This window comes from Abrus precatorius, unplaced genomic scaffold, assembly GCF_003935025.1.
Source record: "Abrus precatorius isolate BTA unplaced genomic scaffold, Abrus_2018 Scaffold2, whole genome shotgun sequence".
Classification (NCBI taxonomy): Eukaryota; Viridiplantae; Streptophyta; class Magnoliopsida; order Fabales; family Fabaceae; genus Abrus; species Abrus precatorius.
In genome coordinates, this window is record NW_020874362.1 from 5413401 (window position 1) to 5473619 (window position 60219).

Below are 60219 nucleotides of genomic sequence, written 5' to 3' on the forward strand. Positions count from 1 at the left end.
TTTTTAGCCATGATTCGTATACATGTGACAAATAAGGCAGGGCTATGTTTGATCTCAGATCGACATCAAAGTATAAAAGATGCAGTCTCTAACCCACATCTAGGTTGGCAACCTCCAAATGCTTATCATGTTTATTGCATTCGTTACATTGCAAGCAATTTCAATCGACGATTCAAAAATACCATGTTGAAGAAAAAAATAATTCAATTAGGTACATATTCTGCCCATTTGATTCATTTAAGTTTTAATAGATTTTGAATTTTTAACCTGTACATTATACCTTTTTCTATTAAATGCAGGATATACACCATCAAAACAGATTTTTGAATCTAAGCTTAATACATTTCGATCACAATCACCTGAAATTCAGACTTGGATAGATAATATATCAAAGGAAAAGTGGAGCTTGGCTTATGATGATGAAGGACGTCGTTATGGACACATCACTACTAATTTGTCTGAGTCTGTAAATAAAGTTTTGAAAGGGACAAGAAACCTTCCTATTACTGCCTTGGTCAAAGCTACGTATGCCCGATTGGTAGAATATTTTGTGAAGCGTGGTGAAACTGCAATGCATGAGGTTAACAATGGAGGAAGATACTGTCAGAAATTAATGGAAGCTATGGAAAAAAATCAACAAGAAGCATCTTCACATCAAGTTCGGCGGTATGACATACAAAGAACAAAGTTTGAGGTTGAGGAAGCTTTTAATCCAGTGACACAAAGGGGTGGTCATAAGTGGACAGTCATATTATCAACACGTTATTGTGAATGCGAAAAATTTAAGGCTCTCTGATATCCATGCTCACATGTCATAGCTGTTTGTGCTCATATGAGTATAGACTTTTGGCAATTTGTGGATCCTGTTTATACTTTACATAATGTTGCGAATGCATATTCATCTCAGTGGTGGCCTCTTGGAAATGAAAATAATATTTTACAAAATACTGAGTGGAAGTTAGTGCCAGATGTAGAAAGAGCACGAGGTAAAGGAAGACCAAAGGCTACTCGAATTAGGAATGAAATGGATTGGGTCGAGTCACAACTACGACAAAGATGTAGGTTGTGTAGACAGTCTGGTCATAATCAACGTCAATGTCCTCAACATAATGATCGTAATCATCACCAGGTGTAAGAACTTGTTGCGTTTCACTTCAAATTGTTGTTGTTAATGTTATTAAAGTGTACTGTGATATTATGTTGTTAATGTGACCATATGTATTAACGTATCTTTTTATTAATGTCAATGAGAGTGTAACGCATATTTCCTTGTTAATGTGATTAACAACATTGTCTTAGGTAATAAGTCAAGTAATATAGTATGGTAATATATCATGTGGTAGAATATTAATAAAAAGTGCAACATAATATGTTTGTAAATACATAAATAACAAGATATCAATCTGAATCCAAGGATTGGTCCGCATGCCCTGCCTCATGAGGTGTGAGTATGCACTGTCGACGACGATCTCGTGCTTCACGATGAGGGTTCCGACGCACTTCTTGTACCTCCACATCAGCAGCAATTATAAAATTTGCATTAAGATCAATGCCATGCTCCTCACGTGGTTGGACTGATGATGTTTCCCATCCCTGGTCACTCTGATGACCTCCTACAGCTGGTGCATCAGGCATAAAGAATGATGGCTCATATGGAGGAGGTGTCATGTAGAGGCTACCCTCGGGGACATAGTATTGACCACTGCTAAATGGCGATACAGCAGGCTGTGAAGTGTACTGTGATGCGTGAAAATAGGATGTCTGAGTAGCCTGGGAAGGGTTGAAGGGAAACTGTGGTGGGACATAATATATGCCGTCTCTGCGTTCTGGCAAAGGGGGAAGTGACCACTCTGTTGCCTACAATTTGTCCCACGAGAAACATGTAAGCACACAAGACATACTCATATGATGGTAAAAAGAAATATAATAGTGTATTACCTTAACTTCTGTTCGATGACGTTGCAAACCTTTTCCTTCCTTACGGTCTGCAGGTTGACCAATGTCAATGTCCAGATCAGCTGGATTTCCACTCTGAATAGGAGGGTCAAACGAAGAAGCAGGCTCTAAGATGCGCTCCTGCTCATTCTGTAGTGAGAGCATGGTCTCACACAACTCATTCATCTCCTCAAATAAAAATGAGTCTTTACCATCATTACACAAGTAATATGCTCTTCATGAGCATCTCCCTGCAATAAGACAATATAAATCTTGATCAAATGTGAAATCAAAATTGATTCAAATAGTGTGCAATTTTGTTAATATTACTTACAAGTACTGCAAATACAGTTGCATCCCTGGTCATCCATTGTCTGGTGTGAGTAATGTACCACCGTATATATTCAGAGTTAGAACTTAACAACCCAATTTGAGGATCATTAGTCATTACCCAGGCTTGTCGCATGTCCCATAGCTCCACTATGCCTCTGAACTTGGTCGACCAATTCTCACCAGTCTTTCCTCTCAAAGTAATGTCGTGTAGCTGGTCAGGTTGGTATGAAGCACGAGAAATATGTTGAACGATCCCAAATTGCCGCATTACACGGTCAGGTCGGTGCCACTCACAAATTTGAAAACATATAAGTGGCACAACTGACCTCCAAATATTTGCTCCTTCAATGCAGATGGCAGGCAAAGAATTCATCAACTCCATACTATACGGTTGCCATACAAACTGCAATTTCAAAGTCCCTCAAATGAATAACAAAGTTGTAAATATTAATTAACCAATGTGAAAATGTTTTGTTCCACGTATATTAACAAAATACCTCCTCACGTTTCATATGATCAAACTTATATCTGTAGTAAGCGAGATCTCTCTTTCCCCTCCCATAACTTCGACTCACTAACCACCTGCAAGACATACATATAAATCAAAATTAGTGTTACATGAGTTTGAAAAGTCAGACATATATGACAAAATACAATCATTCAGAACATACCGTGCACTGTAAGGAAGCTCTACTCGTGTGTGCACAGGATTATTAGACTGTAAAAATGGAAACCTATCCCATGCCCACATCATAAGTAATGGGGTTAATCCTCCAATACCAGAATGCTCAATATTGGTCGACATGCATAAATCTCGGTATAGGAATGCCAATCCTGCAGCTCCCCAACTATATTGTCCTGTGATAGTAAAATCCTCTAGCAATGGAAGGTACCTAACTGGGACTCTACTAGAGGAATGATCAACCAACATGAACCCACCTATCAGTCTCAGAATATAAGCTCTAGCAAAGCGAGTAAGCTGAAGTTCATTATGATTATGCATTGCAACATGTGTAAAGTGTTGGTCCAACCAACTCAACTTCAAACTACTCCCCATAAATGCATCAGCAGGTGGTCTAATACCAAGCAAATCTTTCACAATTTGTGTCTTATCACCTCCTACAGCTGCAATCACTGCCTTTCCATCTATACGAAGCCCTGTCTGAATAGCAATGTCCTGAAGAGTTATAGTACACTCTCCAGGAGGCATGTGGAAGATATGTGTCTCTGGCCTCCATCTTTCAACCAAGGCTGTAATAAGATGTCGATCAATAGGAAAGCATGCCAACTGAGCTACTCCAGCAAATCCAGCTAAAATTAGATGAAGAAGTATCTCCACTAGAACCCCTTCCATGCCAGCCGGTATGAAGTGACTCATTCTCACCTTTAAAACTGGGTGCTCACGTCCATCCCAAATATGCTCCGATACGTGAACAGACTGATACCTCAATAATGAACCATCTTCCGGGTCAGGATTTAAAACCCTACTCTGCGATGAAGATGATGCCATCTGAAATAAATTTTGTCAACTTCAACTGAAATTATGTACATTAAAATGAATAGATTAAAAAAAACATATAAGTTTATCATCTTATTTTTTATTACTACTTGATTTTTATTACAATTATTTAACTATAACAATAACAAAATTTCAAATTAACGTAAAAAACTCTTTCATTTAATTATTATATTAAATAATTTTTAACAATTTAAAAACTTTTAAATATTAATTTACAATTATAATAAATAGCTATAAATGTAATTACATGCACTCAATTAAATCTGATCAACAATTTTTTATTTACTCTAAATTTCAAAAACTAATTATTATTCTTACTACATCTAATTTTTTTGTCACAAATTCTTTATTATATCTTAATTTATCATCAAAATTTAAAAATTTATTATTTCTTTAGGGTCGTATAAACTTTTGGCCATTCTATTGCATTTCATATACTTTTTTTCTCATTACTGTGTTTTTTATTTCTTTTTTCTGAACCGTATATCTTAATATCAAATTTTCTTTCCTCTTAATTTAACAATTAATTAATTACTATAACAATTTATCTTAATATCTTATAATTAAAATATATTATTGACTTACTAAAATTTAAATTTAATACATTCTTTAACTAACAAATTATAAATATTTAATATTATATTATACAATTTCTAATACCATTTATTTAAAATTTTAAATCATAAACGTTCAAGTAAATATGTAATATTTTAAATATATTTGATGATATACTTATTATATTATTTATTGCTATTTTTTAATGAACTTATTTTTTAAAATATATTTATAATATAACTGTATATGTTATTTTTATCAATAGTTTTAATAAAAATATTGTGTTTACACATATTCAAAAACTAAATATTATTTTTACTACTAACGTTATTTTTTGTGTCAACAAATTTTTTTATATATCAATCTACCATGCAAAGAACAAAATTCTTAGTTTCTCTTACATTCATTATTTAATATTTTTACTGCATGTGAATATATATTTTTTCATTATCATGTTTTTTATTATTTTAACTATATTTATTTATATATATTTTTCTTTCCTCTTAATTTATCTATTTATTACAATCAAAATTTTTCTTGTTATTTAATAATTAAACACATATTATGGATTAGTATAATTTATATTTAATACATTTTTAAACAACTAATTATAAAGCAATAACAATTATATTATACAATTTTTCATAGCACTATCTAAAATTTTAGCTAACAAAATATAGAAATTAGTTTTTTTAAATATTTTAAAACAAAAAAATATTTATGCACCTGTGTTAGACTGAACACAATATATATTATCTTCTTCAGGAACTTCACCCACCGCCACTAACCACCGACCGTTACCCACTCACCCAGAAAATGACCTGTACCATAATCTCAATGTAAAATGCAACCAATCTCATATTTAAAAACTAAACTATATTCAATTTATTATTTCCTTTACCTTATAATAATTTTTTCTTCCAATTTCTGAAAGCTCAGACCAAAAACGTAGGCAATGCTATGATTTTTTTTCCAGGAGCCTTTCTGCAACTGAAACGCTAACGGAGAAGAAGAAATGAGGAAGAAGGAGCCGCGCTCAAACGGTCAAACTGCACTGCCAGGTGGACCAATCATGGTTGTGTCGTTCCTAACGCAGGCGACACTAAAGTCGGCTCTAGAGCCGACACTGAAGACGGCTCTGTACCAGCCGACACTGAAGACGGCTTTAAAGCAGCCGACATTGAAGACATCAACCAGCCGACACTCTTACGATTTACACACGTGTCTCATTTTCTTCCCCATCCGTTGATTGTTTTTGAATTATTTTAATTTTTTTTTTCGTTTAATTAGTGTCGTCCAGAAGAGGGACAACTCTCTTGCCACGTGGATTTCCCAACCCTAGACTGAGAATTTGTTTTCATGAAACCTTATTTAGATAAATTTTTTTAAATTAACCCTAAAAGGGCAAAAAAGCCACTCTCTTAACGAGAGCAACATATGTTAGAGCAATACCTATTCTCGAGGAGAGGCTTCCTTCAAAGAAAAAAAAAAAAAAGACAACAAATTGATGTTTTCTCCTTTATTGAATAACACCAAATACATGTAACTTATATTGATATAATTCTATCCTTCTCCACGTATAAATATAGCAATTGAAGGGGAAAAAATAAATATAAAATTATGATCGAAGTTATGCATTGATTTTATAGTTTTAAATACATATACTATATTTAGAAAATAAATATATTTATTCAATACAATTAATAATTAATTTATGTAACTAGTTTTGAGTTTATACTAATATATAATAATAAGATATTATTTTTTATTTAATAAAATATTTTTAATATTGTAATTATAGTGTAATATTACAATAATACTTTTATCATGATATTAGATATATCATATTTGAGTTTAATACAGGCCAAAATACTAATTAAAAGTAAAATTTTCAAATATACTATATATTATATTTAAAAAAGACTATTAAGTCACTCTAATTTTATTTAAAATAGACATTTTATATTAACTCTATTCTAATTCATCTTTTATATTTTATTTTTTATAATAAAATATCATGAACTTTAATTTTGTTTCTAATTGATTGTTAAACTTTATACTTTTTATAAACAGTTAATTTTATAAATTAGGCAAGAATTAAATTGCAAACAGATAATTAAATGAGTGGTTACTTTTTTATTAATAATTTATCTATAATTTATAAATTTTTTATTTTTTACAAAAGGTGTAATGTTTTTAATGATTAATTAAAAATTTAGTTTCTAATTAAAAATAAATATTTTTTTAAGGATTAATTGAGATAAAATAAAATTTAAAGTATTTATTCACAAAGAGATAAAGTTTGAGAAGGTTGAATTATCTTTTTATTTTCTAGTATATATTTATTGAGTATTTTATTCTTCAAGTTATTTTAATTTTGTTATTAACAATGAAAATATTTAATGCATTAATATCAATAAATACTAGTTTTATAAATATTATTTATTTATTATGAATTTAAATATAATAAATTATTAATGTAAACTTTTACATTTTTAATCAATTAAAATACAAGATAGATATGTATGCAATTAAAAGTGATAATCCTTTTATTAAAAAATGATGCATTTATTATATTGGGAATATAAAAATATAATAAATATTATTTTTAATAAAAATTATTATACTTATATACCTAAAATGAATCCGAAAGGATAAGGTTTACAAATCTGTTGAATTTATTACAAATAAATAACTGTTATCAAAATTAATAAAAATTAATTATATATTATAAATTTATGTTATATTTTAAAAAAATAGCATTAAATAGTCGAACTAATGACTTATATATTCATTTAATGAATGTATCTAGGCATATAAGTAACAGATAAATATTTCGATAGCACAAATTTTATAATCAATAAAAGTGTAAAAAAATTAATAATTAATATATTTAAAAGAGTTTGATTTATTATACTATCAGTCTAATCAATTAATTAGAATATAATTTTTATATTAATTATTGTAAAAATTAATTATGATTGTTGATATGTAATTAATTAGAATACAATACAATATAAATATAATTTTATGATTAGATGAAAATTAATACATTATAAATAAAAATATATACATGTTAAAAAAATACATTGTAAATATTGAATACATGTTAATAAAATAGTATTTTTTTTAACATATATTTAAAAATATAGAATAAATACTAAATAAATTTTTATTATAAAATATAATATTTAATATTATTGTGACTTTTAATATATTAAATTATATAAATTTTATAAACATTATTATATATAAATTTTTATCTTATGTATAAACAGATTGAATAAAAAATTGGTTAAAAAATCTTATTTTTCAAAGCGGTGAAAAACGTCTTCAAAACAGTGATTAGCGACACCGTTGTTTATTCTTTAGCACGCTATTCTGATTAATAGCATTATTGTTTGTTATTTGTCACGTTCTTTGGGAGGACGATCAACTAACCTACGTTCAACCCCTATAAGCTGGCATGATTTTATTTACTTAATTTTGCATTGCACGGCAATGGCTTCATAAAAGTACCTAAATAAAGCATTAAAGTTGCACCAAAAAAGGGACAGAAAGAGAGGTCAGTCAATTAATTCTCTGTTCCTTTCATACGAAAGAAAACAAGGACAGAATAAAAGAAATTTGGATATTTAGAAATAAACTTTTTTTCCATTTTGAAACTAAACAAAAATAAATAATAATAATTTATATATTTTTTAATCGTTGGAAGGAGAGCATAAAATTCATTTCAATGGGACCTGAATTGATTTTCCCTGAACAAAATAAAGAAGCGAAAGGGAAAGCATAGAGTAACTAGTAAGTAGAACCTACTGGGAACTCTCTCTATCTAATGGGTCACGAGTCACAGCGTCATTAAATGACATTGGCGTGAACCAAATCACAAGGGACATCACACCAGGGTGGGATTCCCATTCCATTTCTTTTTCGTCCCGCTGAAATACAACGCACGCACCTCCACTTCTTCTTAAATACCTCAAACCATAAGCTTCTTTTTCTTCTCTCTCTCTCTCTCTCTTCAGGTTTGTTTGCTATTGATATTCATTCCTCACAAAACACTTACCACTGCGCATTTCCACCTACACTGCTCTTTCTCTCTTTCTCTGATTTCTCACCCTCGATCCGTTTCAGCAATTTTAATTAAATTCGCCGTCTTTCAATTTTACTACTTTTCCATTCTTTAGTTGCGACTCGTATCAGTGCTTATGCGCATCCTTAGATTTGAGACCTTAATGTGTGCTTCAGTTTTTTGTTTTATTTTATATGTGAATTATGCATTTTTGTACTTTTTTTCCTCTATTATTTTAAGATGATTATTTTGCTTCTTTAAGTCAACGTGGTGAAGAGTGTGTTATCAATTGTGATGAAGTGCGCTTTGTTGATTTGCAAGTGGAAGGTCAAAATAGGGTGTTGATCTCAGTTCTTACGTTTAGTTGGTCGTTCGTGAATCTTGAATGTGAATGGATCGGTTCGAGAAGAGAACAAAAATTGAGGTTGAAAATGTTGACCTTTGTGTGCTGTACCCAAAAACATGTCGGACTCGGTGATGGAAAACGAGTCACGATAGGAGGCTGTTTTTCAAATTTGTCTGTGTGCAGAAAAATCAGTCATTTTTTATGTTGTCAGACTAATATTGTTTATTCGATTAGTAAAGGGGATACACGAAAGTGCTAGATTGTTGATGCAGATTTTGACGAGTTTCGTCAATAAAAAATTGTTGAGAGTTTTTGTTTGTTACTATGTCTTAATTGAATTCCGATTGAGATGATGTACATCTGATTGAATACAGTACAGGTGGGATTATTGGTTTTGATTGGAAATGCTTTGCATCTTTTGGGGAAATGAGAACCATGTGTTTATTGAGGATAATTCATCTTTATGTGGATTTAGTTATTTTTGAATTCGGATTATTTTCCTGTCTGTGTTTTACCTTTCGTGATTATGTAATGTTGCAGATGTTAGGTTTGAAGAGGAGAAGTGATCTTATGTGAATATTTCTGCTGCAGGTAGGGAACTAGTAAATTTGGCAGCAACATGTTCCTTCTTAGAAGGCAAAGCCAGAATCAGCAGGAGAATGATTCCTCGTATCAAGATACAAAGGTGAGCCTCTTTGTTTGATTTGCAGCTATGTATTCTCATAAATTCCATATCAGATCTTGAAGAATCCCAAATGAAAAATAGCTGGTGATTTTGAGTGTGTTACATTTTATTTGTATGAATAATGGGAAAAATTTTATGGTTGTATGTGTGAAAACACATTCATGGGAAGCGTAGCTTTTATAAGCACCAAGTGTAACACATCTACAAACAGGTGGCTGAACTCAGAGCTGCTCTTGGGCCCCTCTCTGGTCGTCGATTGAAGTATTGCACAGATGCATGTCTGAGGCGATATTTAGAAGCAAGGAACTGGAATGTTGATAAAGCCAAGAAAATGCTGGAGGAAACACTCAAGTGGAGGTCAACTTATAAGCCAGAGGAAATCCAATGGGTTAGTTTGATTTAATCGGCTTTGATCCCCACATTCCCAATTGATGATCCCAAAAATGAAATCGATATCGAACATGTCATACTTGTAACATTGATCCATGTCATAAACAATTTGACATGATGGTATGTATGTTGTTTTATTCTTTCTCATGGCTGACGCAATTTATTTATAATTTTTTTCTATATTGTCTTTCTACTTTATAATCTTGGATTATAAATCAATACTTCAGTATTAGATTACTCAACATAAGGCCAAGAACATTTACATCTAAATTTCAAAATGTTACGGTTGATTTGCAGAGCTATACTTCTGATATCTATTGAGATCAAACATTAGCTTCAGAATACATGTAGTTCCAAAACTATGATATGGTACCTTCTGCATGTGTCTAATATCTGCATAGCCTGCAAGGACTAACTGAAAAGTGATACCCTATTTATGGATATTGCTCTTTCATGTAATATAAATCTGTATTTAGAATAAACTGACTTCCTATATCCAGGCTGAAGTAGCACATGAGGGTGAGACGGGCAAAGTCTCAAGAGCTAACTTTCATGATCGACTTGGGAGGACTGTGCTTATTATGAGGCCAGGGATGCAGGTTTGAACTGGGATGTACTTTCATTAGGGCTTACGTCTATGTGACTGGTGAACTTACTCTGTTTGATCTGTTTCCTTTTCTTAGAACACGGCATCAGCTGAAAATAATATCAGGCATTTAGTCTATCTGTTGGAAAATGCTGTCCTAAATCTTTCTGAAGGTCAAGAACAAATGTCATGGTTGATAGACTTCACAGGATTTACGCTTAATACAAACGTTTCTATTAAAACAGCTCGTGATATTGTTTACATATTACAAAACCACTATCCAGAAAGGCTTGCTATTGCCTTTCTGTACAATCCTCCTAGAATATTTCAGGCTTTCTGGAAGGTATGTTTCTTCTGCCCTGCTAGTGATATTTATTCTGCTTTTGCATGACATTAGTTAGCTTTTCTAATCGGAAGTTTACATTGGTATTGGTTTCTATTATTTATATTTTACTTTTAAAGATTAAGCAATACTTGGTTATCCTTCTTGCTTATGTAAGTTTTATTATGTTCTGGATCACATTTAAACTTTTGAACTCTTGAAAATTAGCCCTGTAGGTCGTGTTAATTCTTAATCTATTTTTCTTCTCTAGTTCTGTTGATCATGTAGAAGCATGAGTGAAGTAGGATAGTTTCCTGTGTCCCCCCTTCCCCCCCTGCTTGTGATTTCACACAAGGTAACTTGTTATGGTTATGATTGTCCCAGATTTGAGGTTGAGTTATGAGCTTTTAACATTCTCCTTTTCTACTTAACAAACAAATTTGAAGTTACTATCATTTTGATAGGCCATCAAATACTTCCTGGATCCCAAGACAGTCCAGAAGGTCAAGTTTGTTTATCCTAATAACAAGGAAAGTGTGGAGCTGATGAAATCACTCTTCGACCTAGATAACCTTCCAAGTGAATTTGGGGGAAAAGCAACTTTAAAGTATGACCATGAAGAGTTCTCACAGTTGATGGCTGAGGATGATGTGAAAACTGCCAAGTTCTGGGGACTTGATGAGAAGCCCATCAATACTAAGAAAGGGCATTCTGTGGCAGAGGTGGCACCGGAACCTGTAGCTGTTCAGCCAGTTAGTTGAATAAGCTTTCATATTGTGGTCGTTTATGAACTAAAGTAACTACACATCCAAAGTCGGAATGAACCAACAATTTAGTGGCTAATTTAAGGAGGTGAATAAGCGGTATTTTGAATCTTTCAACTTTTAACCAATGCAGTCAAGGCATTTTTATCATTATCGCTACTACAGTTCTTACGTCTGCAATTCTGATTTGATATTCCGACTCTATGCATGTGTCAATTCCTCTAGATTCTGCAAAATGAATTTCTTGTTATTTAAGTGGTTTGTAATCCAATTCAATCTAATATACATTATAAAAGTTGAACAAAAAGATTGAAAAAAATATATTATTGATTTGGACTGAACTTAGATTTTAAATTCAATATAATGCAAACCGAAAATATACACGCAATATACAAAAAAATTAGTAAACAATGCTTAACAACGTTTAAGAGAGTGTTTATTTTCTTTTTAAAAAACAGTTTTCTGTTTTTAAAAATAAAATTTAATACAAATTTATATTATATTTTAATTTTAAAAATAAAAAACTATTTTTAAAACAATAATCAAACATACCGTAACTATCTTGCGCCTGACTTTTGTGAGTTTGTCTATAAACAAATATATGTTCTTTCTTTTCGATGCCAGATAGTGTAGCATTCAAAATGTGTATATTAGACCAGCGGCACTTCATATATATTTTTTTATTTGGTTGAAAAAAATATAAAAAAAATTATTGCGAGAAAAATATAAAAAAGAAATCGCATTTCATGCTTTTAATTATGCTTGTTTTAATAAGAAAAACATACGAATAATAATGTTTTTTATTCAGTTGAAGAAAAATTTTAAAAGATAATTTTTAAAAATAAAAAATTCACTTTTTTTCCTCTCATTTTTCTTCAATTAAATTGTCGGTTTTTTTCTCATTTTCTTTTCACTAAACTAAACATAGGATTGGACCAAGTATTAATTTCATAATTTTTATGATTTTTTTGGACGAGGGAAAAGAAAACATGGATAATAATTTTTAATTTTATTTTTTGGTTGAAGAAAAAATGAAGAAAAAAGAGACAATTTAATATTTAAAAATAAAAATTTAACTCAGATTTTACCTTAAAAATTTCCCCTTCTAGTTTTTCTTCAATTCAAAATTTAAAATTTTCCTCTCTCATTTTTTTTCCCCCATAAATTCAATTTAATATTCAAATGAAGTTTAGATCTTGTACTCGTTTAAAGTAGTTTCATCTGTTTTTTTTTTTTTTAACAAAAACAAATGTTAGTCACTGTGTTTAGAATATTAGTTAAAGAATTAATTTAAAATTAATTTTTTTGTTAAAAAGTGTAACTACATACTTTTTTTTATTTTTAATATAATCTTAATATGATTTTTCATAAATTTTTATTTATTATTTTTTAATTAATATCTTAATTAGTTGGAATTTAACGGAAATGTTTCTTTGAATATTTCCCATGAATATTTAAGCATATATTAGATAAGGGATGAAATAAAAAAGAGGTTAAAAAAACTAATAAACTATTAAAACTTATGCATAATGATTATTTAATAAAAATCTTTTACGGTAAAAATTTTCATAATGAATAAATTTTTAATATATTTATATCATAGAAAATTATTTTACAATAAAATAAACAAAATTTAGAAGAAAAGAACGTAACTTCCCAATCAATTTCCCCCCTTTTTTGGGAAATTGATTTTTTGTACGTCTCATTTTTAGATTCTTTATCTTCACATAGTTAGAGCATAAAACAAGGAAAGGTGACTTTTTCTTTTACTTTTTTGCTTTTAAAAATTGTTTGAATTGGCGTTTAGAAGCCTACAATCAATTTTGTCCCTTATAAAATAATAAGCTGGTGGAATTTTATGTTTGCAAAAAGCAAATAACGTGAAACAGCATCGACAAATTTTCATTTCTGACAAAATTGATTAGAGTAATAAGTTCTAAATCACTTTTTTTTTTTTATTAATTTTATTGGGTTTTGGATCTGACTAGAGAGGAGTTTTATCTGTTTTTTTCCTTTCTTTTCTTCTAAATACACTAAAACAGACACGGGATAATGAGCACACACCATGATAGTGTAATACCCTAAAAAAGTACACTGTAAATATTAAAGAAAAATAGTACAAATAATATAACTCATACGTGATTCAACCTACAAAATTGATGAACTTTAGGTGCCCAAATGATTCATTAGAGTGTTGTGTTAATAAATAAATTTTTTATGAAAGATCAAACCATGATTTTCAATACATTGCTAATGTAATTTTTGTTAAAAAATTTCTTTTTAAATTTATTAACTAATATTTAAAGAACGGATTAGTATGACCTTTTGGAATATATTAAAGATTACACGAGATTTACGTTAATAATATTCTTTAAAGAATATTTTAGTTAGCATTTCTCTTAACATGTTTATTGTAATTTTTATGATTTATTTAACTTTAAATATAATATTTTTATCATAATTTTAAATATATAACATAGTAGATTATTTTAAAAATTATTTATTATATTTTAAAAAATTACAATTCTATATTTAAAATCAGCGTCAAAAGTAATGTTAATATTTTTATTTTTAATATATGTTAACATAATTTTTAAGAAACGTTTTTAGAAATTTATAAAAGCATGATTTTAAATATTAAAAAATATAATTAATATTTATTAACTATTTAAATTTAACTTCAAAAAATAATTTAATATTAGTTATTTTTAAACAAAAAATATCTATAAAAAATGGCAGTTATCCCGGTCAACCTGTGGTAAATCTTCTGTGAGTTGACGCTGTCCGATGTGGGTACCGAGTCGTCCAACACTGACATGCATTTCACACGTGGGGGCACCTAACTTTTAAATGCCCCCACAATATATTCTTCATAGCATCTGCTAATCATTTATTTAATATTAAATATGATTGAATGTTTATTTTAATTTTATAATTTTCTATATGTAATTAATGATACATAGTTGCAGAATCAATCTAAACTCATAAATTATGAATTAACGGCACAACCGTATCTAATTATTTTTATTTTTTTTGGTGAAAACTGCATCTAAGTAACAACCGTCACCCAGTTCTTATCATTTAAAATAATACTATTTTAATACGGTTTTGGGTTTCTATAACAGATAATATATACAAATTAGAAAATAATTATACTATAATTATATAGAGTGTTTAACATAAACATTCAAATCGAACATTAAAATAACATTAATTTTATTGTTTAAGAATATATTATAACTTGCAATTCATCTTAACAATTATATAGAGTTATATATTAACAGAATATTTTTTCAATAACATTATTCTTGTCAGAATATTTTATATTGTTTAAATTGCCAATTCTGTAAAAATCATTTACTTTTATAATAATTCATTTAAAACCTATACACACACTATATTTTAAGTGATCCACAATTTAAATTTTTTTATTATTATCAACATATTAAATGTCATGACCCTTTTTTGTAAAGGATTAATGACATTCTAAATTATTACTCTCAATTTAATTTTATTTATGAATTAATATAGGTATATTATAAATAATATAATTTTTTTTTAAAAATTGATTTTAACATCTAAATTAGCAAAATAATAAAGTCCTAAAGACATTTTTTCTTTACATAATAAAAAGATGATATGAGTGTATATACATAATTACAACAGTTGTTATAAATGGAGCTCAAAATACCAAGTTTTTGCATAATAATTATATCAAAATATTATATCTATAACCAAGTGACTTAGGTTCACACTAAAACCTCAACTACTAAAACTAAGCTACATATCCCAAAATTTTCGGCCCAGACTAATTTTTAACCAGATTCCCCAACATGAAAATTGGACACTCCACCTGTTACTCCTACTAAAGTACTATTGTACGATCATTGTAGCACACATAACAACACAATAAATGAAGAGTGAACTTATATGAATAAGAATCATAACTATGGAGTATGAATATATTAAAATTATTTATACAACTCATAAAGTTCACAATAATCAGCACAATAGTCACAATCAATTGATGCAGCATGTTCAGCCCATTCTCAGCCTATCTAATGCAAATGCAGGGATTCAGTTCCAGCTGATTTCATAGTCTAGGTAATCGAGAGGAATTGTTTCCAATCTAGGAGCGACCTATCCCGGTATCTAGATCCAGACAATTACAACTCTGTTCTATTCAGCTCTAGAATGATGAAGATGAATGTGATGCAGCACAGCTAAATCAGCATAATACAACATAGTTAAATCTATTCTCAACCTCAGCAATCTAACAATGCATACACTTGCATCCAACCTCAACAACACAGTCATACATATGTTCACAGCAAAATCAAGCATTTTCCAGTATTAATTAAGCATTTCATTACATATTACACAATGAAATTAAGCATATCAAAACATTAATTAAATATTTCTGCATATATTAACATTCTCGGCACATTTATCACAATATTTCAACACATCATCTTCCACCACAGCATTCCAAACATTTATCATATAGTAGAGAAGTATACTCAACCATATATACTTTGGGTTTTACCCTAAAGCTCGTTTATACAACGACTCATTCTCAGCTAAAACGAGATTATCTATCGCATAAACCAAATCAGCTTAGTTAAGCTCCCCTTACCTGGAACGAGTTATAAGATCATGCTCCTAGTGAATCCCAAAGAGATAGATCAAGTGTTTGGGTATGAAATACGGCTCAAATGGTCCAGATCTACTCAAAACAACATGGTATAAATCTCTTAAGAAAGAGAAAACAAAGAACAAGAATAAAGACAGAGAACTGAGCTCCAGAAACTCACCTAGATTTTGATGAGGTAGATGTTCTCACTTTGATCGGAAAAGAATTTAGCTTCGAGAATGCTTTCACTAAGGGAAAGAGGTGAGAGAACGTTTCTAGGCGTTGGAACTCCTTAAATACCCCTCTAAGCCTGCGCGCTCTCGCTTAAGTGAGCTTTTCTCTCGCTTGGGAGAGCTCTCGCCTAGGTGAACAAACTAGACAATAGAACCTCTCAAATTTTTACTATTCTCAATTGAGTGAGGAACACCCCGCTTAAGCGAGATGCATCTCGTCTGAGCGAGATTGAGTCCAGAGAGCTGTAACACCCCAGATTTTGTAATATAATTTGTTTATTAAAATAAGTGTTTACGTGAACTTTGATGTGTTGTGTATTTATTATATATGTACATATATGTATGAAGTGAATGGATTGGATTGACTAGATTGGATAGATTGAATATATATATATATATATATATATATATATATCTGTGTGTGTGTGTATGTATATACATGCTAAGTGTGGATGTTGCTGCAGGGTATTCTCATTGTAGCGAGAAGGCTTGGGCGTAAGGCATGAAATTGTGTTGTTCTCGCCGTAGCGAGAGCTCCCTCGCTGTAGCGACAAAGCCACAGTTTGGGGTGCAGTCTCGTTGTAGCGAGATTCTGCAGAAATCAGGATGCAATTTTCTCTAATATTTTCGCTGTAGCAAGAGTGTCGCAACCAAGAGAAGATTTAAAGGGGTTAAGGCTTGAGAAACTCATTTCTTTCCTTTTCTATCTTCAAGGTCCCTTCGATTCTCTCGACCTAAAACTTTATTTCACCAATTAAATTGCCTCCAAGCCGTTTGGGAGCAAGATTGAAGGTTGAAATTGTGTGAAGAACGCTTGGAGGTAAGTTTTAATGGTTAGGGTTTCGATTTTTCATCCTCATTCTCTTATTTCTCGATTTTCTTTGGTTCTCACGATAAATTTCTGTGTATTTAGGACTAAGTTCGTGTAAGGAGCCTTCTCATTGCCAATTTTGTGTGTGGGTCTTCATTTGAGGTAAGGAAGACTCTACCCTATCTCATTTTGCTTGAAAACCTGTTTAATTACTATATTTTGCAAAGTGATTTGAGTGAAAGATGAGGACAGTAGAAATATCTTGGAGAAGAGAGAGTGGTGGTGACACTAACAGTGAACATGGGAGCACCATGGGCCACACACTCTCCTCCTGACTAGACCTCTGACTACTACCTTTGCTGAGTGACTCGTGACTACGCACGCAGTATCCGTGAGGCGGGAGTGACCGGTGATCATTCATGGTGTGAATCTGTGATCACAATGCCACAGTAAGCATGGCTAGGTGCAGTGAGTGTACGTGTGTAAATTGTTTTGTGCCATGAGTGCATCGATTATGAAATATAATGAAATGTTTGAAATGTTGCTTGTGATTACTTAGACTTGAGTAGAATATATTAGAACACCTATAGATATGCAAGGTGAGTCTCTATGTTATGCATGTGTGAAGGATAGTGTAGAGTACTCACCCTTATATTTATTTTTCAGGTGACCAAGACGATCAGCACCGGACTCAGTGAAGGAAGGATGAATTGCTATAGGACTTAGATTGTATTTTGAAACTATGATGTAATTGAATTAGTTTTGTAGCAGTCTTTGATATAAATTGTAATCCTTTATTGTTTTAAAACGTTTTAGGAAACTCTGTATTGAGATCTTTTTATTAAATGAAAATTTCATTACTCCCATTTTACAAAATTATTACCTGAAAATTAAATTTAAGGTGTTACAAGAGCTACCTAGTTTTCCTGCGACTTCTCGCTTGAGCGAGATTCTCCCGTTTGAGCGAGATCGCCTCTTGCCTAAGTGAGATCTCTTCTCGCTTGGGCGATGGGACAATTGGAGAAGTCTTATCTTGTCTCGCTTGAGCAAGACTAATCTTGCTTGAGCGAGAACACTCCAAAATGCCCAATTCTCAACGACTTAGTCTCGCTTGAGCGAGAATTACCTCGCTTAAGTGTGACACTCAGCATATAGAACTCTTACTTTTTCCTAAAATGAGGCAATACAAGTCCTTGACTATAATTTTTTTAGGTTATAACACACACAACACACTTAACACTAAATCCCTAACCCGCATTGCTAACCACTTTCAACAACACCATCATACATCACTGTAAATACACTGCCCCCTAGCCAACAATTATACAGCTTTCATATAACCCAAACATATGTAACACTATTTAAAAGGAGTAAAGTATTCAATCAAAACACTCTCTACTAGTCTTACTCAACGATCAACCAAACAGCACTCCAACTCACAACTTCCATCCAACAACTACATAACTTACCCGTTTACATTTCAACATATGTAATTTCATACAGTCCAATTATAAGTAACATAACTTAATAAGAATAATTCATTTATAAATATGTTGACCTGACATTAAAAATTATTTTTTTTCACTTCATATCTCTTTATCACATTAATAATCTTAATTATACATTTTTCTCTCTTTTTTTTATTATATATTATTTTTCAATTTTATAAAAATATAATTACTCGACAGTATATACTTATTTGTTGAAGATTAACAATGTACTCAAGCAAATAAGGGTATTCAAAACCGAACCAAATTGTTTTTAAACCACTAAATTAATTATAAATAATTGAAAATTGGTTAAATTGAAAATTGATTAAATCAAAAATTTAAATTTTTATTTTATATTTCAAATTAATTCAATTTTAATTTTTGAAATTTAATTGAAAGTAACCACATTTATAATTAATTTATATTATCTTTTATGTTATTTTTATATAATTTTTAACTCAAATTTATTTTTATTTTTATAATTTTATCTTTCTAATCATATAATTCTCTCTCTCTCTCTGTGTGCGCGCACGCTAAGGAAGACATTTTAACTCTTCTCTTAAGTTAACAAAGTATCTAATTTTATCAATAATTAATTTAATTTAATACTATTTTATTTTATTTTTTAATATAAAAGTTCTTTCAAATATGTTTTTATTATAAAAAAGTTCTTTTAAACCTTCAGTGTAGATGTAGGATTCTTAACACAAAAGTTTAGTTCTCGATTGAGAAGTGTCAATTAAATAGGTTTGACTAATGAAACTTACATAAAGCACTTAAATTAGGTACTAATTGAGATATAATAGTTAATTTGGTCATTGGATGAGGATATTAAGAGTGTGACACGACTAATACTTAGACTCAGTGGCTAACTAATGTGGCATTTCATAATTTTAGATATTATTTCATGCATGATAGTTGATCATTTGGGAGGTAAAAATGTAGTAACTAATTATCAACTTAGAAATGAACACAAAGTTGAAACTCATGGAGGATAATATGAAAATTACTCTATTTTTTAAGGAAAAGAGATTTTTGAGCTTTTTTTTCTAGTTATGTTTTACTACAATAACACACGAAATATGCACATTGCACATTTAACTAACATACTTAAAACAATTTTAGTTGTTTATGAGAAAAGGCAATAGAGAATGGTTACTTGGCGCCAAAAGTTGTTGACTAAGCAACTCAACAATCTATATATGTAGGATAGTAATTAGGAACATGGATAACTATTTATAAATCAAATAACTACTTTGTACATACTATATAAATTATATTTGTTCATATTAAAGAAGATAAAACAATCAATCAATCAAACACATTACAAATTATCCTTATCTTTACTTTTTATTTACTTTCTTACATTTTACTTTCATTAATAGTCATTTCCTTTACACTTTAGGCCTTCACATTTATTTAAAGCTTTCTTTATGTTAATATATAACCTTTTACCTTTTTATTATTTAGTTGATTACAATTTTTACTTTCAATTGCACTTAGCAAAATTGATTCGTCAGTTAATCCATATCAAGTGATACTGATAAATACATAATTTGTTCTAGTACGTCTGCCCAACTTAAACTTAATCGAGTAACCAACAATTTTTGGTTATAAATAAGGGTTTGTTATTTTTCTTCTTCAACTTGTTCAAGGACAAAGCCATGGATTTAAAGAGCTCTTCAGGTGATTTGAAGGTAGTTATAAACATTGAATTCTTTCTTATCTAAAATTATTTAGGTTGAAATTGATGTTGTGGAGTGTTTACTGCTTAGTCACCAACAAATAAGAAGCCCAAACCCCTACCAACCAAAACGTAAATTTTGTTTGAATTTCAAACAATGAAAAATCCAAGCATTGGTATTTGACTATGGAAGTTGTACCAATGCAGTGAAGCAGACAATGAATAAAATAAAGATAACGCATATGCTCGAGCTATTTTACATCATTGGAATGTAAGTCTTCATTTTTTTTATAGGGAAAAGCAAAGAAACAAACAAAAGGAATAAAAAAAAGAAAAATTACAATTTCAAATATGAAACTTCCCTAACATCATCCTGAAGAAGTAATCTCAAGTCTATAGGGGTGAGACCCAATCTTTGAAATCACAATTCGAAAAAGCTCCCAACTTTGCTAAAAAAAATTTCACATGTGTTGCCTTCACGTAGGGTGTGTCTGATAGTGATTTGCTAGTCTTTTCTCATTCACTCTTTTATATCTCAAATGAGATTAACATACTTGTGAAAATATAGAACAATTTTTCTGTCACAATGTTTATAACTTCCATTGCATTAGTGTGACACGAGATATCTAATATTTAGATTTCAAACTATTTTCAACCCTCAAACATGACTATTAGTTCAACATAGTATTGTTAGAAATGTCAATGAACTTATAAGCTCCTCTAAGGCAATTTTTATCTCTATTTCTAATTAGAGCATCAAATCTAGCTCTTCCTAAGCTCCTTCAATCACTTCCATCAATATTAAGGATGAATTCAAAATTTTAATTAGTCTCCCAACAAACTCAACACTCTAAGCAGGCTTGAAATTATTGTACTTGTTTACATAAATGAAGTTTGTTGGTAAGGTTCATAACAAAATCAAACATAATTTTATAAATTGAGATTTGTTTTCTAGCAATGCAATTAACATTTTTGACCCTCCATATCCACTTGCTAAAAATAAGAGATGATTACTTTTATGTTGAGTCATAATTTAATTGTTTGCATTAAAGGAATTTGTAAATCCTTCATTCTATAGATATGTACGAACCCATATTTCCTTAGTTATCAGACCGTTTCTAACATAGTGGAGAGTGTCCTCAATGTAAGTGTAAGATCCCATAATGCCTTAAGTAATTTGTGGGAAGGACATCACAACAAATAAATCAAACTAGGAATTTAAGCTTTTACGCACAAGGAAGGTATCAAATCCACTTCCAACTAATGTACTAGTACATAATTCTCTTACCAACAAGATAATTAAAACCATGTTTAGTTGTATAATTTTTCTCCAAACATCCTTAACGTGCAGCTCTATATCTTGAATGTTGACACAGGAAGTATGGTCACATAATTTGCCTAATCTTGAATAGTCATTATACCACAAGAAAACTTGTATATTACCAAGTCAAAATGTGAACCCATCTTTAATAATATTTTTAGCCTTTTTTATTGCTTATCAAGAGTGAGACCCTCCATCTTTATTATAATTTAACAAATTATCTTACTTCACATTTTTTCTATAAGCAGTTAGACGCAAATTTTATCTTTTTTGTTCATCATATCCCAAATTCTTTCACATTTATCTTTGTTATTAATAAAAAAATTAAAGTATTATGTATGCTTTATTATATAAAATTAGTTTCTTTTGAAAGTGGTTAGTTACAAAATATATATATATATATATATACTAATTTTTATTAATAAATAATAATTATTACTAAATTAAAGTGTAAGTGTAAATAAGAATGTCATATCTCTTAAAAACTAAAAGTTAATAAGACATAATACATAAAAAAAAAATTATGAAATTTGATATTGATCAGATAAAATTTATCTTCTCAACCAAAAAAAATTATGATTGTTCGTTCATAAATATAAATATATTTATTTATAAATTATTTGAGTTTAACTTAACGACTACTTGATGAAATTTGTTTGTTAAATTGACTAAATTAATAATATTAAACTTAAAACTAGAGTTGATGATTTAAATGAATCAAAATTAATCTTTGTAAAATTTACGTTTAATAATTTGTAAATAGTATATATATATATATATATATATATATATATATATGAATGAATGTGTCATAAAAAATAACACATTGAGAAATTTGATAAAAAGAAAATATAATCAAGGCATAATTAACTAAGCAAGTTAAGTTCAAATTTTATATGTTTTCAATAAATTAAAATTTAACTAATTTAAATATATAACCTTTTATTTTGTTTTGAAATGTTTAATTTAACTCTTTTTCTTTAATGCTCATTCACCAGTTCACTCTGTCATTCAAATTCAGCGTCGTATTAAGTTGTGATAAAATAAAATTATTAATTTAATGACTTGATAAATTATACTAAATAAAACATTCTGAATTGGATTTAGTTATGAGACTATACTATAAATATAAAATTGTACTGTAGTTCAACCACTCTGGTCCCGTAGCTCAGTTGGTTAGAGCGTTGGTCTTATGAGCCGAAGGTCGCGGGTTCGAGCCCCGCCGGGACCACCTTTTTGTAAAGGTTTTATTTGATTAGGATGATTCAACAATGCCAACTAAACTAAACATTTCTCAAAACATATAAGTGCATCTGAATTATATATACACATAAATAATGTGCACCCATTTATCTTCTACAGAATTTTTTTTCAATTTACTGTACTATGACTATTTAATAATTCAATATTTATAATAAAATTTACATTTATTAATTATTTAATTTGCGGTTAAAAATTAGTGAGACCAACTAATCTATTATATGACTCGCGATTAAATACTAAAACTAATTAAATAAATAACTAGGTTTTTATAATTAAACTCATAATCATATTCGTTTGATGTATAAATAATTTGTTAAGAAAATATTGATTAGGATAGGAAAAATATAATCAGAATAACAAATTTTTTTTTTTCAAAATAACATATGAAAAAGAATAACTTTAAAAACTACCATATTGAAATACAATTTTACGATGATCATCATGCGTCTAATTGAACCATCGATATACATTAGTTAATTTAGATGAGATGAAAACTTTTGAAAAATGAATTATCTATTCAATAAAATACATCATAAATATGATTTTTAAATTACTTATTACAAGAATCAATGATTTATGTTGACATATCAATATGTAATTTGATGAAAGTATTTTATTAGGGTATAATAAGTAAATTCTAACAATATTATAATATATTAATGAGTTTTTCATGTATTTATTAGTTTTATTAAATTAAAAAAATTGAATAAAAATTAAACTATATTGTATGGTTATTTTTAAATTTTATAAATTTATAAAAAGTAAATATTTTCATTATTAATAATACATACTATATTTTATTAAATAAGACTAATTAAAAAGATAACATTGTTTAAAATGATTGAAAAAAGTTATAAAAAATTTAATATAGAAAACTAAATACTCGTGGCATGGAAAAACTACGTAACGTAATTAAGAAAAATGACAATATAAATATTGTCGTTTTAAAATAATTTTAAAAATGCTCTCATTGATATTTGACTAGTGACTTTTTCATATATTACATGATTATTATTAAATTAAAATAATTTTAATGAAAATATATTATATGACTATCTTAAAATTTAATAAATTATAAAATCAAAAAATAAATATAGTAATGATAAATAATAAATTTTATGATATTAAATAAATTGATAAATTTTGAATTGAGAAATAGATTATGAAAAAAAATCCAACTTTAAATTAATATTTAATTAAAAATAAATACTTAATACCAAAAAATTGCTTATCATAAATAATAATTTTTTAAAAGATAATCCTCATTTAAAAAATAAAAAATAATCTCATTTAAAGACTCATATTCATGAATTATATATCAAGATTATATATAATAATTTTCTAGAAAAACAAAAAGGATGATAATTTTTTATAATTTTTTAATGAATAATGAAGTACTAATGAAAAATAAATTAGAGAAGATTTTTTTTCTTTTTTCATTTTTTTTACTCTCCTTTGATAATGTATTTCTTAGAAACATAAAAGAGTTGAATAAACACATTATTATCTTAGAGTTTAAGATAGAAAGAAGACTGATTTATAACTAAGTGATGATGATTGATTTATAAATTCGAAAAAGTCAAAGGAAAGTAACAAAACTAAGAGTGAATTAGTTGAAAGCATATTGATTAAAGAAAAAATAATGAGGTAAGGAACAAGTTGTTTTGAAAGAAAATAGGTTTGACAACAACTAAATTTAAGGCTGTACTAGGTATTATATCTTTTGTATACAAACTTCGTTTTTTGCAAAATTAGACTTCAAAGTGAACCCCTGAAAAAAAGCTTCGTAATGAAAGAAGAATCATCTTGAAACTCGACTCGTAACTTGAGATATCATCCAAACAGTAAACATTGCCCAAAAATGCTTAGAATATGGAGGAGTGCAATTGCTCGGAACAAACTGTAAAGGTCATATTTGTCAGGTCTGAGATCCGTTTTCTACAAAATCAGACTCCAGATTGAAGCTCTGAAGAGAGCTTCAAAATGAATCAGGAATTGACTCAAATCTTGGTCTGCAGCTTGAGATATCGTTAAAAATAGTAAAACAGAGCTGAAAGTGCAACCATGTGGAACAAGTTGCGAAGTTTATGCACATTAGACTTTTTCAAGAGAGTGAGTTAGATCTAAAAATTATGTAAGTACCAAGAGCATCTTTGTCTTTTTTCTATCACAAAGGTGCTTTCCAATATATGAACGGGTGAATATGGATTGAATTTTAATAAAATCAATCCAAATTCACTTTAAATTTAATTATATAGATTGGATTTTAAATTAATCTATTTTATTTTTTTCAAAACTAGTTTAAAAATAATTTTAAAATTTGGATATGGTTTAAAACTAATTTTAAATTTAATTTTGATCAAATTAACTTTGAATGCTTACTTGGTGCTATATAACTATTAAGTAATTAATTTTTATAATTTTATATTATTTTTATTATGTTTTTAATTATAAACTTATTTTTAAAAAAAATATGTTTCAATGAATTAGAAATATTATTAATGTATTAATGTACTTTTCTAAAAAGTTAATGTATTCTTAATATTTTAAGATGTATGGTAATTTAAATTTAAATATTTATTTATTTATTTTTATGACTTTAGGAAATGTTTTTTGATTTTATGTATTGAAATGATTTTTTAAGAAATAAAAGAGAGGAGTAAAATGTATGATTTTAATTGGAGCTTTTATGTTTCTAAATGCTTTTTCAATCATTGTCTCTAAGTGGAAGTGGAGAAAAAGCGTAACACAGCCATATGCTTTCGTAATGTACTTTTGTAATGTAATTGTAGATTTTATTTGAATAAATCATATATCTATGCTCCTAAAAAGTAATCATTTATATGTATTCACTATTTTTTAAAATGAATCAGTTTTGATAGTTAAAATATGGATTTATCAAAGGAGATTCGGTCTAAATTCGGATAAGAAAACAAAGTAAGTCCAAATATCTAGTTTTATTAAAAAATTAGATTTTAAAACCTGTTTAGTTTTGGTTATGGATTAGACTTCTAAATATGAATTTTTTTTTTCAAACCTACTGCGCTTCAAGTCAGGATTAGGACAAAGTCTTGGTCCTTTATAACGTTGTCATGTGTTGTCATTCCCAATCACTCCAAACTCCTTATAAACCTGGCATACTTCATTGATTGTATAAATACCATCAATGTAAACACGCCAATCAATATTTTTACTACAATATGCATCAATCGCACAACGACATGAATATCTATCAGTATGCATATTACCACAGTCACAATACCTATGTCTTAGATCAATTCTATATTTTTCTTGTTAAATAAATCTTGAACATGGAAACTCCACTTCGTTGTCAAATTGAGTAACACGAAATTTTTTGACGCTAGCCTCATTTGATTAAAGTTGGGTTGTCACTGATTCTGAGCACATATGTCCAACTTTTTTTTATGCCTCACTACCTTTCTGAGCAAATAATTAAGCCAATTGGAAGTAAGTTGCTCGTTAAAGTGCAGTGATTAGAAGATTTTGAGCACTTTTTGACATTGAATTTATGCACTCAACCAGATTTGTGGTCATGTCACCCCACCTATGGCCTCCGTCAAATGCAAGAACTCATTTTTCTCTTGGATTTCATCAAGCTAATTTGAATAAACCTCTCCATGTTCCCGTAATTGCTCATACTAAATATTAAATTCATGTTCAGTTCTTGAATAACTAGTAAATTTCAATACGATTCATATTAGTAGTTTTAAAAACATACGACTATTGTTTTGATTGTTATTTTAAAACAAAATCTACGTCTTAAAGCTTACCTATGTAGACGACAAGTTTATGCAAGTAAGCAACATTAAATCTTCGTAAAAAATTGGCAACAATATGCCTAATACAATACATATGAAAGGTTCTTGGAAGTTTCTATTGTCTGTTGCTTCTTCTTATTGCTGTATTAATTAACTTATGCCGATCAGAAATTATGTCAACACCATCTTCGGTGACAACATGTTTGCATAGATTATCAAGGAAAAATAACCAAGCATTCATAGTCTCACCCTCAATGGTAGCAAAAACAATTGACTATATATTTTGATTACCATCCTGTGCAACAACTACCAATTGAACTTCCTTATATTTGCCATATAAATGTGTCCCATCAACTTGAAAAAGTTGTTTGCAATGCTAAATGCTCTCATACAGGGACTAAAAGTCCAAAACACTCAACGAAATATTTTAATATTGGGAACTAACTCATCATTACGATAGGCATCTACAATATTCAACTGAATCTCGAATAGAGTCACACATTGCTACACACCAATGACCAAATACTTTTTTAATTGCCTTTTGTTTTCTCATTCATGCTTTTCGATATGTTGTTATGTAATCATACTGAGATTGAATCTCACCAATTACAAGTTTTATCTTAAAGGAAGGTCATACTCAACCATTGGCTTTATACATTCTGCAATTATGTCAGAATCCAATTTCCTATGATCTTGAAAAATCCTTCCCCTTGTACATGTGTGCGAGTTATTGTACTTTCTTATCTCCCAAATAAACTTGTTTTTCCTAAAAGTAGCGCAAATAAGCTATCCACAATTTATTCCATACCTCATGCATTTACAATAAAAGGTATTTGGTTCTAACTCTACTACTTTGTAGTCTACTCTATTTGATATACTATAACACTTAATTGTTTGTATTACAATTTCTCTATCGTTAAATTGTTTCTCAATATACAATTCTTCATTTACATAAGAGTGACCTATCAAAGGAAAACACAAACATAAATTAATTAACAAGTAAAAAATAATTCATAAAAAGCATAATTAAAAATAACACATACCTAAGTTTGAATACTCTGAAAACTCAGATGCATACATAACATCAAGATCTAACAAACACATGAAGGTGGCTCTCCAAATGGATGTTTTCCAATAACTACGTTTGACAAATGGGATTCGTCATCATCACCATCGTCATCCACATCTCATCTTCACTAAGTTCACCACTTCCATATTATTCTTCAACCTCATTCTCATCACTTTCACTAGTATTTTATTTCCATTCTTCCTCTCTGTTTGGCACACTGCTTGCATATGCTTCATCATCTTCTTCATCAATACTAACTGCAATTTCTTTGAATAAACCATACAATTCAATAGCAGGGGTTAAAGGATGTCTTTGTTAATGTATTTGAAACATTTGTAGAACATCAATATCATTTGTTATTGGAACTGTATGATATTGCATGAAACTACTAAATATGGATATTGGACACCTATAAACAATACTTTCCATTGTTTTTAAAAATTCAAATTTAATATTTTGAATAAATCAATAATTCAGTTCTCCAAATGATATATTATCTTTTATATACACACGTTGACTTTTTGAACCTAAATAACACACATTCATGAATATTTGTAACATTCTTGCCATCAAAATATATCAATAATAACACACTCATTTTTTTTTCTATAAATATATCAATAATAACACACTCATTTTTTTTTCTATGATGAGAATTCACTCTTATGTTCTAAACCTTTTACCGCACTAGAATAAATAAAAATATCAGTACTTATAGACATATGTCAAAAATCGCCATCAACAATCTTTAAGAATTTTTTTTTATTTTTTTATATCATTAAAAAGTCACCAATGACAAGTTTTAAGAACTTTTTTTTTTATTTTTATACACCAAAACTTGTTAATGACAATTTTCTTGAACATATTTTTTTTAATTAAAACTTGCCAATGATTTTTAAGCTTTTATTTTTTTATTTTAATTTTTTAAATCTCTCCATGGGAGACTTTTATTTTTGATTGACAACTTTGACTTAAAAAAAGTCATTATTGACTTTTAAAAAATTACCATATTCATGTAATATTTTAAAAAAATTCCATATTTCTTGTATTTTCAAATTAAAAAACCGTATTAAAAAAATGAGCCTTTAAATATATCCTATTAAATCTTTACTTTCTATGTGATTTCTCATTCATTCTATAGTATACTATACAAAATTAATTCTCTCATTATGCACATATTTTAATATAAAATTTATAATTAAAATTTAATTTAAATTACACTAAAAATAACTCAAACTAATTCTATTAGAAGTTAATTTTGTTAAACTTTAAAAGAATCTCGCTTAGAGTTTTCAGTAGATATAGAAAATTAACAATGAAGAATATTACATTATAATAAAAAAGCTGGGTTAGAGCTTTTGGAGCATTTTCCAAAACAAAAATACAAGCAAATGAATCTTGTAATTGTGTTTGTCACTTGACTGAAACACAGTATTCTGATGAAACCTAACTCTTCCCAACAAAACGGTAAATAACAACACCAACTCTAGACCCATTGCAAGGAGTGTCAGTGTGCAAAACGTCGACGTTAAAGTGCTTCTTCGCTTTCTTGAAGAACACAGACTCTTTCTTCCACCTCCTCATGTGAGCCATCACAAACACCATATTCTTTCCCTCTTCTCTCTTCTCACCTCTCGTTAGCATCATTAAACGCAGCGTTTCAATAAGTGGCTCATAAAGGTGATCGTGATACACTACATCCGAAGCCAGAATAAGATCGAACCCCCGCCCAATCGCTTCCACGTCATCAGCGTGGCCCCACCTAAGCGACGCAACGGTCACGGCCCCACCACTGGACCCCACAACGCTCGCGTTGGCCTCCGCGTTGAATCGGAGATTGGGAACCACGTGCGGAAGGTCCGTGATGGTCACATTGCCGCCGAGAGTGGCGGCGGCGACGATTCCGACGATGCCGGTGCCGGAGCCGAGCTCGAGGATCTTTAGAGGGCCGTCGTGAGCGGCAGAGAGGGCGGCGGAGAGGGAGCTATTGAGAGGGTCGATGCGGTGGCGATCGAGGAGAGCGACGAGAGAGGTAGCGGCGGGCCAGAGTTGAAAGGACAGGCCCTCGGAAGGGAGTTGGCGAATGACGACCGTTGATTGGATCGAATGGAGGATGTGATTCTGGAGTAGGTGTTGCTTCGGTGCACCCTCGTGTAGGGTAGCGGAGATGCTTGGTTCCTCTTCGTGGGTTAGGAGTGCTTTGAAGGGGTTTATTATATCGTCTTCATCGTCCTCCTGAGTGCCCATTCTTTCTGGCTTTGTGGCTTTGACTTTCGATTGCGCCTTCGCCGCCGACGACGACTTAAGGGTACGTTTGGCTCCGAATTTATAGTCCCAACGGTGTGCTTGTAATTTTACGTTTCTATCCCTGGCTGTCCTTTTCGTTTTCGGAATATTATAAAACGAATGTTAAGAACACAGTACTCTTCAATATACTTGATCTGATTAATCCATTTATTTAGAAAATGTTCAATATCACATTAAATAGTATTTTTAATTAATAAATATATTTAAAAAAATTTAAGACCTAATTTTTGTTATTAAATTCATGTTATCATTTAGTTGTAAATGAATTAAGTTTAAGATTTCAATATTTCTAAATGAAATATATTTTTTTTACTCAAAATATCATTCGCCAATATTGATTTGAAGATGAAATGTTTATCTTTTTCAACTCAATTTACACAAATTGTAATTTGGACTGGAAAGAGAGAGCTAAAATGGTTTAATTGTCTAAATTTGATGATTGGGTAAATAATTTGATATACGGTATAAGGTGGGTTTTAAAATTTTAGACTCATTTTTCAATTTAACTCAATTCGATTCGACTCAGAAACCGACTCGTGTGAGTTAAACAGTTAAAGTTAAATAAATGTGTTTGTCCTCATTATTATTTTTTTAACCGCTGTTTATTCATATTAAACATTTTATATTGACTTAAATCTTTATATTAAACAAGAATAAAGAATAAATAAAATGTTTAGATCCAAGTATATTCATAACAAACTTTATCAAGTGACAAACACATTAAACATAAAATATTTATACATATTAACCAATATATCAATATTATTAATGTAAAAATAGAATAATACGATAATATAAACCTGTACAGATTGGGTTTATGTGACGTAATTCTTTTAATAATAATTTAGTCCATGAGTAATAATAGGCTTAAGAATTTCCTAACTTCAGACAAATACAAGAATTTCATAGCTCATCCTTTTTTCTCATGTTTCTTAGCTAGTCCTCGGAAAACACTACCCATTGGCTATCGATTCAATTGGAGACTCCACGCCGGTGCCGTCGACGGCGAAGGCACTGGTGCGATCTGTTCCAACTTTTTTTGTCTATTTCTTTTTGACGTTTCCTTTCTGTGAAATCTCGGTTCGTGTAGTTGATCTCATTTATCAAGCAAATTTGCTTCATTTTTCATAAACAATCGGTGCAAGTTTGTGAACTATGAACTAAATTTGAGTTATGATAAGGAAAAAAACCTCATTTATTTACTTGTTTATTGGTTGAATTGGGTGCAGAACGGACGAAGATGATAAAAGCAGTGATGGTGATGAACACGCAGGGGAAGCCTCGCCTCGCCAAATTCTACGAATTTCAAGTCCCTCTCTCTTCAAAGCCTTGACCTTTATATTTCGATTTATCGTTCAGTTGATGTAATTTTCACACTCTGCTTTCATGTTGTGGTAGATCAGCCAGTGGAGAAGCAGCAGGAAGCTGTTCGCAATGTGTTTTCAGGTCTCTCTCTCTCTCTCTCTCTCTTTTATTTTATTTTCTTTTCTATTTGTTTCGTTTTCCTTTTCTTATCAGCTTTTGTTTCTTTTGCAGTCTTATGCAGTAGACCTGAACATGTCAGCAATTTTGTAGATGCCGAATCCATCTTTGGCCCGGTATTTCGTCCTCCATTTTTCTGCTTGCTGTGATTTTGATCTGTCAGAGTCACGATTTGTGTCTCCTAATTATCATCAATAATGCGTTGAAATAAAAAAAAATTGAGAGTAGGGCTTTTCTTGGTACTGTTTGTCGGTACATTACTATATATAAAATGATGTTACGGTATGTATTGATTTATCTTGGTGTATGGTGGTAGAAAGAGTGAGAACTAGAACTGAATTACCATGAACTTGTTTTCAAACTAAAATCTTATGGACTGCTGTGATCATATCATAATTGTGAGTGTGTGCTTTTTATGATTTTTCGAATTAAAGACTTGCTGGTAGCTCTTCAATTGATTTCATATTTTGAATAAACTAGTGTTCTTAATTTGATACCCAACTAGTAATCCACTGATGTTATTTATTGTCTGTACTCATTGGAGCAATTCTTTGACTTATTCATAGTTATACCATTATCTCCTCCTTTTATCTGATGAAAGGAAGTACGAATTCAATTGTTGTGTTCTTCTTCAGGACTCTCGCCTTGTCTACAAGCACTTTGCAACTTTGTATTTTGTGTTTATATTTGATAGTTCTGAAAACGAGCTTGCTATGCTTGACTTGATACAAGGTAGATACCTGAACTACTCTCTTTATTGAAATTGTTGTATTTACCTAACAATTTATTGTATTGCATTAAGTGTCAAAATCTATGAGTACCACTTAGTGTTTATTGGATAAATTTTACGTAGTAATGGCAACTTGTTGGTCTGTGCTTGTCAGTTTCTGTCTTATGGAGTTTTCCCAAAGAAGCTATGAACTTTTGTTTGAAAACCGAATGCGAACATGATGTGATTTTTTATATTATCCAAGATGGGGAAATTTGGACAACATGAAAAGAGAGGTTTCTAAATGAATGTGGATAGAAATTTGTTGTGCCTGCTCAAGATCTATTATAAAAATGATGAATTTTAAACTTAAGTTATATATGGTATCAATGCTGCAGTACTGGTTTTATCATAACTTACATAAAAGTAATTTTGCTGAACTTTGTACTGCACATTATCAAGTGCCTCTCAAAGTGGATAATCTTTAAGGTATGAGAACTATTCGTGTACTGACTTTTACTATCCTTACAGCTACATTGTCCTGCTAGGCTGACTAACTTGAGAAAATATATCATACTTGCCATGAATTATGATATACAGATGACTTAAGTTATTTTTTATGGATGTCATCAATATTATCAGAAAGAGAAGACAGTAAATGATGCTTCTTTATATCAGTAATAGGTCGAGGACTAGGGTGATTGGACTTACAACTAGAAAATTGTGGTTCTAGGTTTTTGTTCCTTTTAGTTCTGAACCATAACCTATTTATTTAGCTGTTGGAAACTTAATAGTAGGTATACTAATAAAACATGGATGACAAGATTGAACTCCTAGAACTTTACTAACCCAGAGAATGTGCTTTTTTAGCCTTTTATGACTTCCAACCTACCATTATTATCCCAAAACTAAGTTAAATAGTAATAAAAAAAATCCTAAAATTATTCACTTTGAAAATTACATAAATATATTAAAATTATATAATTATTGTTGAAACCCATGAAGGAAGGCTTGGCACAACAGTTAGAGTTGTTGCTGTGAGATACGGAAGTCATAAATTCAAGTCATGGTGTTGGTGTCAACCTCTAGCAAATGCAAGGTAAAACTGCCTAGTGCCTACTATATACCCAACAATGGGTCTGACCCTTCATTCCACCCAGCGCATAACATGAACTTTTTAAATACCACTAGGATGCCATTTTTATTCTTGATACCCCCTATCTTGAATCAAATAGTATGACAGGTTTACTTGTTTATCTGATTAAAAGATAATACATTTGATGCTGGTTCTCATTATTAATCATTCTGAGCTCTGGTAGAGCTTAATTATGTCATTTGATCCATGTATGCGGCGAACAACCCATAGTGAGATATGGCTTGGTTGTTTTATGGCATAAGCATGTGAAAGAATAGGCCTCTGAAAACACAATTTACATTCTATATTTTTGGAGGGAAAAATAAGAATTCAATTCAAGTTTTAGGAAAATTTTGTGAAACCTAAATAATAATTAGCATAATCAACTCGTTTTCTGAAATTGAATTCGAATTTTTATCATTTTCATAGTGTTTTTGTGATCACTTAGCATTTTCATATTCTGAACTCTGTATTGTCCTGAAAGAAATGCTATTTGAGGTAATACTGTTAATAATCTATAAAACCTTCGAATTAGTTATTTTGTTCAGCCATTTCAATTCTATTGCATATTGTCCCAAGGATCCTGGTGGAGTAATTCTTTGCATTATGTATTACACATTACAGTCGGCATGGCTATTATGTAACCATGCTAAGTTGCTAACTGTTGGTCATTACTGCCTCTTGTATGATTGTTGATTTTATGGTTTGATTTGCTAACATTGTCTGTTTCTTCCTTCAGTCTTTGTTGAAACATTGGACAAATGCTTCAGAAATGTATGTGAGCTTGACATCGTGTTCAACTATAGTAAGGTTGTATGCTTTGTGCCCACAATTACAAAACATATATTCTTTATCACAAATTCACTCTATATGTCAATTTACCGTGTTGCAAGAAATGAATAAGAAACTGGGTTATGATTTAGAAAAGCATTTTGTGTCCTGTCTGCATGTTTGAGTTATTAGATTCTCAAATATGAAACAATATTTGACTTAAGTGTTCCTTTTTACTCTAAATATTGGTAACTCCCTTTATAAGTTTATTTTTCCACAAGTAAGGTTGTTTTGTTAATGCCTTTCAAATTAGGGAATGAATTTCACTCTTTTGCTTAGTCGTTTAATAATGTCAATACTTTGATCCAACCAATATCTGCATCTCAAATTTCCATTAATGTGACCATAAAAAATGTGTTCATCTGTAGATGCACACTATATTAGATGAGATCATTTTCGGAGGCCAGGTGTTGGAGACAAGTTCAACTGAGGTTATGAAGGCTATTGAAGAAATATCAAAGTGCTTTCTCTTTCCTTTCTGGTTTTTAACTCGGTCTTTCTTTTTCACATTATAGTAATCATCAAGGAAATGCTACGTCATTCTAGTAAACGAGTAATTAAATTTACATTTTCTTGATAATTTTTTTTTTTGTTTTAAATCAGATGGAATGGTGACAAAAAAAATAAAATTTTAAATATATTTCTGTTTGAGTTTTACATTTTGTGAAAATAGATTCGTATTATTTATATTTATGTGCACATACACCATATTTGAATGTTCTTTATACGTGAACCAGGCTTGAAACAGCATCCAATGCAATCAATCTTGTTCCAAAATCTGTTTCTGGTTGGAGGTCACGGTAATATATTTCAGATAAGCTTTCAGAATGATCTGCATTCAGACATAGAAGGGGTCTGAGAGGTGAGGTATGTATGTTCAGGAAAGTCCGTAGGATGTATGTTGTCTAAAACTCTAAATGTGGGTGCTCCTAAATGAGGCACCCTGATTTACAGTCTGAATCGACCATGGTTGCTACTGATGAATTAATGACGAGCCAGTGAGGCAATTGGTGAATTCGTATTTTTGATTCACTACCCTTATTGGTCTAAGGAACTGTGTACAACTTCACTGATCATTCATTGTTCCCAACTGATCCCAATTTCAGTTAATCTGTTTGTTTCAATCAAGCATGAAATGTTGATATTGTATAAATACTTTCCATGCAGTATAGTTCACGATGAACCGCTACTGGAACCAATGCATTGAAAAGATGTCAAATTATCTTAAAGCATTACAAATTGTAGTTTTCTGAAATCCACGTAATAGCTTCTGCAACTATGTTATGCAATTGTTCATCCAATAAGATAAATCATTTTCATGATTCGTCTATCTAATGCGTCGCAAATTTTGCGAAAGTTACTGCTCATAATTCCAATGAAAGACCCATCTTTCCAAGCCTTATTTGCAGGCAGTAACAATTTGGGCGAGTTATAATTACGTATCACCATTCAAGTTCTTTCTCTAACATCTTGAAGAACTAAACGGGCAGCATTACGTCCAGGTGCTCCCATAACTCCACCGCCAGGATGCGCGCCACTTCCGCATAAGTATAACCCTTTTAGCGGAGTCTTGTAGTTTGACCTTAGTCACAAATCAATGAAATCAGCAACGTAATTATCAGGGAAACAGCATGGTTATGATCAGTTATATGTCAAAAAAAAAATAAAAAAAAATCAGATTCTATCACAAGCCATTTCAATATAGTTTACCATCCCTTTACAGGTCGCATGAGGAAAAGCGAATCCAACCCCATAGCACCGTGGAATATATTTCCTCCTGCCCAGGAAAACAGTTCTAAGTGTTAATAGCCACAATGTACAAGTGCTTTCTGGTGCAACATCGGAGAATTGGGAAACTTCTTTTCATGGATGCTTTCTCTTAGGTGTCTCTCGTGTCCTAGAAGCTGTTTAGCTTGCACTTGATAGAAAATTTATCAGCTGCACAGGATTTTTTTGGGTGAATATGGCTAAGTTACCTGTCAAACCGATTTCCCTTTCAAGATCTGGTGGAGTCAGCATGTCATAACCAATGATTGATGTGCTGAAGCCAGGGGCATATTCATCAATCAATGTGAAGCATTTTTGTGCAAACGATTCCTGAATAGGAGGATAAATAAGATATAATTAAGCACCTTCAAAATAAAATAGTCAACAAGTTGTTTCAGAATTAAGTGGCCGTGTGCACACACAGGTGCATATATGACCATGGTGGAGCAAAACAAATCTGTACATAGATATGCACGACGAAACATAAGAAAAAAATTAATGCAACTAGAACATCCAAAATAAACTAACTCTGTAGTCATGATCTTGCCAATCACCATCCAATGGGTTGTACGGTGTATACTGCACAAACAAGTTTATCACATGCTTACCTATGAAGAAAACACAATCACAAACTAGATATTATCAGCATATATCACATATTATGAAGGCATAAAATACGTATAAAATAACAAAATGAGTGCTAAAACAGAAGCCAACGTTCCAATTCTGCTCCACTTGTCAAAGAAATTCAATTGAATGCTAAAGGCAAAACAAAGTCACTTCACCAATGCTGAGTAATAATCGCTAGAAATGTGGCAAACACATTCAAAGAAAGCTTCATCTAGTAAACAAAATATATTAGAACATTCTAAAATGCATTACCAGGAGGAGATATAGTTTTGTCCAGTACAGAGGGAATTGTCATCTCAATGACGGGTCTTCTCGATGGTACTCCATTTACTGCATCTTGACACGCAGAGTGAATCTCCTCCATGCTGAAATAGAAATTAACAATGGCAAAGAAAACAGTCATGTTCTGGGAATAAATAAGTTGCAGATGTCCATATTGAACAAGAATATAGCAAATGTTGATATTGATTAGACAGCATGACAAGAAACCATAAAAGATGCAATAATGTTTCAAATTGAACTTACCTCTCTGAACCTATATGAATTGTGCCGACATGCTGGGGACCAGCATGGGGATGATTTAGCTTGCAACAACGAAATTGGGGCAACTTATCAACTGCTACATTTATTTTTGTAGTAGCCTGTTTCAGTAGATATTTACCAAATAAAAGAATGACAATTAATAAAGAAAAAATAGTGAGAAAACTTCCCCAAAATGTGTTCTGAAAAATTAACAGAAGCTGCTGGGAGAGAAAGAGAAAATCCTATAATATCGAATCCAAATCTGTCTTTGTCATGTCTACTTAATTGTTGCTGTCTGTCAAATGTCAATGGCTGACCAGCTTAGAACTTAATCACATTTAGTGGGCTAACAGAGGGGAAAAAAAAAATTTCACAGGTTCAAGTTATTTATAGCTAGCCCAGCTTTGTTTTCTTGAATTTTTTGTCTTAATTATCCCAGGTTAGTCATTTTATTAATATTTGAAGATTCTCCAGAAGATGTGATTTTCCCATCCATGAATTCCAGGCATTATTCATAGGCAATCAAATACAAGCACACTGTTCATATATTCTAATCTTACTTATGATTCCAGTTCAGTAATACATAGCATAAAGAGGGTATTAAAAAAGAAACATAAACTGAAAAAATATAGTTAACTTACAGAACTGTAGTCAGAGAGCTTAATGGCATGAGTAAAATCATCAGGGAGGACATCATTGGGTACTAATTCCTGGTTTATATTAGCAGATGATATAAATTAGTGCCAAGTATAGGTGCCAAAGAAGTTAGTATTCACAGCTAATTTGAGAATTTACCATGAAAGTTTTATATGGTGTTGCATTAGACAGAACAGTTGAAGAATGCACTTCAGTACCATCAGCCAAAATCACCTATATGAATGCAATATCTACAAAATTTAATTGCCAAGATCCACCTTTAAAAATTCACTTAATTGAGTAAGCTCACAAGTCATGAACAACACTAACCCCACAGACAGTGCTAGAGTTTTCAATCAGCAACTGAGACACCTATAACAACACAGAATATCACAGGTGATTAAAGCCTAGGAGAAATAAAAGGAGAAAAACGGGGAGGGGGAGACGGAAGATCAAAGAAGAAACATGCTCCTATTCTCCTATCCTTTTTTCTTTTTGTATGAGCTGATTTATTATTTATATGATATTGCAAGTTGGTTTTTCTTTCATTTTGGATAAGAAATTTAATTAGTAAACATGGTCTTCTCAACACTCAGCACAGAGATACAAAAGAAAGAGAAAAAATGCACTTGCAACTGTTAAGGAATTGGACTTTGAAAATTTCATTGGTGCTTACAGTGAAAATAAAAGATCAAGGGTAGTGCACTGTAGCAATCAGGTCTTGGGAGATGCAGATTCAATAGAAAAGTTATGAGCAACTTTCTTTTTTCTTCAGTTTAATGCCTTATCACATTTACTCATATGTTATTCTCCTTTCCCTTTGTATTCTTCTCTTTGTCAAAATGAAATTCTTCTTTTATTAAAAATTTTTATTAGATATTATTCATGTCCCACATACTGCTGACAAAAGCTCTTTAGCTTGCAGGTTTATGAGAAAAATTATTGAAACAAGTGCAATATCCTTCCAATCTTTCCTTTTGAGGAATGGCTACTGTAAAACCAGAATGTACTATTGAGAATTGAGATTCCCCCGAGTTTCTATGCTTATTCAACTTTGGTGCTCAAATCTGACTGACATAACCGTATTTCTCCCTAGCTTTAAAACTGTCTTTAAATTATGCAGAGATTTGACTAACCTAAAATTATGGAAAATGAATATGATCTGTTTTACTTGTTTTGTTATTTCTATTACAACAACAACCAGGTCTTATCCAACTAAGTGAGGTCGACTACATGGATCACACAACACCAAGCTGGATTTGTGACTATTCTTAATTAGAAATTTATCAGAAATGAAAAGTAAATTTTTTTTACAGTTATCAACATGCCTGTGGCCTTCCACAGTTTCACAGCTTCAACTCATTTAGACCTTGCCTAAATTTTTATTATTTTCTGGTTGCATTATGATCCAATGGAATAAGGACACAAGCGTATCAGACGTTGCTTAGAATGAGAAAATTGATAATGTGCTGACTACGAAGGGAGTATATTGAAAGCTAAGATTCTTGACAACATACCTCAGCATTGGTTTCAACATGTGCTCCAGCTCCAATAGCAGCATCATAAATAGCCTTTGATATTGAGCCCATTCCACCTTCAACATATCTACTTGGAATAATAGAATGCTATTCACTTTTTTTATGAACATTATAAAGCTATAGATAAAGGGTAACTAATTAATAGTTAAATGTTTCAAGTATACAATTAAGAAAACATTACTCTGGAATGCAACTTCAGAATAATTTTTTGAGATGAAATAAGAGTGACATATTTTACTTTTAATATATTTGTACTCATGTTTATATGTATGTCTGGTTTTATGTTCACAATACTGTTAAGAGATTGCCATTTTTGTTTAGTCATGATTTTCAAACTTCCAAGTCGACTTGTAAATGGAATACTAAATTGTGATTGTATGGCGACTAAATGCCACGCATCAGTGTTTCCTTTTTCTGAATAAATATCTAGGTAAGATGCACCAAGAAGTACTAGTAAATTTAATTTAATTTCAAACACTAGCACAGGAAAAATATTTTAGGCAAATAACAGTATTCCATTCTGAAGATGCATAGTAAAGGTATCAAACTAGTAAGAGAGATACATACGACCAAATTCCGCGCTCCCCATCAGATTCTCCCATCACATGATGTAGCAGCACATAGCCACTTCCTGGGGTGTGGACACTGGCCTGCATTACAAATTTAGAAATACTATAGATGCTGTGAAAGACGAAACTTTTGCTATGATATCTTTTATCAAAGAAAACTGAGTAGAATAATTGCACTGTAATTAGTCACTCTCTCTCTCCAAGAAGGATGAAGTATTTCTTTTTTCTTTTCATTTTTTTTTGGGGGGGGGGGGGGGGGTGGGGGGTGGGGGAGGGGGTTGTTTAACAATATAATTGTGCACTATTTACAGTAAAGTTAACTGCTCTTACAGTACTTCCTATCACAGCATCAGTTGCAAGGGTTGCCTTCAGAACATCTGCCTGCAGAAATAATGTCAACAAAACTGAACATTAGGCAGTTACACGACATGAAATGTAAAAACTAGAAATGTCTTTACAGGAATTATTAAACAATGCATTACAATTGAAAATTGATTGTGCTTAACTCAACCCCAAAAGCTAGCTCATGAGGGGAGATGACACAAGTTAACAAAAGACTTGACATGTAGTGTATGAAGTTTGCTAGAGTCGACATCTACAAATGGCCCTACACTAGAACTGAGATAGAATCTAATACTATATTAGAATTGAGAACAGACTAGACTAAACTCAACCTTAAAAGTTAGCTAAAGGAAAGATAATTGCCCAAGTCAATATAAGGGATACTTTGCTCATATATCGTGCTGATGTGGGATTTTAACTCAGTGAAACCAGGAAATAGATATCGTATCAGTATATTGATGAAGAACTGCTATGATATGGGTCATGAAAGGAAAGAAAAAATTAAGATTATATGCAATCCTAATTCACTGAATAGACATGCAGCTAGTCTCTAGTTGAACACTTCAACTCGCATTTCAAAAAGTGTTAATATAAAAAATAAAATAATAACGAAAGAAAGTTCAACAAACTTCTACGACATGAGATATAGATATAGACTAGATCACTCATTGTGGACCTATATTTTAGCCTACACTAGGCTTATATACTTAAGTAAATTTAAAAAATATAATAATAATAATAACATCATAATGCCAGCCTATATTATCATTATTGTCATCATTGTTTTTAAGATTATTCACTTCTTCTGTTTAAAGGCTTAAGCTTGCTAACTTACATATAAGTAAGTTTACGCCTATAAGCCTATTTAGATATAGCTCTTTTGAAAAAGGGTTTATAATAAAGTAAGTTTGTAAATATACTTTTAGGGCATGTCAAGCCTTAAAAAGTAACCTATATCAATTAAATAAGTCAGACTCAGTGTCAGACCCTAAATTAAAAATCAGGTTAGGCTCAGGCCTTCAAAAAACTAACCCAACCCAACCTGTTTTTCTTCCCCTAGATATAAACACAAACAAAAGTCTAAAACAGCAAAGAATTAAGATATACATTCAATTTTAAGATACAGTCAGTCAGTTTGAAGTTAAAGATCTAAATGAAAAGCAATTAAGACCACAACATTACCTCAAACCAGTTGTTCAAAACCTTAGAAGCTGGGGATAATAAAAGATCCATAAAGTCCCTTCCAAATAAATAAACAGTTTTCACAATGTCAAATCACTAGTAATGATGTGTTCAAAGTAATGCAATTTAATGCTAGTAGAAACAAATTTCTATTGGAGAAACAAACACTTACACCATATCCTTTTGCCCCAAGGAGGATGCTTGCCGCAGACAACTTGCCCAAAATACTGAATTCTGTATTTTGTTCTTCAATCTTTCATTAACAGATGATTTATGCTGCAAAGATTCTGGTGGAGGCGAATCAAGCACTAGATCCATGAATTTACAGAAGCTTTCAAGCTGACTCTCATATCTGAATAATTAAAAAATTAAAGGAAAGAAAAAGAAGGGTGAAAGAGAGAAAAATCTTGTTAAATCACGAATATACAGTCAATGCAGCTAGAAGATAAGTTGGTCAAATTGACATCTTCAAAATGGTCAACGAACAAATTGAATGAAGAATATCAACATATTTTTTAGCAAATTGCACGAAGTACATATGATATAACTTTTTACTAAACAAACAATATTTTTAAATTTTCTGATTACCTATTCAAGCAAGAAATGAATAGAGCTAATATTAACCATCCATATAAGATTGAATGACCAAGATTTTTTATTTCTCAACTCTCACACTCTTATTGATACATCATTATTATGACAAAACATACTAGTAATACCATAGTTACTTCTGGTGCTATTCTCTAATAAAGAAAAAAAATCACCTTAAGAACTCACACAATGAAGATTCACTTCTGCATTCTACAGGTGTTGCAACGTAAAACTCTACTTTTGGCTAAAAAATAGCACTAGAAGTATTGTTCTTATCTTCATTATTATTCTACACTACTAAATTTTTCACTAGCTGTCCAAGAAACACTAACTCTAATTTTCCACGAAATGCTTCCAGTTGCGTTATTGGCATTCTTCAAAAGCCAGGATCAAAGGTACAGTGCTATTCATTTTATCATCTAATTCAAAAGAAACCTTTCAACTCATTCACAAACAAATTCACAATATCGCTAGAAAACAATGGAGACCTTGGATAAGCCTCGGCGTCATTGAGTGAGAATTTGGAAATCTCGGAATTATTGAGGTGCTTGTCAGGTCCTAAGAGAAGGTAACGTCCATCGAGACAGGGCGTAAACGACGACGGATTGCGCTTCAGAAGCTTCAAGCCGTGCTTCCCCAACTCCAGCTCCTTTATAAGGGACGGTCGAAGGAGGCTTTGCAAGTAGCTGCACCGGGAAAACTTGAAGCCCGGAATGAGTTCCTCGGTTACGGCAGCGCCGCCGATGACGTGGCGGCGCTCCAGGACAGCCACCGAGAGGCCTCCTCGGGCGAGGTACGTGGCCGCCGTGAGGCCGTTGTGGCCGCCGCCGATGACAAGCGCGTCCCATTTCTTGCCCTTCAAAGTCGCCGCGCTGCTGCTGAAGCTCCTTCGCCACATTTCTGAATTTGTGAATGGTATAGTCCTTTTTTTAGTGCAATGATTTTTACTATTATTGTTCAAGAGTGGATATGTTCGTGGATTCGGGTTGTGCTCCAATGATGCAGGGTCTACTTGTTTAAAGAAACTAGTTCCAAGTAACCAAAAAGAAACTAGTTGGTTTTTTTTTTTTTAATGTGCTTTCCAAATATAGGAAAAAAATTCAATAAATAATTCCTGTTTTAAAAATAAACATATAATATAGTAATTTGAGATAAACACATTTGATCAGGATCATTTGGCTCAACTTTTCACACATTGTACATATAATATTTTAGATATATTGTTATGATTACCAAAGTTGACATTGAGTTCCAAACACCACGTGAACATATTGGACATGAGATGGAGCTTGCTTATCATGATAAAGTTTCATAGGCTGCACATCAGAATTTTCAATACAATTTAATATATTCTTCAACCATTTTAAGACACAAACACTTACAAGGTAACATTCTAACAGGCTTAACCTTTTTAGGACCCTAGGCCAAAAATAGGAAATCAGGTCCATTTCAAAAAAATTATAAAATATAATAAAATAAAATAAAAGTATATGCAAATAATTCTATTAAAATAATACTATTTTTTTAAATAAATATATTTTTTTCTAATAAAATTACAACAACAAAAAAGTTTTCATTCAAACAACTCCTATATTATAATTAACTATAAAAACACAAAAAATTATGAAAAATAGGTTTTATGAGCATTTTGAGATGTAAAATAATTAATAACAACATTAACATTAATATTTTCTAAAAATTCCTTCTTGATCAATAGAATTATAAGATCATTTAACCGTTCTTATGACATTGATGACTTTAGGTAAGTTTTAATCAACTTTAGCTTTGAAAAAAAATCCTTTCAACTGATGTTACAGTCTCTGGAACCGTAAAAAAAAAATCTATAAGCAATTAAAATATTTGGATAACAATCTGTAAATTTGACAAACTCAAAAATTGTTTAATTTTTGAAAAAAATTATAATTTTTCATGAGTTTTAATGCTAAAAAGAGTATAATTTAGGAATTAAATGAAATTTTGAGTTTAAAGAAGTAAAGGAATAAACTACGTTTATGACAAGTGAAATGTAAGAAATTGAAGGGCTTTTTTTGTTTTTCTATTTTTTTTCAACTACAAACTGTAATTAAAAGTTAAAATTTTTGTTATACGTAAAAGAAAAACACGGTTTTTACTTTGGGTCCCTTTCAAGCCTGGATCTTGGGCGGTCGCACTTCTAAACTAACCTCAGGGTTGGGCTTGCATTCCAATTTCCTCACTATGGTCATTGCATGAATTAAGACAATATATAAAAATAATAAGAGAACCCTAAGTCTAGTAAAATATAAATAGATCAATAGTCCAATTAGACGTTAATATTATTCTGGTCTCGAAAAAAGAAATCTATTAGCAAGAGCTCTAAAGATATAAGAGTTGGTTAGGCTTAATCAATCCAGTTTCAATAATAATGTATAACATACTTTTTCTTTGACATAGATAAATACCTACTAGGTATCATGTCACTTCAACTCTGAGAAAATATTTCAATATTCCTAAATCTTTCATATGCAAACATGCATGCAAATATATCTTCAATTGTCTAACAACTTTATGGTTATTTTTAGTCATAATCAAGTTGTCATTATATACTAAAACAACAATTGAACTCCTAACCTTTGCAACACAAATAATGAGTAGTCAAACAAAGATTTTCATAATCCAAAAGCTTTTAGTGTATAGGACAACTTTTCAAACCAATATCTAAGTGCATAATTAAGTTTGTATAATGATTTTCTCAGTTTATATACTATCTTTAGTAATATTAAAAGCAAGTAGTATAGTAAACACAACTAACACTACTTGCACTATCATCATTTTTGCAATGTAAAGAAAGGTCTCCTATAGTCAATTCTTTTCTCCTAATGGTTTCTTGAAATGATCAATTAATTTTTGAATCTCTCTATTATCTCATCTAATTGTTATTTAATATTATAGACACATTTGCATCCTAAGGACATTTCCCTAGAAGATTAAGATGTTATTGTCCTTGTTTATCATTTTCAAGGGCATAGACCTCATTTTGCATGTCTTCTCTCTATCGGTGGTCTTGGAATGCTTCATTGTAGGTCATTAGTTCCCTTTCTTGTTTAAGAGTTGCAAGAAAGAGTCTATTACTCAATGCGTCATTATCATAATTCACATAGTGTGTAATAAGATAGAAAACAATTGGAGATATGCTTAGAGAAGGTGACTAATTAGATAGACTAAGTTTTAGATGATGTTGGTGACAAAATCATGTTGTCTAAAAGAAGGTTTCTTGACTTTACGCCTTTTTCCCCTTTGTTCTCCTCTTAGTCAATGTTGGATGCTTCTTGTGTGTCTCTAGGTGAGTTATATATGTGCGTATGCGTGTGTGTCCCTTATCATTAGTATTGGATGTATCATATTCAAGACATGTATCTAGTCTTTCATCTTTATATGCATAATATGGGATGTTTATTTCTCCTTTGTGGCTATGCCATAAGACTCCATTATAAAAGCAATTACTCAACTGATTGAAAAGATACTAATTTTTAGTATAGTGATTTAATCTAAAGCTCAACCCTACCTAACCTTAAAGTTGTCACAATCGAGCGGTCGCAACGGTACGGCGAAAACGTGTTTAAGAAAAATATCTTTTAAGAATAAAAACATTTTTCTAAAACTCAGAGGAGTCGTCACCAAAGTTTATTTTAAGAAAACCTTGAAAAAAAAACTTAAACATAATATGATTTTTGAAACCAAAAATGAGTTCGGGAGTCATTTACGTGTAGAGAAGGTATTAGTACCCTACAATGTCCATTTTAAAATGGTTATCTTAAATTAATTATGCAAATTTATTTTAATTTTAAAAAATATTTGTTTAAACCCTAAACAATTATTATTATTATTATTTATTTTAAAAGAAGACAAATTATTTATTAAAATATTAATGGATACCTTAAAAAATTATTTTAAAAATTATTTTGACTTGACGGGTCTTGTTTCCACTCCTACGTATCCATGAGTGCAATGGGATTTCAAAGCCACGTACTTCTATCTATAAAAATTATGAAATTGGTTGATTAAAATTAAGTTTAGTAAAAGAAAATTTATTTTAAAATTAAAATTATTTTCATAAAATTATAGTGTTTAAGATACAAGATAACGCGGTTATACATATACCTTACGAGAAACAAATACAGATAGTGAAGGGAGATCACACAACTATAATGCAAATCGTTAAAATATTTTATTTGTAAATGAAGTATTTGAATTTTAATTTTGATTATGATTAATGTTGAAAGAAATTTAAGATAGCGTAAGTTATATATAAACCTCTTATAATTTATTATACTATCGAAGATAATGTAAATTACACATCGATATAACAAAAATTTGTATAGTAAAATGAAGAAAATACTGGTTGTTTAATTTATTAAATTAGAAATATGATTTAAGAAAATTTAAAATATGAAATTAATTCTATTTAATGAAATAAATAAATATATTTAATTGATTAAAAATTATTTAATAAAAAAAAATTAAAACTTTGTTTGATAAATTTATATTGTATAGAACTTAAAATAATGTTGATACACATAGATTCTAATAATTTATAACACGTAAAGGTAGAGTTGCTACACATTAACATTATAAATTATTGTGTTAATAAAATAATTTTTATTGATTAATTAGTAAAATAGTAATTATAGAGAATATATTTTGATTGATTATTAAGATAAATTTTTTAATTAATTAAAGATAACATATGATAAATTAATATTGCCTAAAGTGTAGGTAACATAGGTACACGTAGACTTTATTAATTTATAACACACAACGATAAAGAAGCTACACGTTAATATTATAAATTGATACATTTATTATTTATTTATAATTTACTATTTCTGAAATAAAAGAAAATAAATCATAAATATAAAATTGAATTATATTAACATCTACAATAAATAAAATAAAATATAATAATTCTTAAGAATGAATAATTAATGTAAAATTAAGATATAAATAATAAAATTACAAGAAAAATATGAAGAGAATTTATTATTAATATTAGAGTGAGATAAAAAAATTTGTATGGCATTCTATCAACATTAATAATTTTTAATTATTATTCTTATTATTATTATTTGAAAATAATAATAATAATAATAAATATAAAAAATATATATTGAACAAAATAAAATAAAATAAAGTAAAAAAAGAATAAACAACAATAAAAATAAAATAAAACAGAATAACATAAAAATGAATAAAAAAAATAAACTAAACAATAAAAAAAATTGGATTAAAGGAGTTGGTTCGATCGGTCTACTCCTAAGCCTATTGGATTTAAAAATAAATGAAAATAAAAAAATAAAAAAATATTTAAAAAAAAAAGTTTGACGTTTTGATTTGACATATGTTGTAGCGTATAATCTTTCTCGTTGGCTAGTATGCATCAGACCTCTTGTCCGCTGGCTAGTGTGCAGGCTTTCCAACTTTTATTTTAAAGCAACTAATATAATAATCATAAAAAGAAAACGAAAAAATTAATAGTTTTGAACATTTTTTTTACTATCATTTATTCCTTTTATCATATTTGAGATTTGGTGGAAGAAGTATGAAAAGTTTTGCAACACAAACTTCACGAGTATAGAAATATACCTTCGACTTTGATTTTGTTAGTCCTGGATCTAAATGGCAAGGAAGAGTGATGGCCAAGCTGAAATAATTTAGGTGTGCTTCTCCTTTCCTTTTGTGTCCAATTTGTAAATTTTTGTTGCTCTTTTTCTTTTCCTCTTTTTTTCTTTTGTAGATCTCCCCCTTTGAAATCTTGTTCTTCTTAATAAAAAGCTCTTTCTTTGAAACTTTATCACCTCTTCTTCAAAAAATTTGCTTTCGTACTCTAAAAAAAATATTTAGAATTTTTTTTTGCTACTCCTTAAAAACTTTTTTTTTCTCCTTTCAGATCTCTTAAAGAAACTTGTTGCCTCTCCCTTAAAATTTTATTTTGAAAGCTCGGTCTCTCCTCTCTAAAAGGTTTTTACTTTCCTTCTCAGAAAAAAAAACTCCCTCATCTGATCTCTTACTTGTGTTTTTATACTGAGTCCTATTCTTCATGTTTTAGAGTTTTACATAAGGATAAGTTTCTGAACTTTTCCTTTCTTATGTATGGAGTTTTGCTCTGGGAGTTGGGTGTAAGTTTGTATAGTGTAGTATTTCCTTTTTAGAGGCAAATTGATTTTCCAAGATTTTTCTATTTTCTGTTAAAATAACCCTATTATTTTATTTTATTTTATTTTACATTTAAGAGCAAAAATTGGTATTCACAAAAGTAATTCATCCAATCCCAACCTATTTTTATTTAAAAAAATAGTTTAGCCCTGACCCTAAAAAATATAGTTTCAAGTTTTCTATTGGAGTGATGCATAGACAAAGAGAAAGAATTATCCTATTCATGAGAAGAAGAGAACCTTAATCTCCATCTCTTTTGTAACCCAAGTTTATACAGGGCTTGTACTAGGCTATTTAACCGTTTGGATAGATATTGTATATTAGTACAATTTGCTTATAGTTTATATGTTTTTCCTTTACTGAGTTTATTTGAATGGTGGATATGAATTAACTTAATTAAATGAGTTTAGCTTTTAGTTTTTGCCATTATTAGTTTCGTGGAATACATGAGGACAATAAATTAAAATTTGACTCTATGATAAGTTCATATTTTGATGTGTTTTATGACTTATAATTATACACCTGGAGCCTATTTTGTGAGTGTTTCACCCTAATTTTATTGTTAATTTTCAGAGTTAAGCATGAAAGAACCACTAGTGCATTATAAGAATATTTTGAGCAAAAATCAAATAATTGCAACTAACCTCGCAAGAGAGCACGAACATGTTTTGCACTTGACATGGGCATGCTTCGTTATCTAGAACGACCGTGCTGGATGAAGATACACGATTATGCTAAACAAATCTGTGTTCAAAGTTTAAATTTTAAACCATGCGGGAGTTTTTATCTAGATTGAGATTTGAAATTTAAATGAAGATGTCGGCTGAGATTCTGATAATGAGCAAAACTAATTTTCATTTGAAAAGATAAAGCTTAGCTGCTAAAGATCGAGTGACGATCGAAGAATTCAGTGCACACCCTATATAAAAAGACCTTATACTCCTAGAGAAAGGCCTTCTACACATAATCTTCTTCCCCTAAGTTTTGACTTGATTAACTATTAAGAATTATTAGAGATCATTGCCAAAGATGACGAGTGATCCTTCAGAGTCTGAGCAAGTGATTGAGCACCCATTGGAGAACGAGAGCTACTTCTATCCTTTTTCTTTTAGGTCCTTTTTCTTTTAGGGCCTTTTCAGTTTGAATTCTCCTTTGAGTTTATGGATTTGTTTATCATACTTTTCATCGTTTGTTTTGTTATGAGTAGCTAAATCCATAACTAGAGCTATGATAGATTTTATTGCATACTCTATGTGATTTTTATATTTAATAATGATGTTGGTTTCTTTTTAATATTTTGGTTTATATTCTATTGAATTGAATTTTACATGTTAAGAACTTATCACCTTTAGCATCTCATTGTTAGTTGCATTGTAAGCAGCCGTACCATATATAATTAATGGAACTATAGGATAAAATGAGATAAGGGATTAGGTGGATCAAACCTAATTCTTCTTTTCCAACCATTATTAAATTAACAAACTCATAAGCTTGTTATACTTTCTCTACCTTTTGTCTTGCATGATCATTGAGGGTAATTGTCTAAGAAAAAGAATATTAATATTGCATGATCATTAGGTGTTAATAGAATAATTATGAGTAGTTGGTAAATATTAAATAAACTAATATTGAAATTAAACTAAAAAAACATAAAAAAAAGTGTAATAGGTGAAATTATATGCTTTAGGCTCTTTTCATCTAATTTTTATCAAAAATTACTTTCATGTCTTTTCAAATGCCCTTTGAATTTAAATTCTTCTTGTTTTTAATTCATTATAAATCCTTTCTATTTAAACAATTAAATCAAGATGTTCTTAGTACTTGAAAATAATCTATGTGGGATGATAACTTGGAAACTCAATTTAAAACACTTTATTACTTTTCAATAGGTACACTTGCCCATGAATACTCTGCATCTTCTATGTCAACATGGATAGACTTGTAAGAAAATGTAGAATTTGAATTTTATATGAAAATTTTTTTTATTCAATTCTCTTTGTTATGTGGTCCATTTAAGATTTGGTATAATTTTTTTTTTTGTAATACCCTCATTTTGTTATTTATTATTATTACAATTTATTTTATTTGTTTGTGCATGTTGTTTGAAATTAAGAGTGCTTAATTAATATAAATTGTAAAATATATTGTTGTAATGAGACAAGTCATCAAAAATCAGGCTTTTTGGAGCCCTCTCGCTGTAGGGAGAAATAGATAAAGATGACCCAACAGTATTCTCGTTGTAGCTAGGATGACTGACAGCAAAGGGAGAATATTGTCTAATTTTTTTGTTGTAGTGAGAGAGTCGTGAGTTTGAAAGATATTTAAAGAACCTTCATCTTAAAAACCTCATTTTTAACCAAGTCATCTTTCCTTCTCCATTCTCTTTGTTCTCCCCCTCTCCCTTCCCAAAAAAAGCCTCCAATAACTTTGGATCTCCCTCAAATCTGGGCTCAAACGTCCATTCTACTTGAATTTAAGTAAGTTTTTGAAGCTCATCCCTTAAATCTCATTCCTATTTCTATGTTTTCTCTTTTCATAATAGTAATCTACCTTGTGATGTTAGGAAAAATTCTAGTCCTTGGATAGTATTTTTGGTCAAGATGTGGTAAGGGGAGTGTTCTTATGCCTTAGTTTTATTTCTATATGTAGTGACCTCAAGAGAACCGAAATAATTACATGGTGAAAAGTGGATTTTTGGTATAAAGAAGAGTTTTGAGTTTGTTTGAAATCACTTAGAACTAAATTCCTAGTAAAAGCCATGAGCTAGAACGAGTTCAAGAAGTTCTATAAACAAGTTACTCAAGATATATATATATATATATATATATATATATATATTTGATATATTAGGTTATTACTTCTCTGAATATTATATGTGTTGATTGATAAAAATGTAGAAAATGTTAAACTTTAGGTTAGAAGACTCTATTAAGACTGAAAGAAATATATTTACCTACTAACACGACTCACAAGACAAGGTAAACAACTTAGAAAGACTCGACACTAGTTGTTGTAACTTTTGAAGGCCTAGATGACCTAATTGAACCTGTAGAAAGAGAGAGCTATTCACAGTCGAACCAACATGAGTCATCGAACGAAGGTGATATAGTTCATGTGACTCACATATAGTGCCAATTATCTATCTCGAGCTTCAATCCTGCAAGAAAACAATCTTTAGTAAAAAAAACAACATAATCTAAAGTATGAATAAGATGACTAAGGGATAAAAGATTAAAAGGAGATCCAAGAACAAATAAGACATTGTCAATATATAAGGATAGAAAGGGACGAAATAGTATTAATACACTAAGATTGTGTTTGAAAATCATTGATTATAGTAATAAAAGGTAAATAGCCAGAGGTAGAGAAAAGAAAAGAGATATTTGTTACCATTGATATGATTAGTGGTGCCATAACCAATAATCTATGAACTAGGAGATGTAGAATAAGAAAAATCAATAAAGAAGTTACTCGAGTGTACAACAAAAGCAATGTAACTAGAGACCTCACATTCCTTATACTATTAGAGAAAATCAGAAAGGATGGTTGGAAGGCACCTGAGATGCAAATGGCAAAAAGGTAATCTCCAAAGGAGATGAGGGAGTAGCCTATTCAACATTCATGATATGATGAAAATAATCATGGAGAGCAAAACACTTATCAATAGTGTGGCCAAGTTTATGACAATGGTCACACTCAGGACGACCTTTACCTAGTTTGCGGGAGTGGCCAATATCACCATGGTGAGAAACCAAAGCTATAGAATCAATAAGGACAAAAGCTGCATTTGTATTAACAAGAGACTTAAACAATACACAGAGTAAGGTGGACCAAGAAAAATTCATAGCAAGGACAATGAGTGAACTCAATTTGATATTGAATCATAGAGTAATCAACATGTAGTCCATACAAGGCTAACAACATAAAAAAAATGTCTTATGTTGCTCAAATTCTTTTGTGGAGGTATTAGTAGGAGGGAATAGTTCATTAAAGTCATGAAGCCAAAAGATAAAGAAGAGCAATGACACTAATTAAGTTCTAAAAAATCTCATAGACATTAAATATCATTAGTAGAGTTTCTTAATCTGCACCCAAATAGACTTACAAGTTTGATGATAATAAAATATTTGTTGCAAAGAAGGATGAATAAGGGACTTGATAATGTTGCAAAGTTTGGCATCTATCTTACTCCACTTATCATTGTCAATAGTAGCATATTCTTTCTTGGTGCTAAGGTGGTCTCCATAACCTTGGCCCTTGAGTTAGAGCTTGTTGTCAGAGGTCAAGAATCATTATTGTAGCCATCTAGTTTCTCCATAGAGAATTAGGCAATGACATAATTGGTGAAAATTGATGTATTAGCTAGTAGAGAGAGACAATTCCAATTATCAAAGATGAATTAGCGATCAAACACACGTTTATGCATGATTTCTAGAAAAAAATTTCATAAATAGACAGTTGACTTATCAGGTACGATATGCACGAATTTAAGGTTAACCTTTCACTAGGCTCTAATATCATGTTGAATTTGGACTTTAAGTCTAACTCAATCTCAAAAGCTAACTCATAAGATGAGAATTACTTTAACTTTTATAAGTTCTTATTTAGCTATATCTATAGGTAATGTGGGGCTTCAACACATCCCTTTACGCTCAAATTTTGACATCTATAGCATAGAAATTATAGAACTTCTTTTTAATATAGAACAAGATAAGTTGTGGGACCATGTAAGTTATAATGAAAAATCTACAGGGCTAGGTTAATTACACTAAGGAAATTTGCTGAGCCATATTTTTTGTAGTCAAGAGTGGCCTAATATTAGATTTACAATAGGCTTTGATACTATAACAAGAGAAGGAAAAACAAAAGAACATTGATGAAATCTATGTCTCAACTACAAAATAGGTTGAATATTCATATTGATAATAATAATATAAAAATTTATTACAAAATATATAGTTACCTAATTACTATAATTACAAATATACTAATTTTTTAATTCACATATTTACACATATTTAACACTATAAATTTTAATTATAATATACTTATATAATACATGTGTCCTTATATTATATAATTAGTCATGTCAAGGTCTTGTTAGAGTATCCATGTGGTTATTGTTGATTCCTTCAATTAGCATTTCTCATAAATAATTTGAATAAATAAATGATATATGTCATTCATTTATTCATTTGCATACTAAATTTATTGTAAATTTTATTTGTACATGAATGCTAGTTTCCAATACACTAAACTTGCTATAATGAAGTGTTAAATTTGGAACAAGTTATAAAGTGTTGAACTTTCACTACTATTTTTTTTTTCATTTCTTGATGTTCAATTTATTAGTATAAGTTTTTTTTTTGTTATATACAAAGTTTCTTTTGTCTTCTTTTTAGAAGGTATTGAAATTGATAGAGAGCTTTCTAAAATTACTTTAGCATATGTACTATATAATTATTTTAGCATATGTACTTTGATTTAAATATTCATAGTGTCATATCAGTACCTAGAATGAATATGTAAGGTTGGTATTATCTTGTCTATTTTAGTACTTTTGTCTAGTTGGTTGAAATTAACAGTTAAAAATTTGAAAATGAAGTTACTATTTACTATATGTTATTATATGTCAGTCCTATGACACATTATTTTAAAGCCAAATTGCTCCTTTCATGGTATTCAATTTTAATATTAATGTTTCCTAGAAAATATTTTAAGAATAAAGTTGTTGACTTATCTTGCATGCTACACATATTTTTAATGCTTGAAGTTTGGCTCTCAGGCCAACAACTATTTTGTGCAATAATGACTTTTGAGTTTTAAGTAAGTTGGTGACCATTTGCTTTACTGAAGTAAGTTGAAAACTCCTTAATACCTAAGATTTTATTTTATTCATTTTTTTCACTTGTTTACATATTGACAAGCTATCAAGGCATATAAAGACAATGGTTTAATTGTGTTTGTAGCCTAATATTTAATATTTTATTAATTGTGATTGATCTTTCTATTTGCTCAAAGTTATATAAAACTTAAAATATTTTCTCATTTTGTTACTTTGTAACATTTAAAGAAACATACATATTCTATTATTGCCAACTTGGATCAACTTCTTTGGTTGATAAATATATGATATATTAGAAGTTTATTGAGTTCATATTGAAATAATAAGTTTTATGAATCCTGAAAAGTCATTATAGACACTTTTGACATATCATTACATTCACTTTCATGATTGCAACCAATTGACACATCATATTATCTGCATGGTATTTTATTTTTTTCAACTCTGTATGGCTAATGTGTTGGAAAAATGAAATTAACATAAACTTTTAATTGAGTGTGTCAAAATTAACTTAATTATCTTGTTTTTAGTTTACTAATTCCATGCATTCACTTGGAGGTACTAGTTCACTCAATTTCTTTATTATTTCTTTAGATTTAGGGAAGAAAGAGTTAATAAAAATATCTCATAGTAAAAAATAGAAATTTCTTATTTTATGAAAAGATGAAATTTGCTAAAATATTTTCAACAAGCTAAGGACAATGATTGACTAAGTTAGGAATTATTCACGTAGATCTCAAAGCAAACAATGTTTTACTTGATAATGAGTTGAACCTCCAAATTTTACACTTTGGCATGGCTAGAATTTTCAAAGGAGATCAAAATGAAAGCAATAGAAAGAGAATAGTTGAAACTTAGTAACTGAATAATTTTTTTCCAATCAAACTAAATTCATAACTCTTATTTTTTTCAATTAAGAGTTTCATTTCAAAATGTATTGTGTAGTGGTTATATACCATATATGCAACTAATTTTTTGAAAAATTGATATTCTTAGCTTTGAAGTGTTATTGGTAGAGATTATATCTAGAAAGAGAAGTAAAAGGTATTATAATTATAACCACAATCATAATCTCATAGATCTTGTAAATATTGAGGGACAAATTGTTAATTTACATTTATAAGACATAAGTACATTCTATATGATGAGCAATATAATGTGGTATAGGCATAGGAACTTTAAAAAATCAAAAAACTACTAGAAGACTCTTGTTTATGGTCTTTTTAGCTTTGATTGCCAACTTTGTAAAAATTGGCAAATATTTTCTAAAGAAAGGTATGGATAGTTCATATAGAATAGTCTTAATCAAATTTGAGCATAGTTCATTCTTTATACTGTCTGTGACAAGTTTAGTTACACTTTGTATACATACAAATATCTAGTCAGTTATGTCTCATCTTAATGTTTATATAAATATACTTATGGACAATAGTTTTGTAAATTGTAGGCATCATTATTCAAATTTGGAACTTAATTATGAATTGTCAATATGTGTGTTATATTTGTTAGATATAAAAATCATACATGCTTTTGCATATATATATATATATATATATATCTCAAAGGCACCTCTAATTTCTTTCCTGATTATCTTACTTGTGAATATTTACAGGATAGATAGCATGCCTAGAAAGGTAACAGCCCCTTTCAGGGGTGGGACATCTAGAGGAGGAAGAGTCAGGCTTGCCATCTAGTAAAGATTTGTTTTGAGGCAAGATTTTTAATATCTTTTTATAAAATTTCCTTAGTAGACTTGCAGTCTACTCTAATGAGAAATTTTTGATTTAGTAAATCAGATTGAAATTTTGATACGCATAAAATAATTGCTAAAACTTCTTTTTTAATAGTTGAATAATTCTGCTGAGCAGAATTTCAATGCTTTGAAGTATATGCAATAATATGCTCATGCGACTGTGCCAGATTATTATTATATGATGTCTCGTCTCCTCCGCTCTTTTTCTCACATATCTTTTCGTTCAGGTTCCAGCTCCTCCTCCTCCTCTCCTACCAAAAACACTCTTTTCAATGATCAGGAGAAACAGTCTTCTGAAATCACACTAAAACATAATCTCTTTGACGAAGAAATTCGCTTTGAAGAGATTAACCAAAGTATGGATGATTGGACTATTCCAGAAATCCCTCAGGATATATTATATGTTCCTGAAGAGCACTCCAAGAAAAACAGTTTTGAGTATATTATTAAAAATGTTGAAAATAATATCCTTTTAGGAAAAGATTTAAGAGAAGAATTTCATCTCCTGTCCAAATCTTTCATTAATGAACACAAGCGAAGATGAGTGGTTTTTTTTTTTTTTTCCCACAAGGCCCTAACCATGACCCTGTTATTTTCAACATACTTGCTATTTTTTTATTAGTATATATTTTATAAAAGATTGTGCACTAATTTTAGAATTTGCTTGTAAATTCTACAAAAATAATTTGTTTATATTATAGTTAGTTACTCTAGTTAGGGAAGTTAGTTTAACATTTAACATTTAACATTTCACTTCTTGTTACCCAAATTCTTCAAGGCCACAATTATAATTCATAGAGTTACTCCATGAAAATTTCTCTCATTAATCTTGTCATATTGATGGTTCTTTTCTTGACTTGATAGGATTGATGCTAATCGGTTGGTCTCTTAGTAAAGGAACAAGCAAAATTATTGTATGTATTTAGATCATCAATTTAATTTCTAAGGAGATTTTAGCAAGTATCAATCTAAAATGATTTGAAGCAAAGATTTCAACAACAAAATGGTGTTTGAGTCTATAAACTTCACAAAAATTGTATAAGCATTGTTCAAGGCTTAATGACTATCACTTAACATTTCATTGCCTTAAAAGTTTTATGGAAAGAAACGTTTGATTGTCAACCTTCTTACACTTGCAGTTGTGGTGGTTCTCAAGAACTTCGTGCAAGCATCCAACAAAAATATGTTATTACCTTCTTGATGGGTCTCGATAACACTTTCTCGTGTCCAAAATGGTAATGCACCTTCTTCCTTTGATCGTCAGATTTTATTGATGATTTAATGAGAAACATGAAAATAGATCTTTCAGTTCCTATGGTTCTAGATTCAACAAGTTGTCTTTACTGTTAATAGCAATAATTTCAAGAACAAGATCAATAACAATAAGAAATATTAATTTTATTGTACCCATTATAATGTGATTTGTCACACTATTAGCAAGTGTTACATACTACATGGATATCCTCTTGGTCATCCCAAAACTAAAATTAAAGGTAATTTCTCTACTTAACAACCTATAATAATCACAATGTGAATACATTCATCTTAATTAGCAGGAGCATCTTCTTCAAGATTTACACCTCCATTTAATTGACTAATGGTCAATGTCAACTTCTTATTTCCTTCTTTGTCATCCTAAATGACTATGATTACAATTTTGTCAACAATTTAAGTTATATTTTAATAGTTCATTATAATCAACTTTTTTTTTCATAATAAATGCATCTGGATCCTTGATTAAGAAGTCACTTCTCACATTTCTTTTAATTTCAATATTTTTATTTCTGACACTACTGTTGATAATTCTTTTGTTACACTTTGCACAATATTCTATTTATTCCTAAATTTCATGTTAACTTGATTTTTGTTAAAAAATATTATCTTAGCAACATTGTTTTGTTATTTTGTTCGCTAACACATTTTCTATTCAAGACCTCAAGTTTGATGATGATTAGGAAGGAAGAACTCAAGCAAGGCCTCTTATTTTATAATTGTCTTTAACATTTGAATAAGACTTTTCATTTGTTCATTAAAACTAATTCTCATTGTTCTTGCAATATTTGTCATTTACCTAAAATGAAAAGACTATCCTTTGTTTCAAACAATAACTTTTTAGAGATTTTAGTTGGTTCACTATGATGTTTGAGGGCTATATCATATCCCACTCATTATTATAAAAGAATTTTTTTCACTATTATTGATGATCATAGTTGATTCACATGGATTCTATATGTTGAAACATAAATTTGAAAATTCCATACACATTTAAGAATTCTTTTCTTATGTTAAGACTCAATCTAACAAAACTATCAAGTGCCTCACTAACTTTCTTGCAACTCAAGGCATTGTGCATCGATTCAGTTATGTAGAAAGACCACAACAAAATTCTTGTAAATATCAAATTTTGTCTAGACTTTTGTTTGATCTGGTTTTATGGAAAGGAATAGAAACATATTTTTTCTAAAGAGTAAAAATTGATTTTGGCTAATGAAGAAAACCATGTCTGACTTCTAAAATGGAACCAAACGATATGAAAGAGTGAAATCAGCATATAGTGCAAATCCTTATACATTAAAAAAAATATGGATAATAATTTTTGGTCTTTTCTTAGAGGTTCCAAGGCTTAAAAAGGAAGGAGGAGAATTAGAATGAGATCAAAGAGCATCAAGGGAGAAGAAAAAAAATAAAAAGAAAAGAAAAGAGTGAAGCAAAAATAAAATTTAAATAGAACATCTGAGGAACTATTTAAAAAAATAAAACTAAAGAAGAAACGAGAGAACATTAGAGAAAGGAAGAGAAAAACAAAAATAACAAAAAATAAAGGAAAGATGGAGCATAAGAAGAAGAGAGCGTAAACAGAAAAGAAAAATAAATAAATAAAAGAACAGAGAAAAAACAAGAACAAAAAATTAGAAAGGATATTAAAGAACAAAATTGACCAAAAAGATACAATCAAGACAAATTGTGTTGAAATGTCACAAAAAATCATCATAGAAGCTAATTCCAAACTTATAAATCTAAAAATAACAATTTTGAATACAACTGTTAGAAAATAAAATTGTCATTAAGACATTTATTATGAACCCAATATTTATGTTAGACAAAGTCTCTCTACGTTACCATCATTAACATCATTTTCACAAGCTTGATACCTAATCTTAATTCCAGTTGGTTCATATACTCTAAAAACTCTAAATTCTCCTAGTTGGTTTTATTTTATTTATTTACTATAAGTTAAGTTATTAAATTATCTTTTAGTAACTTTTAATAATATAAGAACTTTTAATCTTAAAAATATCTTAAGATATTAATTTCTCACATGTTCAGTCATGTAAAAGCTTCAAACTTTCCCAATCACTTTTACCTTTATTTGTTTTATTAATTATTTTAATATTTAAATGATTAGATTAACTTTGGGATACTTTTTTTTTTGTTGATTTTGTTGGTTACTTTAAGGTAAATAAAAAAATAAAAAAAATAGATTTTTTTACCCATGTTTAATTTTTTTTATTATTTATATTACTTATTTTAGTAAAAAAAAAATTAATCACTCATTTTATTTAAATAGCAATAACAATAATAAAAATAATAAAACAAAAGAATTTATTAATTTAAAAAATTTTAAAATAATGCATCTATTTTTACTTTGATTTTATTTTGATCTTTCAGTGTTATCTTTTTTTTATATATTGTATATATTTATTAATTTTTAGAATTTGATTCTGAGTTATTATTATCATTGGTTGATTCTCTTTTGTCAATATAAATAATATTGATAAAGATAGAACTAACATTAAAGATTCAATTTCTCATTATAATTTTATGCTATTTTATTTTTTTTAGTTTAGTTATTTATTTATTTATTAGTTTAGTAGTATTATTTTTAATGTAAAAAGTGAATATATATATATATATATATATATATGTTTTCTTTTAAAATTAAAATAAAATTATACTAAATTAATAAATAAAACACATGCAATGATTTATTAATGTTAATGTATAGCTTCTTTATTGTCATGCATTCCAATTTGTTATAGTATATATATATGTACCAACGTTATCTTAGATTTAAGACCTTTAATGTATTTAAAATTTAAAATTTGACTTATCAACAGAAGCAATGGAAGAGAGGAAAAAAGCATATTGTCGCTTGCAAATAAAGATTATAAGAAGTACACCTCTTTTTTAGTACTACAGAGCATGAAATTTTAAAGAAAGTTAAATAAGCAATTTCACTTTCAAGTTGCCTTTTTGATAGAGTGCAATCCTATGTCCAATATTTAAATATGAGTGTTTGATTTTTCTTCACCTTTTATACTATTTATCGTAGTATAATATGTATAGTTATTCTATCTTATATGCTAAACATCATAATTTTATAAAAATAATTTTAAT

The 60219-nt window shown here is 29.8% G+C and overlaps 5 protein-coding genes and 1 non-coding gene across 10 annotated transcripts; 3 read left to right on the forward strand and 3 right to left on the reverse strand.

Annotated features, from left to right (window-relative positions):
* Positions 1-1398: 1398 nt before the first annotated feature.
* LOC113859350 (serine/threonine-protein phosphatase 7 long form homolog) lies at positions 1399-3778 on the reverse strand. Its single transcript, XM_027492151.1, has 6 exons — positions 2940-3778; positions 2766-2850; positions 2270-2671; positions 2148-2186; positions 1939-2085; positions 1399-1857 (listed from the first exon to the last, which is right to left on the reverse strand). Exons 1-6 carry the CDS (start codon positions 3776-3778, stop codon positions 1399-1401), a joined length of 1971 nt encoding a protein of 656 aa, XP_027347952.1.
* Positions 3779-8129: 4351 nt separating this feature from the next.
* Positions 8130-11664, forward strand: LOC113858465 (phosphatidylinositol transfer protein 3-like). 2 transcript variants are annotated; one of them, XM_027491132.1, is made up of 6 exons: positions 8130-8367; positions 9352-9445; positions 9657-9833; positions 10336-10434; positions 10519-10764; positions 11208-11664. In XM_027491132.1, exons 2-6 carry the CDS (start codon positions 9380-9382, stop codon positions 11502-11504), a joined length of 885 nt encoding a protein of 294 aa, XP_027346933.1. In that variant the 5' UTR covers positions 8130-8367; positions 9352-9379; the 3' UTR covers positions 11505-11664. The 2 variants fall into 2 exon arrangements, with proteins under 2 accessions (XP_027346933.1, XP_027346934.1); XM_027491133.1 differs by lacking the exon at positions 8130-8367 and adding an exon at positions 8398-8579.
* Positions 11665-22836: 11172 nt separating this feature from the next.
* TRNAI-UAU lies at positions 22837-22910 on the forward strand. Its single transcript has one exon. It is a non-coding gene; the product is annotated as a tRNA-Ile (tRNA).
* A 6180-nt stretch (positions 22911-29090) lies between these two features.
* Positions 29091-30083, reverse strand: LOC113859295 (protein N-lysine methyltransferase METTL21A). Its single transcript, XM_027492103.1, has one exon. It carries the CDS (start codon positions 30035-30037, stop codon positions 29237-29239), a length of 801 nt encoding a protein of 266 aa, XP_027347904.1. The 5' UTR covers positions 30038-30083; the 3' UTR covers positions 29091-29236.
* A 952-nt stretch (positions 30084-31035) lies between these two features.
* LOC113857489 (AP-3 complex subunit sigma) lies at positions 31036-35365 on the forward strand. Of its 4 annotated transcripts, none has more exons than XM_027489443.1 (8): positions 31036-31114; positions 31327-31406; positions 31501-31543; positions 31634-31695; positions 32215-32311; positions 34163-34233; positions 34623-34714; positions 34992-35364. In XM_027489443.1, exons 2-8 carry the CDS (start codon positions 31338-31340, stop codon positions 35056-35058), a joined length of 501 nt encoding a protein of 166 aa, XP_027345244.1. In that variant the 5' UTR covers positions 31036-31114; positions 31327-31337; the 3' UTR covers positions 35059-35364. The 4 variants fall into 4 exon arrangements, with proteins under 4 accessions (XP_027345244.1, XP_027345245.1, XP_027345246.1 ...); XM_027489444.1 differs by having other exon boundaries at positions 31053-31177; positions 34992-35365; XM_027489445.1 differs by having other exon boundaries at positions 31104-31235; positions 34992-35365.
* A 42-nt stretch (positions 35366-35407) lies between these two features.
* On the reverse strand, positions 35408-43080 carry LOC113857488 (pyridine nucleotide-disulfide oxidoreductase domain-containing protein 2). The gene is made up of 15 exons (XM_027489442.1): positions 42520-43080; positions 41613-41792; positions 41441-41498; positions 40247-40297; positions 39915-39997; positions 39327-39414; positions 38140-38181; positions 37969-38043; positions 37815-37883; positions 37177-37292; positions 36904-37016; positions 36550-36629; positions 36231-36351; positions 35965-36031; positions 35408-35836 (listed from the first exon to the last, which is right to left on the reverse strand). The coding sequence occupies exons 1-15, from the start codon at positions 42927-42929 to the stop codon at positions 35704-35706; spliced, it is 1686 nt and encodes a 561-aa protein (XP_027345243.1). The 5' UTR covers positions 42930-43080; the 3' UTR covers positions 35408-35703.
* Between the last annotated feature and the right edge of the window lie 17139 nt (positions 43081-60219).

Coding starts and splice junctions, on each gene's coding strand:
- LOC113858465 (XM_027491132.1), top strand. CDS start 9,380: ATGTTCCTTCTTAGAAGGCAAAGCCAGAATCAGCAGGAGAATGATTCC. Junction 9,834..10,335: donor AGCCAGAGGAAATCCAATGG/GTTAGTTTGATT, acceptor TCCTATATCCAG/GCTGAAGTAGCACATGAGGG. Junction 10,765..11,207: donor TATTTCAGGCTTTCTGGAAG/GTATGTTTCTTC, acceptor TCATTTTGATAG/GCCATCAAATACTTCCTGGA.
- LOC113859350 (XM_027492151.1), bottom strand. CDS start 3,778: ATGGCATCATCTTCATCGCAGAGTAGGGTTTTAAATCCTGACCCGGAA. Junction 2,672..2,765: donor ATCATATGAAACGTGAGGAG/GTATTTTGTTAA, acceptor TTGAAATTGCAG/TTTGTATGGCAACCGTATAG. Junction 1,858..1,938: donor GTCATCGAACAGAAGTTAAG/GTAATACACTAT, acceptor GACAAATTGTAG/GCAACAGAGTGGTCACTTCC.
- LOC113857489 (XM_027489443.1), top strand. CDS start 31,338: ATGATAAAAGCAGTGATGGTGATGAACACGCAGGGGAAGCCTCGCCTC. Junction 31,407..31,500: donor CCAAATTCTACGAATTTCAA/GTCCCTCTCTCT, acceptor GTGGTAGATCAG/CCAGTGGAGAAGCAGCAGGA. Junction 31,544..31,633: donor TGTTCGCAATGTGTTTTCAG/GTCTCTCTCTCT, acceptor TTTCTTTTGCAG/TCTTATGCAGTAGACCTGAA.
- LOC113857488 (XM_027489442.1), bottom strand. CDS start 42,929: ATGTGGCGAAGGAGCTTCAGCAGCAGCGCGGCGACTTTGAAGGGCAAG. Junction 36,630..36,903: donor CAAAACTATATCTCCTCCTG/GTAATGCATTTT, acceptor TTTTCTTCATAG/GTAAGCATGTGATAAACTTG. Junction 36,032..36,230: donor AAGGGAAATCGGTTTGACAG/GTAACTTAGCCA, acceptor TTTCCTGGGCAG/GAGGAAATATATTCCACGGT.
- LOC113859295 (XM_027492103.1), bottom strand. CDS start 30,037: ATGGGCACTCAGGAGGACGATGAAGACGATATAATAAACCCCTTCAAA.